General features: G+C 37.2%; 5 protein-coding genes across 5 annotated transcripts in view; 3 read left to right on the forward strand and 2 right to left on the reverse strand.

The window, feature by feature from the left end:
* Nucleotides 1–18780: 18780 nt before the first annotated feature.
* On the forward strand, nucleotides 18781–27478 carry XRN4 (exoribonuclease 4). The gene is made up of 22 exons (XM_016349969.3): nucleotides 18781–19295; nucleotides 19597–19699; nucleotides 19867–19943; nucleotides 20028–20219; nucleotides 20321–20440; nucleotides 20540–20602; nucleotides 20692–20838; nucleotides 20947–21111; nucleotides 21311–21388; nucleotides 21502–21588; nucleotides 21889–21969; nucleotides 22765–22860; nucleotides 23371–23441; nucleotides 24077–24205; nucleotides 24284–24360; nucleotides 24444–24484; nucleotides 24568–24642; nucleotides 24785–24936; nucleotides 25034–25138; nucleotides 25220–25295; nucleotides 25738–25820; nucleotides 26236–27478. Exons 1-22 carry the CDS (start codon nucleotides 18834–18836, stop codon nucleotides 26873–26875), a joined length of 3120 nt encoding a protein of 1039 aa, XP_016205455.2. The 5' UTR covers nucleotides 18781–18833; the 3' UTR covers nucleotides 26876–27478.
* Nucleotides 27479–28626: 1148 nt separating this feature from the next.
* Nucleotides 28627–29669, reverse strand: LOC107645842 (Rubredoxin-like superfamily protein). Its single transcript, XM_016349968.3, has one exon. The coding sequence runs from the start codon at nucleotides 29523–29525 to the stop codon at nucleotides 28923–28925; it is 603 nt and encodes a 200-aa protein (XP_016205454.1). The 5' UTR covers nucleotides 29526–29669; the 3' UTR covers nucleotides 28627–28922.
* A 3535-nt stretch (nucleotides 29670–33204) lies between these two features.
* On the forward strand, nucleotides 33205–38261 carry LOC148554711 (uncharacterized). Its single transcript, XM_088490448.1, has 3 exons — nucleotides 33205–33916; nucleotides 36072–37846; nucleotides 38257–38261. The coding sequence occupies exons 2-3, from the start codon at nucleotides 36079–36081 to the stop codon at nucleotides 38259–38261; spliced, it is 1773 nt and encodes a 590-aa protein (XP_088346574.1). The 5' UTR covers nucleotides 33205–33916; nucleotides 36072–36078.
* A 2311-nt stretch (nucleotides 38262–40572) lies between these two features.
* On the forward strand, nucleotides 40573–49792 carry LOC148554712 (uncharacterized). Its single transcript, XM_088491739.1, has 3 exons — nucleotides 40573–40989; nucleotides 43145–44277; nucleotides 49496–49792. Exons 2-3 carry the CDS (start codon nucleotides 43152–43154, stop codon nucleotides 49519–49521), a joined length of 1152 nt encoding a protein of 383 aa, XP_088347865.1. The 5' UTR covers nucleotides 40573–40989; nucleotides 43145–43151; the 3' UTR covers nucleotides 49522–49792.
* Nucleotides 49793–71129: 21337 nt separating this feature from the next.
* Nucleotides 71130–72089, reverse strand: part of LOC107645841 (DNA-binding storekeeper protein-related transcriptional regulator) — a 1838-nt gene continuing 878 nt past the window's right edge. The window contains exon 1 of the mRNA XM_016349967.3: nucleotides 71130–72089. This exon is cut by the window's right edge and continues 878 nt beyond it. Within this exon, the coding sequence (XP_016205453.2) occupies nucleotides 71403–72089 (687 nt within the window). The 3' untranslated portion in view covers nucleotides 71130–71402.

Raw genomic sequence — 72089 nt, forward strand, 5'->3', positions numbered from 1 at the left:
ATATTCATTATGTTTGGAATAGCTATATATATACAAAAGAGGACTAGTCACAACTTGCGGACTTTAGGCCAGCTAGTAAAACAGAATATAACATAATTTTTGAAATTAAAACGGATACATATATATATACATACAAAAGAGGACTAGTCACAACTTGCGGACTTTAGGTCAGCTAGTAAAACAGAATATAACAGAATTTTTTAAATTAAAACGGATACATCCTGTCTCTCAAAGTTTAAATATCTAAGACAACAAGTTCAATATACAAAAGTGAGAGAACAACTATATCAAAAGGAACAAAATGCAAAAGAGAGTCATCCTCCGCTCTGTCACCATCCGCAAACTCAACGAGGTGGGTTGCGCCTGCATCTGAAAATCAACAACTACATATGGTAAGAGAACTGGAGGTTCTCAATATGGTAATAGTGCCCAATAGATAAGATATAAGGTTCCGGGAAGTCAAAGGCAATCCTAGAACTTCACATCGATACATATATATTCAAGCTTAATGAAATATATAATTAAACCATAAACAGGATAGTCTAACTTAATGGATTTCTATTCTAACAATCACTGCTATCCCACAGCCTTCGCCAACCTACCACCATGTGATCCCATCGGCACCGCCTACCCTTCTCAAACCGTTAAAACACAAGTAATGCAATCAAGTAAAGCACAATTAATATACATGTATAGCAAGTAATTCGATTAGCAATTAGGCATAACTCAGTAATCAAAGCAATCAAGCACATATAAGATACATATGATGAATGCCTATCCTATTTGGTTTGTGATATCAATTGTCGATTCAAAGTTGTCAACCCGACACATCCTTTCAGATGTCGCCTTTCTGCCACGTTCCTGGGAATAGCGCCCAGCTCACTATGTGCACTCCTGGGATATAGTGTCTGACTCACTTTAATGCGCAATCCTGGGATATAGTGCCCGACTCACTCTCTCCATCCTGGGATATAGTACCCGTCTCACTCTTATCCGCTTTCTGGGATATAGTGCCCGACTCACTCTCAATCCTGGGATATAGTGTTCGCCTTACTCTTATGGCACGAAAGATTATGCGAGCAGGATACTACCTCAACCCTCACAGCCCATACGCTGGCACCGCTACCTCGACAAGTGGGATTAAACCACCATCCTTGCCAAGCGCATAGCGACTTACCAATCAACGCATATCATAATATCATCTTTCAGTGATCACTGTTCATAATCAACAATTTCATTAACCTCAAACTTTCAACAATCATTATCCTCTTTCTCATCTCAAATCATTCTTAACTCTCGAGTTATCAGCATTCTAGGGATATAGTGTCCAGTTCACTATCAAGCTCTCATCTCATCATAGTCATTCCCATTTCTCAAATTCTTTCAAGTTCATTAACCATTTCAATAAAATATTACTCAACCTCATTTATTTCTCAACTTCTGCTCAAAGAAATACTTCATAATTCAACATTCACTAATTTGATCCACAAACCCTTTAAGACCTATGTTACCGGCTCTAAATTCATAATCAAATAATATTTTTAACTCACCTAAATCCCTCTCACTCATTCCAAAGCCTAAATAGTAGCTAAGGGATCTTAAACAAGTGTTATGTAAGTTTACAAACTTGTCGGGAAGCTAAAACAGTTAAAAACAAGGTTTTAGGTGAAAATCAGGGATTGTGCGTACGCATCATACTTGTGTACACACCAGACGACTTTTCCAACCTGTGCATACGCATGATGTTGTGTGTACGCACAACTTGCAAATTTTTCAAGTACGTACGAGTCGCAACACACGCTCTGGTCCGTGTGTGCGCATGGTAGTGTGCGTAGGCACACAAAACCAGAGTTTCAAGTTTTCTGCAACATCACAGAATTTATTTTTTTATACCTAACTTCCGACGCTCATAACTTTCTCTACAAAGATCCAATTTCCCTCATTTTTATACTGTTTTAAAGCTCTCTCAATCATCTTTAATTTGAAATAAAGTTCACTTAAATTTCAACTACAAGTGCCAAGTTATGGCCCGCCAGAATTGGTTAAAAATAGGTTTTATCAAAATTGTGTCAAATCCTCTATTCTTTCAAAACTCAAGCCAATTTACTCACAACCCAACAATACTAAAACAACCCAAAATCCTTACCATCATTCCTCAACCATGTTTTCAATCATTCAACAACATATCAATTCTCACCTCATTTAACTCATTCAGTAACTTCAAATTCAACCTAAATCACATCAATGCTCCTCAATTTCCATTAACCACATCAACATCAATATTATCATTCAAAATTTCCATCCATTCAACCTTTTATACTCATAATTCAACATCAAGACTCATAATCATCATCACATTATCATCACCCTCAATATTCATCATCAATCATAATCAACATCGATACTCATCATATTATCATCATAATCATACTCTAACACATGTAACTCATTCAATCTTCATCAAAATTCTTATACCACACTTATCCAAGACTCCATATCATCATCATCATCATACACTCATCATCAAACATAACAATTTACATATAGTTAATTATACACCCAATCATTCAATCCTATCTTAAAGGCCACTAGACTAAGTTTCACGAAACATTACATTTTAACTAAAGGAAACCGAAACCATACCTTGGCCGATTCCTACACAAGCTCAAAATATCGAAAATTGTCTTTCTACAAGCTTTCCAAGCCTCCAACAAGCAACTCAAGCACAACCACCACCTTAACTCAATACCAAGTACTCCAAAATACCAATTTCAAGCTCCAAACAACATATATTTCAATCTAATACATATAATATACCCAAATTAACACTAGGGCTCACATATATGACAAACCACAAGAGTATAGAAGTTTCTTACCTTACCCAATAGTGATTTGAGCAAAATCTAATAATAGTCCAATGCTAAATCACTCTTAAGCAACCAAAATCACAAAATTTACTCAATAACCAAACCCAAAATTTCAAAATCGTTAGGCAGAGAACTGAAGCATAGATTTTGAGTTTGTACCAAATTTGTTTAGATAGAAATGACGGGCTTGGCGATAATTTCCCATGGCCACAAACGGCACGCAACTCGGAGCACCATAACTTAAGTTATGAGCGATTTAGCGTTGAAGTGAATAGTAAACCTCACTTCCTCTCCTCTCAATTCAGCAACCCTTTTTCTTATGTTCTTGGTGAAATGAGCTGAATGCTCATTAAGAATGCTTATAATGTTGGGTCTTGGGCTCAACTTGGGTCCAATCTAACTCGTTAATGTTTTTGGTTCGTTTAGCCCAACTTTGGGCCAAAACCTTTAAAATTAGCATTCGATTTCTAATTCCAAATTACTTTTATCTTTTCAAATTATAAAATTCAATTTTCTAAATTTATTCACTCATAATTTAATTTGTTTTCTCACTCACAGTGCTTGTCCAATTAGAGTCGATATGCTTTTTTACATGATAAATCATATTTTTATGCTAAATTCTACTTTCTTCATTAAATTTTTTATTTTAATATTTCTTATCATTTTTAACCTATTCCAAACAATTAAATTATTATTTTATTTTATTTAAACGGTTAATTAAATTTTGGGTTCTTACACTCCTCAGTTTTTTCTATTTCTTCCCTTTCTTCTTCTCATAAAATATTTTATCATTGGACACTAATGTTGAGCCTAGGTCGTTCAAAGAAGTCAGTAAACACACTCACTGGCGGGATGCTATATGAGCAGAATTTGTTGTGTTGGAATTGAACCATATGTAGTCTCTAGTTGAGTATCCTTTTAATGTGAGGCCAATTGGATGTAAATGGGTCTATAGAATAACGCGACATCCTGACAGATCCATTGAGTGCTACAAGACTAGACTTGTAGGAAAGGGATTCTTAAGACTGAAAGGGCAAACTTTCTTGAAACATTCTCACCTTATGTTAAACCAACAATAATTCATATTGTTATAGCCTTGACTTCTATTAAACAATGGCCAATCCAGCAGCTTGATGTTAATAATGCTTTTCTCCATGGCAATTTAACCGAGGAGGTGTACATGTTTCTTTTGCTTGGATTGAATTCTAATCGGCCCAACCAGTGTTGCAAGTTGCTTAAATCCATCTATGGCTTGTGACAATTCAGTCGGTATGAAAAGCTATCTCTTCTTTTACTTTCTCGTGGGTATGAGCAGACTGTGTTTGATTATAGCCTCTTCATTAAAGTTTTGGCTAACATTAAGAGAGTGTTGGATACAAATTTTAGAAGTAAGGATTTAGATACCTTTAAATATTATTTTAGAAATTAAAGTTGCTCATTCCACTAAGGGTATATCACTGTCACAACACAAGTACTGTTTAGATCTTCTGGATGATATTAGTCTTTTAGGGGAGAAATCAGCATCGATTTTGTTAGACAGCGCCACTCGTCTATATCAAGATGAGAGCCCTCCACTTTAGGATCTTTTTGTTTATCGTTGTCTTGTTGGTCGTCTAATCTATCTCACCACAACAAGACTGGACATTACCGATGCTACTTATCAATTAAGTCAATTCATGGCTTCACCCACTCAAAACCATTATAAAGTTGCATTCCGGGTTCTTAAATACTTGAAAGGTAGTATAGGCAGAGGCCTATTGTTCCTAGGAATTCTAATCTTTAACTTTATGAATTTAGTGAATCTGATTGGGCCGGTTGTCTAAATAGTCGTCGGTCCATAACTGGTTATTGCTCCTTTCTGGGGAAATCCTTGGTTAGTTGGAAAACTAAGAAGCAAACAATTTTCGCTAGTTCATTTACCGAGGCTGAATATCGTGCTCTAGCAAGCATCACTTGTGAGCTTCAATGGATTTTTAACATGTTGCATGCTCTCAATATCACTTGTGATCGTCCACTGGTGCTATATTGTGATAACCAGAGCATTCTTCATATAAATGCTAATCATGTTTTTCATGAACGCACTAAACACTTGGAGGTTGACTGTCATGTTATGTGTCAAAAGACTCAAGCTAGTGTTATAAAGTTTTTATTCGTCACTTCTCTCAATCAATTGGCTGACATTTTCACAAAACTATTGTATCATGGTTGTTTCAATTTAATTTGTCCAAGTTAAAAATTTTTGATATCTTTCATCACTAGTGGGGACATATTAGAACAAAGACAACAATTAGCCCAAATTGAAACCAAAACAAATCAAGATCAACCCACTCACAACAAAAAAACCCAGCCAAACAATGCATAATTTCTTCATTTCTCTATTTTGTCTTCTTATATATTGTATATTCTTCTAGAATTAGTTTGTTTTGATGACTCACCATTCTATTAGGATAGGAATTATTCTCTAAATATTTAAAAGATTTTATTTGATTTTGTTGAGCTAAACAAAATATGGAGTAGGATAACATGTATATATATTGCTTATGTTCATACATCGATTCTTCTTTTTTCTCTATTTTGTTAGATTTGTAGTTTTAAATCTCATTCACAACAATTTTCAAATCATACAATTTTATATCTTTATTTTTTTTCTTAAATTTCACAATATATTTAAAAAAAATTAAAATATCATTCTTTTGAAATGCTTATTTTATCAATTTATTAATGTAAATTATTTTTAAAATAACGTAAATAATATTGAGATATTTCATATATTTTTTATCTTTAAAATTAATTTATTATATTAATATTATTTTATCTAAATTTTTACCTTATAATATATAGATAACTTAATAAATTTGACTAATAAATATTATGTTTATAATTTTTTTAATAATTTTTATTAAAAATTAAAAATCAAATTTTGCTATTATTAAATATTTTGTGTTAAATTTTTTGCCTCTCAAACAATTTTCTAAAATTGCACCACTGATTTGATCGAGATTTCTACATGAATGTTAAGAATACTTGTCACTTTAAGTAGAGGTGCCAAACAGGTTACTTGCCTCTCCCACACTGTCAAAAGTCAAAACACAATGTGAGCTAGCTAGCCATGCAAAAGAAGTATAGGCAAGTGTGCGCATGCTAAGACGATAGAGAAACCCATAGTAAGTGATCTGACTGTTACGTATCCGAGATTATAACTCAACATTATGTGTCATAAGTCGGCAAGCTGGCGTTATAATTCGGCATTTCAAATAATCTCAACGGACCACATCTTGGAATAAAAACGTCCGATTAGATTTCATCACCCTATTATTACTCTTCAATTTAGACAATAAAACGGAAGCATAACCGACCTGTTCGTCTTCAGTTATAAAAGGTATAGTCTTCTATTCCTTAGGGACATTGAATTCTCAATACTAACTTAAGCTTCGAAGTACCTTTGCAGGTACACTCCCCCCTTGTTTCTTATTCACACTCTACACGATTGGACATCCCCCCAGGCGTGAAGCTCGGACTTTCTCAAGGCTCATAGATCGGCATCGAAGATAACAACTCAGCGTCGACTCTCCGAAGCTGAGCTCCCCTCCAGGTATCCACACAGGAACAATTGGCGCCCACCGTGGGGCCGAGAATATAATCCTTTCTTTATATCATCGGCCTCGACGTTCTCGCCTGGAGCCATGGCTGAGAAACTTCCACCCACGCCATCTGAACTTCTTCAGATGGTGACCGAGTTACGGCAAGCCAACCAGCGCATGGTCGAAGAGAACCAAAGAATGGCAAATCAGATTGCTAATATGAATAATACCCGAATCGAAAATAACAATGATCGACAAGAACGCACAGAAAAAACCGAGCATCAGTCAGGGCCGACGCATGTCTCCGAAACTGCTCGGCACGAAGAAGAACAACCTAAGCACAATGAGAAAGCTCGGCCAGAAGACAATGATGACAACCTAGAAAACTCTCCTGGGCCATTCACGGGCGAGGTAATGAACTTCGTGTTGCCTAGGAGGTTCACTCTGCCAACCACCCTAACCCCCTATGATGGGCTAGGTGATCCGAAGAAATACATAAAAAAGTTCACCTCCATAATGATAGTAAACGGTGCATCTAATAAAGTTTTATGTCGTTGTTTTCCATCTTACTTAGTCGGTCCTGCACCTGATTGGTTTTGTTCTTTGCTTGTAGGTTCTATTTCTCGTTTTCGAGATCTATCAAAGCCCTTCGAGGAGCATTTTTCTGGATCAGCCATCTATCTACATGACTCCGATTACTTGAACACAATCAAACCAGGCCAGCATGAAAGTCTCAGAGACTACATGACGCGCTTCACAAAGATAGCCATGAGTATACCTGATCAGCACCTCGAGGTGGAACTGCACACAATAAGAAGCGGACTCCGACCAGGAAAATTCCAGGAGACCATTGCCGTGGTCAAACCTAAAACTATGGTCGAGTTTCGTGAAAGGCGAAAGGTCAGATTGACATCGAAGAACTCCGACAAGCTCGGAAAACAGAGAAACCACAATACAGAGACGACGACAAATCACGAGATAGCAAGAAAAACTTCAAACCAACTCCTCGATATGAATCTTATACTCAGTTCAATACCAAGCGTGACGACATCATCAAGGAGATCTTGAATTCAAAGTTGATCAAGCCACCAGGAAAAGCCGGCAGCTATCCAGATTCAAAAGGCGCAGATATATCAAAATACTGCTCTTTTTATCAAAAGCACGGACACACTACTGATGAGTGTGTCATCGCCAAAGACCTTCTGGAGCGGTTAGCTCGGCAAGGTCATCTCGACAAGTACATCGGTGGACACATACAACGACGCGCACCTTCCCCTGGTGACCAAAGCACGGCAACACAGCATGGTTGAAATAAAGATCGACCGAACACCAATCCTCCCGACCAACTAAGACGTATTATTAACTGTATTTCTGGAGGTTTTGCATGTGGAGGGGCCACAATCTCGGCAAGAAAGCGATCTTACCGAGCTATGTTATCCATAGAAGCCGACCAACATCAACATCAGACACCTCCATATTTTCCTCAGATAGCATTCCAGATATCCGACCTTAACACCAACGTACCAAATCTAGACGACCTGGTCGTGATTTACCTATAGCTCGGAGATCTCCTAGTAAAAAAGATTTCACTAGACCCTGGGAGCAGTGCCGATGTTCTCTTTTACTCAACAATTCAGAAGATGAAACTGAGCAACAATATCCTCCAACCTTCCACTGGAGACCTAGTCGGTTTCTCAGGTGAGAGGGTCCAGGTTATGGGCTCTATTTGGTTCCAAACCACACTTGGTGAGGTTCCCTTATCAAAAACCTTAGATATTCAATACTTAGTCGTTGACTGCTTTAGTCTTTACAATTTGATACTTGGCCGACCTTTTTAAATAGGTTCAGAGCTATTGTGTCTACAATTTATCTCTGTGTTAAGTTCTCTTTGCAGGATAATACAATTGTAACCATCCACAGCGATGCCCAAGAGGACAGAGAATGCTACAACAACAGTTTCAAAAAACCTAATCAGAGTACGCAAGCTCGCGTGAACAGTATCAGTAACCAAGCCGAGCTACCAGTACTGGCCGACTTTGATCCCAGGGTAGGAAGCCTAGATCGACCAACCCCGACCAAAGATCTGCATAAAATCTATTTCACAGATAGCCCGAAAAAGTTCACTTATGTTGGATCCACACTAAGCTCGGAAGATAACGCCTTATTCCGAACATTCCTACAACAAAATGTCGACTTGTTTGCTTGGACCCCAGCTGACATGCCAGGAATTGACCCATCTGTTATATCCCACAAACTGGCATTAGATCCTTCTGTCCGACCTATAGCACAGAAAAAGCGCAACCTCGGCCATGACCGCAAACAATCCTCTCTTGAAGAAACTAAGAAGCTCATCAATGCCGGCTTCATTCAAGAAATCAGATTCACAACATGGCTGGCGAATGTCGTCATGGTGAAAAAACATAACGGTAAATGGCGCATGTGTATTGATTTCACTGATCTCAACAAAGCATGCCCAAAAGACTCCTATTCCTTACCCTCTATTGACTGTTTAGTTGATAATGCCTCTGGTTATGAAAAACTCAGCTTTATGGATGCATACTCTGGCTATAACTAGCTTCAAATGCATCCATCCGATCAAAGCAAGATAGCCTTTATTACTGAATATGGAAACTACTGTTATAAAGTAATGCCATTTGGCCTTAAGAATGCAGGTGCAACATATCAACGCCTAATGGACAAAGTATTCGCCTAACAGATCGGCAGGAACATTGAGGTCTACGTTGACGATATGGTCGCTAAAACCAAGATCGACAATGACCACCTTGATGACCTCGCAGAAATCTTTGATCAAATCAGAAAATACAACATGCGGTTAAACCCTAAGTAGTGCACATTTGGCGTACAAAGTGGCAAATTCCTTGGCTTCATGCTCACTAGCTGAGGTATTGAAGCCAATCCAGAAAAGTGCCGAGCTGTTTTGGATATGATAAGCCCACAAACTATCAAAGAAGTCCAGCAGTTGACAGGGAGAGTTGCTGCACTCTCTAAATTCTTACCTTGCCTAGCTTCTAACTCTTTATATTTCTTCCAAACTTTAAAAAAGAAAAAGGATTTCCAATGGACCGATGAATGTGAACAAGCATTCACAACCATCAAAGAAAGTCAAACCACCAATTTTACAAACCCCCCCTTCAAGGGGAACCATTACTCTTATATTTATCTGTGACTAACTGGGCTGTCAGCTCCGCTCTTATTGCAGAAAGGCAAAAGCAGCAGCAGCCGATCTATTTCACCAGCAAAACACTACAGAATGTTGAACTTTGCTATCTGAGCATTGAGAAGCTGGCCTTAGCACTTGTCTTCTCGGCAAGAAGACTGCGGCCATACTTCCAGATTCATGTCATCCATGTTCGGACAGATCATCCTTTGCGATAAGTCCTTCAGAAACCAGAGCTAACTGGCCGACTAGTAAAATGGTTGGTCGAACTTTCCGAATTCGACATTAGATACCAAGGACGATCATCAATCAAATCTCAATTCTTGGCTGATTTTATTGCCGAATTCACAGTCCCAGACATCGCTGACTTCAACAAAATGGTCTTTGTATGTAGACGGCTCCTCAAACCCACACGGGTGTGGCGCTGGGATCATACTCAACGATGGAAATGACAACGTCATTAAGCAATCGTTACACTTTTCCTTCAAGGCAAGCAACAACCAGAGTGAGTATAAAGCTCTTATTGCCGGCCTCAAACTAGCTTCCGATCTCAATATAGCCGAGCTTAAGGTATACTGTGATTCTCTGCTCATTGTTCAGCAGGTAAACGAGCTGTACTAGGTAAAAGATCCTTTATTATCCAAATACCTAGCAATTGTTCAAACTTTACTTTCAAAATTTCATAAATATCACGTTGAACATATACCTCGGGAGAACAATAGCCGAGCTGACATTCTCTCTAACCTCACCAACACCCAAACAAATAATTCATCTCTTCATCGATCTACCTTAATCAAACCCAGTATAGAATTAACAGAAGTTCCAAGTGTAACGCAGGATGCAGATTGGAGAACACCATACATAAACTATCTTCGAACAGGAATCTTGCTAGGCGAAGTCGAAAAAATTCGGCACTTTCACCGACAAGCCTCATTCTTTACAATTTATAACAATTGCCTATATAAACGAGGATTCTCTCATCCTTTACTAAAATGGCTTTGCATATCAGAATCCGATCTTGTACTTACCGAAGCACATGAAGGTATTTGTGGTACACACTTCGGAGCTCGGAGCCTGTCTTCAAAGATCCTCCGAGCTTGTTTCTATTGGCCGATGTTGCAACAAGATTGTAAAACAAAAGTCAAAAGCTGTGACAACTGCCAGAAACACAGTCCGATCACCCACCTTCCAGCCGAACTACTACACTGTTCCGAGGTAAGCTGGCCGTTCAACCAATGGGGGCTCGACATCCTCGGCCCTTTCCCCCTAGCGGCCAGCTAGGTAAAATTTTTAATAGTAGCAATTGATTACTTCTTAAAATGGATAGAGGCACAACCCTTAGCAAAGATCGCCTCACAACAAATGATCTCCTTTGTATGGAAGCATATTATTTGTCGATTCGGCATACCCCGACACATTATCACTGATAATGGAAGCCAGTTTGTCGATAAAAAATTCATCTCCTTTTTGCAGAATCTAAAGATCAAATAGCATTTTGCATCAGTAGAGCACCCACAAACAAATGGCTTAGCAGAGGCTGCGACTAAGGTCATCCTCCATGCCTTAAGGAAGAAACTAGATGACGCCAAAGGCCTTTGGGCCGAACTCATCCCAGAGATCATATGGGGATATAATACCACCATCCACTCAACAACAAAGGAAACACCCTTCCGACTAGTATACGGCTCAGACGCAATGATACCTATGGAGATCTCTCAAGCCTCACTACGCACACAAATGGCCGACCATACTACAAAAGATGAAACTCAGCAATCTGAACTCAACCTCCTTGAAGAAGTCCGATCTTCAACAGCAATCAAACACCGAGCTATGCAACAGCACATAGCTCGGCGATACAATCAAAGACTTCACCCAAGGTCCTTTCAAGTCAACGACCTCGTGCTCAGAAGAACAGAACAGGCTAGAAAACCACAAAACCATGGCAAACTAGCAGCTAACTGGGAAGACCCTTACCGAATCACAGAAGTCATCGGCAATGGAGCTTACCGATTAAAAACCTTAGATGGTAAAGATTTGCCTAACACTTGGGAATGTATCATCTTTAAAGTTATATTACAGTTAAAAGCCAGGGACAGGCTAGTACTCGTTTTCCTACTACCAAGATTTTTTTCCACAATGAGTTTTGCTTGGAGAGGTTTTAATGAGGTTAGCCTACCTGGGCCTTTGAAATCAAAGGTTCTCCAATAAATAAATTTCTGATTTTGTCAAGTCTATATTTTTTTCATTTCACACTTCTCCTTTTATCCATAACCTTATAAATATTATGCCGCCAATCTATACTCCGAAACCGACCATTCAGAAACTATCAGTCAAACAAATAGCCGATCTTACTCCGAAACCGACCATTCGGAATCTATCAGTCAAACAAATAGCCGATCTTACATCGAATCTGACTATACGGAATTTATCAGTCAAACAGTTTGCCGATCAATACTCGAAAACCGACTATTCAAAAATTATCAAAAATATAGCCGATCTTTAAACCAAATCCGATTACTCCGAATATTATCAATCAAACAAACCCAATTCCTATTCCGAATATTCGGCATCTCACTAAAATTGGCCAACTTAGCCTTTCCCGAACATTAAGCATAAACCGATCTCCATCAAAATAATGGCACTTCACCAATCAAACAAATTTACCCAACACTATGGTATGTTTTACCCATATCAAACAATTTGGCTCCAAGCCACACTCACCATCAGGTAACATTCACTTATCATATCAGATTACCGAAAACAACATAACTAAATTTTCTACTACTAGAAAATCAACACATGCAAAGCAGCATGTAACCAGAAGCAGAATAAATTAAAACAGTAGCAAAATAAAGTTACAAACATAAATATTCACAAGCTCACCATGAAGCAAAATAGTTTACCAACACACTAAATGTCCAAAAAATAACAAATAAACCTGTTCAACATTCTCACCTCCCTACTCAGCAGCATCATCATCCTCCACCATGATCCCGTCCTGCACTATCTTCCTTGGATCCATCTGAGAGAAGTCCACTTTGGGAGCAAGAAACTTCGCTTGAATAGCAGCTCTTTCAAAACCTTCACTAAATGAATCCAGAATCTCCCCTTGTCTGCTCTTTTCCATCTCCTTCAACTGACTCGTTAGCTCAATAACACGAGCACTCATACTGGAGAGATCAGCTTCCTTTTTCTTAATGTCCTCTACTTCCTTCGAATAGTTTTCTTTTGTCAATGTCAATTCCTTTTGTACCTCAGCCAGCTTCGCTTCAACCTCGACAACCCTAGCATTTCTCAAATCTAACTCCTCTTTCAACTTTAGATTGGACTTTTCATTCGCAGCTTTCAGATGTTTCTTTTCTCGGCTATGCCCCAAACTGGCAAGCCGTAGACCAACAACCTTATGCAGACAAAACCAACAATCACTAACATGGTCACCTATAAATATATCAAACAAAGCAACCAAATAATACACCTGCATGTACTGGTCAATTGCCACATCCCCCACCTCATCAGCCAAGATAACATCGAAAGGGGTCTGACAAACTTCATCAGCAGTAATCATGAAGAGATAATCCTTCCCCCAGAGAGAGGAACCCTCACTCTGCTCAACAACATCATGCAATTTTTTCTGGTTATCATAAAACTTCTGTACTTCCTCTATTGGAACTTCTAGCTCATCATCAGAATCCTCTGACAGATCCACCACATCAGCTTTCTTCCTTTTTAAAATGACCTTTTTCCTCCTCGGCTTCGGTTGGTCAACTTCGCCAGTTCTGACTTTTTCCGCTTTTGACGAAGATCCCTCTTTCTCAATATCTTTACTCTTCACCCGACCCCTCAGACTCGCAGCATATACACCAGGATATTTACCACCTGCAAATCAAACAGAATCAAACATTTGTCACAAATCTCAATAACGATACAACAACCAAATCAAAATTCTTACCCAAATAATTTATAACAGTAGCCTTATTTTCCTCCCACTGCAGCAGATCATATACAGAAATCAACTATTTCCGATCAACAACCTCAGTCAAATACTCAATTATGCATTCATTCCTTGGGGTTATAGTTTCAGGCCCTAGAATATTTTGAGGCTCTAAACACCACCAAAGAGAAAATTTTTCCCCAAATGCTCGTCAACATAGAACGGAAAGTCACCCTCTGAATTACTCACCTTAATATACATTTCTTTGAAGTTCTTAAAGGATGATTTACAGAGCTTAAATATGCTAAACCTGGACAAACTATTCAAATTCACCCAACGACCTTTTTAGATACCCTTCGCCTGAAATGAAGAGAAAAATAGCTCCACTGATGGAATTTCTTCCAAAAACTCTATAAGAATTTCAAACGCACGAAGAAAAGCCCACCCATTGGGATGCAGTTGAGAAGGTGCGCAGTTCAATTGCTTCAGCACCTGACACTGAAAATCACTAAAGGGAAGTTTCACCCTCAGTTCCTCCAACACACAGCTATACATAAAGAAATGTTCAAAACCCTCTCCCTGTGAAAAATCCTGTCATTTTAAGAGCATGGGAGTAACTCCAATCGTACTCCAGAATCAGTCCTCACAACCCTAGCCTTGTCTATCTCATTCACAGCACCCACATTCAGAAATAATGAAACACGACTCCTCACATCATCATTTACCCAGTCATAAGACCAATCTATCTTTCCCTTTTTCTCTTTCTCAAAACCCATTAGAGATTAGCAGTGAAGAAGAAGAACAGAAAATGAACCACAGAATCTTAACTGAGATAACAACAAAAAGGATCAACACATACCTTTTTTACTCATTTTTTCGTTCCAAATGCCTCAGAAAAAATAATGCAGCAAACATGCAAACCTTCAGGATTCCAAAGTGTTTTAATTAACACACTTAAACTGAAATATTGGTTCCAGTTCCTCCTATCTAATCAGTTACATCAAACCCAATGAGTCTGCATTGGAAACACGCACCCTCATTAAACTTTCATTTATCTTTTTCTCTCTCCTAATCATGTCAATCTATAGTTTCAATAAATGTTCAATAAAGCACCTTGATCTGGGGGCTCCAAGGGCAACCCAAACTTGCCGAACTATACCCTCCCTCAATAACCGACTCATAACTCATTAAAAGCTCAACAGGCTTCATTAAACATATTCCCAGGCTAAGCTTGGGGGCTATGATCCGGTCGTTACATATCCAAGGTTATAACTCGGCATTATGTGTCATAAGTCGGCAAGCTGGCATTATAATTCGGCATTTTAAATAATCTCAACGGACCACATCTTGGAATCGAAACGTCGGATTAGATTTCATCACCCTATTATTACTCTTCAATTTAGACAATAAAATAGATGCATAACCGACATGTTCGTCTTCAGTTATAAAAGGTATAGTCTTCTATTCCTTATGGACATTGAATTCTCAATACTAACTTAAGTTTCGAAGTGTCTTTGCAGGTACACTTCCCCCTTATTTCTTATTCACACTCTGCACGATTGGACATCCCCTCAGGCGTGAAGCTCGAACTTTCTCAAGGCTCATAGATCGGCACCGAAGATAACAATTCGGCACTGGATTTTCCTTCAGGTATCCACACAGGAACAGTAAGTATGCTGTATGCACCATGAAGCAGGAAGAAGCCATTGGAGCTAGTAATGCAAGTGTGCAGCAATAATAAGGAGACAGAGTAACTTCAGAGCGTTAAAAAAAAAACTAACTATATTAATATTTTATAATAAATATTATAAACAATATAGTTATATTAAATTCACAATTATGATCAAATTTTATAATTATAATAATCAAATTATATTCGTATTTATAGTTAAAAGATTTATAATTATGAGAAGATGTTGTATTTGAAAAAGAGAGAGATTAAGAGATTAAAATATTGTGTTTTATTTAATATATATAAGATTGAGTTATATTTTGGTATTTTATTTGATTTAAGATAAATATAGAGATAGAAGTCCTAATTTGTTTTTAAAGAGAAATAGAGTTGGAATTCAAAAAGTTAAATGAATGTATTTAAAAAAAAATATTATCAAAATTTTAGTATTTGTCTTAAAAAATTTTAGTTCTTTGTGTTCCTAATTTTTTAAAATATTAAAATGATTGAAATTTTGGGTCTCGGAATGAAATTTTTTGTTCCAATCTCTTATCACTAAACATAATATTGAGTCATGGCCTCCCCTCTCAGTTTTTATCTCTGCAAATATATATACCCTATGATAGCATTTAGAAGTAATTACTAGGACACAAATTAAAGGACCGGCTTAGGATTGTATTTGTTAACCTAAAATTTCAGTCTCGGAACATAAAATTTTATTTCTTTCAATACCTCTAAAAAGTGGAGACACATGATATTGAAATTTTTGAAGACGAACACGGAGACTGAGACTAAAACTTTAGTAACATTCATTTTTAACATTTTCAACTTTTCAAATTCCAAATATAATCTCATTTTTTCTTTTCTCATAGAATACTTAGACATAATTTCTATATACTTTACACTAAACACAATAAAAAGATTTAATTTAGTATCTATTTTTTCTGTCTTTATTTTCAGTTTCTATCATTTAATTTTAATCTCTCTTTCAAACACAATGTATTTTCATATTGGTATATTAGTGAAAACTGATTTTTTTTTAAAAAATGTTTTTTGAACATTTTTTGTGTAAGTGAAAATTGTTAATTTAATTTAACCGTGACGATATTGTGTGCATGATGGCATGTTGCAGGTCCACCAATAAATTAAAAGGTCTGTTTGATTCAGTATTTTATATTTTAGAATTTTGTGAAAAAATAGTAAAAGAAATAAAATTTTATTTTATGTTTTTGCTCTATTCTTCTATACAAAAAATTTGGAAAAAAAAAAAATCTCACTCTCATTTGTTAAAACTCAACTCTAAATATAATTTTGACTTTTTGTCCCAATAATTATCAATGGTTACTTAATTTACTATTGTCAAATTAGTATTTTTATTTTTCTTTAAAGAGAATTTAACCATCACTCATTGAAATTTGTAAATGTAGAATTGTTTAAATTTTTTAATCATTAAATTTGTAACTAGCTTAATTTTTTTCTTTTCACTTTAAAATCTTATTATCAAGTGTGTTTAGCATAATTTATTTTTATTTATTTTTTATTTTTGTTTTTGGTTAATGAATAGAAGAGACGACTAATTTTTTTTTTTAGAAATAGAAGAACATTATGTGTAATCCAATGTAATGATTAGGTGGTATGTTTTTCTCTAATATAAATTTTATTTTTTAAAAATTTTAATTAGTAAATCGAATTTTCAAATTTAAAAAATAATAAAATTTATAAAAAATTCTGACGGATAGATTTTATGGTGTTTATGTTAAAGTAATTTTTTTATAAATTTAGTTAATATGTATTCTAAGAACACATAATAAATTTACTATAAAAAAATTTTAAATATTTTTTAATAAATAAAAAATAAATACATTAAAAATTTAAATTTTTATATTTTTAAATTTTTTTTTAATTTGTAAACTTAACATGTGTCCTTAAAATATAAGAGAGATAAATTTTATTTATTGTAAAATAAATTAAAAAATCTGATTAACATATTTGAAAATAAATTTTATTTTTTTATGGTGCTTGTGTTAAAAAATTTTGGGTTAAGTTCGATTTTGGTCCTCAACGTAAATGTGGAAAATTAGAATTGTCCCCAACTCTTTTTTTTGCTGCGAAATGGTCCCCAAAATTTCAGTTTGTTTTAAAATCCTCTATCGAACGAAAATACCCTTCTCCCTTCACCCCAAAATCAACCACCACCACCACCAGAACAGAAGCCTACACCCAACTAGAACCACCACCACCAGTATCATTATAGTCATCATCATCTTCATCAGAATTTTTCCCAAAATCAACCAAAATCAACTAGAAGCCCAAACTAAACAAGAAACCACCACCACCATCATTATCATCATGGCCTCATCATCATCATCATCAGAAAATTCAAACAATAATCAACAAATTCAGCAACAACAATATTCCAAATTCAAATTTCAGGAACAACAATATTCCACAACAAATTTCACAAAAAATCTAATTCACAGAAGAAGGTGGTGGTGCGGTGGTGCAATGCGGCAGGACGGCAGAGCGGCAAGGCGGCAGGACAGCGAAGAAGAAGCTGGTGGTGGAGTGCGGTGCGGCAGGCGGCAGGGTGGCAGCGCGTCTGAGCGGCAATGCGGTGGTGCAGTGGTGTGGTCCCCCTTCTCTCTCTCCCCTCCTCCCCCTTCTCACACCCCCTTCTCTCTCCCCACCCCCCGCTTCTGTATTCCTTTCTTTCTTTTTATTTTATTTATTTTATATTTATTTTATTTTATAATTTTTGAATTGAGGGATAATTTTGTAATAAAAAAAATTGGTAAAAAGAACGATTTTAAAACAAACTGAAATTTTGGGATCATTTTATAGCAAAAAAAAAGTTAGGGACGATTTTGATTTTCGACCTCTACGTTAGAGACTAAAATCATACTTAACCCAAAATTTTTTTATGAATTTAGTTAATATGTATCTTAAGAATACATAATAAACTTACTGAGGAGAAAATTTTAAATATATTTTTTAATAAATACAAAATAAATATATTAAAAATTTAAATTTTTATATTTTTAATAATTTTTTTTTAATTTGTAAACTTAACATGTGTCCTTAGAATATAAGATAGATAGATTCTATTTATCGTAAAATAAATTAAAAAATCTGATTAACATATTTTAAAATTTATTTTTTTATAGTGCTTGTGTTAAAGAAATTTTTATGAATTTAGTTAATATGTATCTTAAGAATACATAATAAACTTACTATGAGGAGAAAATTTTAAATATATTTTTTAATAAATACAAAATAAATACATTAAAAATTTAAATTTTTATATTTTTAATAATTTTTTTTAATTTGTAAACTTAACATGTGTCTCTAGAATATAATATAGATAAATTCTATTTATCGTAAAATAAATTAGAAAATCTGATTAACGTATTTTAAAAAAATTAACTCTAAAATATAAATTTAAAACTCAGATTTATATGTTTAAAAAAATTAAAATAAAAAATAATAATTTTACCTTTAGATTTGTAGGTTTTTAAAAATATTTAAAATCGAAAATAACAGATCTTATTGTCAGATTTGTGTTTCTGCGTAAAGAAAAAAACACATCAAGTTTCAACCATGCTAAATGCTAAAAAATATCACTGGAAAGCCAACATCAAAATTAAAAAGCGTCGAGGGGACAAGTAAGGGCGCAATTAGGAGAAGGGCAGTTCGGTCCCATCAAATAAGGCGGCCACCACAGTGGCCCGTACATTTCTACACGGCGACACAGATCTCCCCCTATCCCTCATCAGTTACTCACAATTTAGTTTCTCTCTCTTTTTTTCTTTCCCTTTCTCTATCTTCCTGTGCCGGGCCGAACCGTTCCGGCACTATGGGAGTCCCAGCGTTTTATCGGTGGCTCGCTGACCGGTATCCCCTCTCCATCTCCGACGTCGTTGAGGAAGAGGTCCCGGCCGCCTCCGAAGGCGGCGCACCTCCGTTCTTTGTTGATATCTCAAAACCTAATCCCAATGGCATGGAGTTCGACAACATGTACCTCGACATGAACGGCATCATCCATCCTTGTTTTCACCCCGATGGAAAGGTACGCGCTTCTTTTCAACTCTCTTTTCCTTCATTCAATTTGTTATCTCAGCTCTATGTTCATTTTTTCTTCTTTTAGTTAGAGATCTTGCATGTACTATGCTTGATTCATTGACGAAATTCAATATCTATACGTATCTATAGTGAATGGGAAACCTAGCTCGGGAAACAAAGAGAGTAGATTACTATAAATAGTCATTGGAACTTGAACAATGTCTGCTACTGAAATTTTTCTTAAAAGAAACATTTATATTCCGCAAACTGCTTCTTATTACTTCTTGTTGATTAATCTTTAATTGCAGCCAGCACCTGCTACCTATAACGATGTGTTCAAATCAATATTTGATTACATCGACCATCTCGTTTCGTTGGTTCGTCCAAGGAAGCTGCTCTATCTTGCAATTGGTACGGTTCTTTATTTGTTTCTTGCAATGTATTAATATCACTGATTTTGTTGTTGTGAGTACTAAACGAAGTCACTAAAAACTTTGTAGAAACATCAACTAACTTGGTTTGACCATTATCTCACCACTACCATTTCTTTCCACATGTACTTTTTCTTGCCCCTTCAGATGGAGTTGCACCTAGAGCCAAAATGAATCAGCAACGTTCTCGGCGCTTCCGAGCTGCAAAAGATGCAGCTGAGGCTGTAAGATTATGAATATAATTCTCTTTACAATGATCCCCCCACTTTTTCTATGATGATTGTTTGAGTTACAGTCTGATGTTGTAGGAAGCTGAAGAGGAAATGCTGAGGAAAGAATTTGAGGGTGAGTTGGAACTTTTGCCTTCTAAAGACAAGCCTGAGACTTCTGACTCAAATGTCATCACCCCTGGCACTCCATTTATGGCGGTGCTGTCGCTGGCTCTTCAGTATTATGTACAAACTAGATTGAACTACAACCCTGGCTGGCAGAATATAAAGGTTCACTTGATTCCTTCTTGTTGTTATTTTTCTGAATACTTTGTCTCTGCTCTGTATCTATTTATTTATGGAGTTGCATTGGTGATTATTTGAATTTGAAGGTTATACTTTCTGACTCAAATGTCCCTGGCGAAGGAGAACATAAAATAATGGAATATATCCGATCACAACGTAACCTTCCCGGTTTTAACCCAAATACTCGGCATTGTTTGTATGGGTTGGTGAGTATTTTGTCTGATTTAGAGGTTTTGACATTCTCTAATGCTAATAGGTTTGTACTTGCCCAAGTTTTACATGGTTTGTTATAATCATTAAATCAGGATGCTGATTTGATTATGCTTTCGTTGGCTACACATGAGGTTCACTTCTCGATATTGAGGGAGGTTAGTTTATAGTGTTCGACTTTCCTGCTCATTTTTGCTGATTGATTGTCAATGGATTGCCTTGATGATTCATTACCTGGGTGAAACAGGTAATTACTTTCCCCGGACAACAAGAGAAGTGTTATCAGTGTGGTCAAGTTGGCCATCTTGCAGCTGACTGTCGTGGTAAACCAGGTGAAAAACCTGAGGACTGGAATCCTGTTGATGATACCCCCATTCACAAGAAGAAATATCAGGTTAGAGGACTGGAATAGAATGTCATTCTGATTCCTTTTTCCCTTTCGTTCTTAATATTAAACTTAACTGTTGGTCTTTAATTTTAAAGTAATTCCTTGCATTCACAGTTTCTTAACATTTGGGTACTGCGGGAATATCTGCAATATGAATTGGACATACCCAATCCTCCTTTCGTGATTGACTTTGAGCACATAGTGGATGATTTTGTATTCCTATGTTTCTTTGTTGGCAATGATTTTCTTCCACATATGCCAACATTAGAGATTCGGGAGGTAAGCATCTCACAGGCACTGTGTCATATTGAGTTGTAACTTGAACCAGAAGCTGTTTAAACAAGATGTTTCTTGGTGTTTTGCTGATATGCAGTTTTTTTAGCCTGCTTAGGTGATGGTGTTTTTACCTTTACCTTCATGTTTCCTTTCTATGAAATGGTCATTTTGTTCTCTTCATAATTCTTCTCAACTGGTTCAGGGTGCTTTGAATTTATTGATGCATATTTATAGAAAGGAATTCACTGCGATTGGTGGTTATCTTACTGATGCGGGTGAGGTAAATTTTCCTTTATCAAAGCCATTTAAGTTTGTTTCATCTTTCGTTAGTTGCTTGTTTGTGTATTGGTTTTCCAGCAAGTGCTAGACTTGAAATGCCTTTACACTTCTCAGGTTTTCTTAGACAGAGTGGAACATTTTATCCAATCTCTTGCTGTTCACGAAGATCAAATATTTCAGAAACGAGTTCGAATTCAGCAGGTATTGTGAGTTTTGTGATTTGACACACTGCCACTTTTGGATGGGTGATGTTAGCATTCTTATACTTAATCAGTTTTGTGCCACCATAACTGTTAGCTGTTAAAGGTTGTCAAGTTTAATTGGTTTATAGGATAGCGACTTGATTCCATCTGTTTTATGTCTCTGTAGTCTGTTCCAGTGTATTAAATTTGCGGCAGATCATCACAATTTTCCTCATTACAGACAATTAGTTCATATTTTCTTGATAGAATGTTTAAAAGTTTGTTTCCTTATCTTTAATTCTTGTAATTGTATTTTTAGGCTTCAGAAATAAATGAAGAGATGAGAGCAAGGGCAAGAGGAGAAATGCCAGAAGAGCCACGTGCCTCTGTTGTGGATAAGGTTCAATAAGTTTTATTGCCAGAATCTATTAAATTTAGTATTATTTGCCGACTCCCTGAAGGTCTGAACTGGTTTTTGGGAAGACCACCTGTTTGGAACCCCAAAGTAATTCCAGTATCTTTCCAAACATGAACAGTGATTGTATCACATTAACATGCCTGGCAGTTATAGTGTAATAACACTGTTTACCTGTGGTCTGTAGAAGGAAGTTTGGTTCCAGAGCTTGAATTTGCTCGTAGTTTGTTGGTTGCCTTTATGAGGAACCAGTTGGGTGCTATTGGTTTCTACTTGAACTTCCTGTTCGTGTGTTATCTTTGTTATCTAAAATGAAATGCTTGGGCAGCACAAGAAACTTCCTGAACTTGTGACTGCCAACATAAAACAGAGCTTGTGACATCTGATGTTAATCATTCTCTATCTTAACTGTTTGGTTGTTCTGATAAAAAAAGGTTTGCTACTTTTGTGTATTTTCGTAAATCATCTTGATTGCCTGTCTGACAAGCATTTGTCTTGTGAGTGGCTCTTTTGAAACACAGGATGACAACCTTTCTATTTTCCTGGCTAGAGAGTTTACACATTTTCATTTTACATTAGGTGTTCATTGTTGGCTGAAAGTGAAATAAGAATCCCCTTTTTACAGGGTTTACTTATCTTTTTCTGGGTCCCTTTTTTTAAGAGAGTGATCATTAAACAGGAAGTTTGGCTAATGTTTGACTACAGGAAATACAATGACCAAGTACCTAGAAATGCTGAAAATTCCTGTATAAACTACTAAGAGTTTGTTTATCTTGTCAGGTTAAGTTAGGGGAACCTGGATACAAGGAAAGGTATTATGCTGAAAAATTTGGTGTATCAGATCCTGAGGAGATTGAGAAAACTAGGAAAGATACGGTAGGTTCTTTCAACTTTCGCCCTTTAAACTGTCATCCTTGTGAAATTTTTGCAGTCTCTAGCTGTGTGCGTGTTAACCATTAGATCAATCAAACTTCTTATATGCACATTTATGATTTAAGTGGATGTAGTTTCAAAAATTACAAAAATTGACCGCTCTTCATTTTTTCCACTGCTCTTCAACTCTAAATATTTGGTTCAGTATATCTTGTCCTACACAAGCATATAAGATTTCTTTATTCTTTAAAATTGATGCGACACATGCTTTTAGTGTGTGTCGAACACATGATCTCAGGTTTGTTTACCTGCATTCACAAGAACGGAGGGAGTATGCTTGTGGAGTTTCACAAACTGCTGTGCAATTAAGAAGAAAACAAGGACTTGCCATTTTTCTAAATTTTATATTATGTTTTCTTTCTCTATTAATAGTTAATTTTTTGGATTTTATATATCTTACTGAAAAGCTTGTATTGCAGTAGAAGGAAGCTAATTTCTTAGTTGTCCTTGTAGGTCTTGAAATACGTGGAAGGCCTTTGTTGGGTTTGTCGATATTACTATCAAGGTGTCTGTTCTTGGCAATGGTTAGTCATGTTTTATTAGTTAGTGTATGATTATTTTCTGGGTTGAATGTATGATAGATCTTAGGTCTATCATGTTGAAAACTAAAAATTATCTATTAGGTGATTAGTTGTGTTGGATTAGCAAAATTTCTTTCTTATGGTTAGTCATTTTTAGTATAATAGAATGGGGATGTTAGGCAAGTGTTTTTCTATCTCAATGAGTGCTAATTATGAAATCAGATGTCGTTGTATTCCCTCTGCTCTTTTTTATTATGGTTGCCTCTTTCCATTTAATTCCTGAAATTTGAGCATGATGGTTATCAGTGATGGTTTAAAAATTGTGACACTAGAAGGATAAAATAAGAATATAGAATGGGTTGACTTTCTTCTGTCAAAATTTTCTTAAAAACCAAGCGTAGCTTGATCGTTGTGTTCTTTCATAAGCAAGTTTTCTCCCGTAGCATCACTTCTTCATTTTACAAGGAATGTCATATAGGTCAACAACTATGATGGCTAGGTCAGTGGGATATAGACTTTGATGTTTTGCTTTAAGATTATTGTGAATTGCTTGGAAAGGGCTCTTCATCTTTGTTGATATCTTGTTGAATTATCAGGTATGACTGTTCTTAAGTTTTTTACATTGATTGTTTCTTCAGGTACTACCCATACCATTATGCTCCTTTTGCTTCAGATCTTAAAGATCTAAATGATCTAGAAATAACTTTTTTCATGGGGGAACCATTTAAACCTTTTGATCAGCTCATGGGGACCCTACCAGCTTCAAGGTTTTGTTGCTCGCTCCTGTCCTCATATCTATCATGTCATGCTTCCTGTGCTGAGGATTGAAAATTTTGTTGTTGCAGCTCAAGTGCTTTGCCTGAAAAGTATAGGGATTTGATGAGTGATCCAACATCACCTATTTTTGAATTTTATCCTGCTGGTGAGATCACTTCGCCATTAGTGATGTCTTCTTATATGTTTTAGGATGCTTTTTCCTGCCATCACTTAAATTTCTTTTGACAGATTTTGAGATTGATATGAATGGCAAAAAATTTGCTTGGCAGGTAATATATTTTTATCAATGGTTCTGATTTAAGAAAAAAAAAGTTAAGGTTGATTTTTTTCATTAACCTTGACGTGTTTTCAGGGTGTTGCCAAGTTGCCATTCATTGATGAGAAGAAATTGCTTGATGCCACAAGGAAGCTTGAAGGGACATTAACGGTCTGATTTTTTTCCCTTAAAAGAAAAACCACTAACATGAGGACATTTTGGCCCTTTTTACTAGAGGATTGTTGCATATGCACTTGAATCCAGCTTATTGTTAGTTGTGTCCGTTAATGTTATTTAGGATTGTTACGTGCAGGGGGAGGAACAACTCCGTAATAGCAAGATGTATGATTTGCTTTATGTCAGCTTTGCCCATGATTTGGCTCCACATATCGTACTGTACTACCAATATAATAGTAATCTACCTATTCATGAAAGACCTGCTTGGCCAATTGACCCAAATGCTAGGTTGGTGAATATTAATGGTCATAGTTCACAAATCATTTGTAGCATTTTAACAGCTTCATATCATCATATATGCTTGGCTTTTTTTCTTTATTTGCAGTGGTGGAATGAATGGGTTTCTCTGGCTATGCGACAGAAATGTGTTCAGATCCAGTGTATTATCCCCCATTGAAGGATTGCAGGATATTGATCATAACCAAGTTTTGTAAGCTTTTAGCCTTTTTTACCCCTGGTAGATATTTTTGGATATTCATGCAAACTAATGCTGATTGATTTTAAATTTCAGGAATATTACATATTTTAATCCTCGTAAACATAGTCATATCCCAGAACCTCCAGCTGGTGTAGTAATGCCCAAAAAGGTTTGTATTACTTATCTATCTGAACGACTTGTTGATTTCATCCATTGGATGGATCTTCATCACTTGATTTTCTATTTAGAACCACTCAGCCACATGACTCAGATAATTGGTGTGTTTTGAATCATCTACACTGCACCTTTTATTTATTTGAGTTTTTCTCTCTCCAAGAATAATCCATTTCTCTACTGTTTTATTTTGGGTCAATTGTATGAAGACTAGATGCATTTGGTCGAGATTCTTTTGCCAACAAAAACCACTTTTCACATTTCTGTATATAAGTTTCAAAACAATAAGAATCTCAAAAGGATATATGTTCAAACAGAGGGTGTGCGCGTGTTTTTTTTTTCAATATTTTCAATTATAGAAAGAATTGAGTTTTAAAATCCCCATCTGGTAATCTGAAACAATGACACCCATATTTTGACATTGGTTTTGTTTGCAGATATTAAAAGCCATTGATATTAAACCTTTTCCTGTGCTATGGCATGAAGATAATGGTGGTCGACGACAGTTTGGTAGAGAAAGGTCAGAATCTATTTGTATGTCAAGATTCAAAGACTTAGATGGGTGTGCAGTACATTTTTCGTATTCCTGCTCTTATGGATGCAACATTACTATTTGATTAAATTAATAAGTTTAACTTTGCATTTGGGGTATTACCCATTTCTGTTATGCAAAAAGGGTTGATTAAATTAATAAGTTTAACTTTGCATGTGGTAGTGGTACTCGCATTTTCTCCTTGCTGTTGTACAAACATGGTGGAAGACATCATCAGTATTTATTAGTAGTAGTATGTTAATTAGGTTGAGAAGTTCTCAATGCTTTTCAATTTGAATATGTGAAGCCCTTGAGTCATGACATGTGGTCTTTGGAGTGTGCACGGAATTAATAGTTTTGAAACGTTCATGCCTTAATTTGCTGCTTGTGAAACATCTTACAGGCCACACGTACCTGGAGCAATAGCTGGCCCTCAACTAGGAGAAGCAGCACATCGTCTTGTCAAGAACTCCCTTAATATAAAATCAAACAATACGTCTCATGGATTTTCAGAGCAACTTCCAGGGTATAATACAATGAACAGGCTCAGACCAGCTGGGCCCTCTGGTTCTGGAAAATATTATGGTGAGGATACAAGTGGTTATTATGGACACTATCCTAATCAGCATGGCATGATAAATAGGCCGAGATATCCAATCTCTTCTAATGGGGGACCAAGTGACAGACAGAACTTTAGGATGCAGCATCATGAACATCAGTTCCACAATGTGAGAACAGGGTTTTCTGCTTTGACAATGGAGGATGGCATGAGACCTCGGTTATCTGCTCCAAAGACGCCTGCGATGATGTTTTTGAGGCCTCCAAACACGGGATCAGCAAACAATATGCAACAACAATTTGTGCAGAACATAGGTCCTCCGATACCACCTCCAAAGTGGATTACCAAAGGACCAGATACAAATGGAGTATATGCCAGACATCAAGAAGTTGGGTTTGGGGGATCTTATGACAAACAGATGAAGAAGGTTTACCAAATCAGAACACGTCAAACCCAGGATATGCCAGAGTATGGGAACAGATAGTCGTTATTGGATTTTATTTGCCTTGTATCTGAAGTGCCCTTCCTCGGTTGGAGCTCATCCAAGTTCAACGATCAAGTTCGTGGGGAGGGGGTAAGGGCATTTATTTGATACCCTGGTTCAATCGCCATATGCTGATGAGAGCTTTGATTAGACTTATCTGAATGAAGGTGCTGATGTGTGTCTGGCTTCATTACACAGAAGCTCATCCTTAATAGTTGTTATCCAGGCCATGCCAATCGGCAAGGTGCTTGGGCTGTAAGACGTCTTCAGGATTATATGAACTCGAGAATCAGTATTTTAAGCACAATTTGAAGGACGGAGTCAGGAACTGCTGATTGATGTCCATGGCATCAGCCGGGGTAGATTTGTTGTGTATGTAAAATCCTGCTGGGCTCAGCAGTACTTTTAACCTGTACGCACCTGGTGTAAAATAGTTAAATCATTTTTATTTATTAATTCTGCATCGTAGAGAGTGAGAAAAAGGTCAATAGTGCAATTTAAATTAGTTACTTCTATGATGATATCATTAAATATAGAATATGTAAAAAAATGAACTCCTTATGATGGATATCTGGTATGCAAAAAACATTTTGTTCTTTAAAATTTGTACAATCTTAACCAAACTTTGCCTTACATAATAAAGTTGTCAGAGTAAATTTGGATTTGGCATGGTGTTAGAACTTTATTCTGAGATGTTTTTCGAATTTGTGTAGCATTGAATTAGGATTGAGATAAAAAAAATTTCTTTGATATAAAGATATTGTGAACCATTAGATAGTTTAACATGTTTATAACTAAATTATCCAAAGGTCTGCAACATTATCTTCATTTACTTAGCTATCTTTAAAAGATTTTGAAATGTCTTCCTTGAATTAACTATATTTTAGTTAAATGGCTTTTTTCACTTTGTTCATATTCTTAGTGTGAGCATGTATTTTATAGTCGTTTTGAACATGCGTGAACAGTATTCTCAAGGTTTGCTAATTGTGGTCAAATTTTTTTCATGACCAGATTCTATAACGATAAGCACAAAAAAGAAAAAATAAAAATAAAAACTATAATAAAATAAAAACGATTAAGATAAATCTCAGTATATGAAAAGGATATGCTGAGGACAGGAGAGAGACCATAGTACCCTATATATGTAACCCTTAATCTTACTGCAACTGAGTAAAAAAATATTATATGATTGGGTGCAGATTTAGTGTAAAATAAATAAATTATTCTAAGCATATATAAGTATATAACTTCTTATATAGTTATATTTATATGAATAAAAAAATGAGTTAACATATAGTTGTTGCTAAAAGTGTACTATCAAAATTAATTATTAAAATAAATTATCAGTATAAAATATATATTAAAAATAAATTAAATTATATATATATATATATATATATATATATATATATATATATATGATAATGATTAATTTTAGTGTGAAAATAGTATTTTTTAAAAAACTTATCATGACCTGCCTGTCTTTATCGAATCAGCACTGGCTTCTAAAAACGCTGGAAGTAAATATTAAAAAAGATAAAAGAAAATGGAAAATGTAATGAACAACTACATATAGAAGTTGACTGCATATCTCAACATATCTCCACTCGTTGCAAAAATGAAGGGGTAATCTATAATCTCAACCAAAACAGAAGAACATCAGCTAGTTAGCCTCGAGATACAGTTCCGAGTGTTCAGCCAAGTCGTTTTTCGGGGAAGAATAGCTCATAAAATCAATCACACGCACACAGTTTCAGCATATCTATCTATAATTTGAATACTTGCCTCTGATACAATACAATATACATGTTAAGTTCCCAACAAGGCATTGGATAACGAAAAACTACAAGTCTACAACTTTCTTGGAAACTCAACAATATACCATCAAATTCCAAATATAAATCCAACACAAGCACCCTTCACAAATCACACCTCCCCCTCAAACTTAATCATTTTTCTCTTTTTATTTTTTTTTATAATAAAATAAAGACAAATATTAAAAAATAGGAAGTAATAAACCCTTAATTAATTACCTTATGAAACTAAACTATTGTAAGAAGTAGCCACCAAGAAAGAGTGCAAAGAAGAATAACAAGCTGCCATATATAAGCAAAGCCTTCTGACCCGAAGTGAGAGAGTTACCACCGAGTCCAAATTGCTGGTTCTGAGCGAACCCAGCGATCTCAACGCTCTTGCTCTCGAAGAAGCTCTGCGCCGCCCCGCACGTCGGGCAACGCCAATCGTCCGGAAGCTTCTCGAACTGGTACCCCGGCGGGAGCGGATATGAAGGATCCCCAACGGCCTCGTCATACTTGTAACCGCACGAGCGGCATTCGTATATCCCGGTGTTCAGCACCGCGAACTTCTCCTCCAGGCGCCGCTTGTCGAAGCTCTCGGATTCTTCCGGTAGTGGTGGCGGCGGCGAGATTGCCGGTGGCGAATCAGCGTTGTTGTCGGATGTTGGAGGCGTGTCTTCTCTGGTGGTGTCGACGGAGTTAACGACTGTGAGTGTTGGAATATGTTTGGTGCGATTCTTGGAGAGGGGTTTGAGGAGGAGGAGGAAAGCAGGAGTGGGAGAGTGGGGTTTGGGCTTGTTGAGAGGGTGAAGGTGGGAGAAGGGGGTTGAGAGGTGGAAGGTGGCGCAAGCCATTGTTAGGGTTTGGAGATATGGAAACGGTGACGGAAGGTTGGTGGGAATGGAAGTGAGTGTGGGTGGAGGAGAAATGAAGAGGATCCATGGAAACCCATCGCATATGCCCCTTACCAACGACCAGACTTGTGGTTTGGATAAGGTAACAAAATTTCTGCCTTTTTTTTTTTCTGAATTTAAATTTGATACGGGTTTTTTTTTTTTTAATTTAAATTTGGTACGGATTAAAATCGTTTTACAAATGTATTTAATCACATGTCATCGTATTAGTAAAGATAATTATTTTTTATATTAATTATATAAATAGTTATTAGTTATTATTAGAAAAAAATAATTGAAATTATATGATTATATAAAATGTTGTTAGTTATTAAAATTAATTTTTTATTTAAAAAAAATATTTATTTTTATTATTATTATTATTATGGACTTAAATACATTTTTATCCTATATAAAATACCCGTATTTTTTATTTTTAATTCTTATAAATTTTTTTGAAGGACCAGAACTAAATATCTTATCAAAATTATTTTTTGGACAACGTGTCATAAGTTTTGTATTTTGGTCTTATATTGATTTTGGTTTTTTTTTTTTTAAGTCCAAAAGGACAAAGACCAAAACAGAATTTGGAATAAAAATTAAGAGGAGTTATGCAAGATTTAACACACAGATAAGGTCCCCGCTCATTCATCACAAAAGAGCAAAGGAAAGAGGACTTTAACCATATGTGAACTTTTAAAAGAGAGGTTTGACAACTATAATAATAATATATAATTTTGTAAAATTTTTAATTAGATTTTTATATTTTTTTTAATTGAGTCTTTGTATCAATTTTTTTAAATTGGGTCTATATATTTTTTTTATTTGGGTTTTTGCATTATTTTTTTAATTGGATCTTTATACAATTAAACCAATTACTGTAAAAAAGAACCTAATTGAAAAAAAAAGTTGGTGCAAAGATCCAATTAAAAGAAAAAAAAATTTAGAGACCTAATTAAAAATTTTGCAAAACTATAGAAACCAACAGAGTAATTAAACCTAAAAGAAACTCAGATGCCAGACAAGAAGAGTAAGTTAGCATGGAGCATGAAAAGAATACTCTATGGAACTTTAGAGACAAACCGAAACAGGAAAGAGAGAACAGAAAAAAGGGAGGAATTTACATAATAGAATTGGCTAAAGATGATGATGATGACACAGCGACTGAGGTGCAGATCAATTCAGAGCAGAAGAATGGAGAGCAATGTGAATTGGAACTGGTACAAATTGTTAGAGCAGAATATTGTTTATGCAAGTGGATATGACAATAACAGAAGCAACAAAATAGAATAAGAAAATGAAGATGGTGGACAAAAGAAGATGACTGAGGAGGCGGACCTCATCAAGCCCCACCAGTAGCCATGATCATAAATTGGAATTGTCGCAAGTTGACGGCTCCTGCGATGGTAGCTGAATTGCTAAACTTGCGTAAGAATTTTAGGCCGTCCCTTTTGTTCTTTATGGAAACTAAAGCTAGTAAGCAGAATAGTGATAGAATTAGAAAGAAGTTAGTTTATGATAACATGTTTTGTGTGAAAGCCCAAAACATGTCCGGGGGCTTTGTATCTTTTGGAAAAGTAATATATATATTTGTGTTTATGCTTGGTGTCACAATTATACTAAAGCTAATATAACAAGTAGTAAATAATAATAAGTGGGAAGAAATTTTTGTGTATGGAAATCCTGATTACAGAAGGAGAAGAGAATTGTGGAGAGAACTTACAAATAGGAATGCTAATTCAGATTTATCTAAGATTTTCATAGGTGACTTTAATGATATTATTTCTCAAGATAAAAAGATTAGCTTACATCTTAAACCAAATAGTCAGATTCAAACTTTCAAAAAATTTGTTGATGAAAATGCTCTCAAGGATTTGGAATTGAAATGAATGAAATACACGTGGTTTATCAATCCTAGAAATGGTTTTGTCATGAGGGAGAAGATCGATAGAGCTATGGTCAATTGGGGATGAAAAAGGCTCTTCTAACATGCTACTCTCATGTCTCTACCATCTTTAAATTCTGATCACACCCTTTTGGAACTCAATGTTGATCCCAAAGACAGGAGAAGTAAGGTTTGCGAAAATTTTGTGAAAAAAGCTTGGAATAAAAGTGGAAGGACAAGAAATAATCGGTGGATTGATATCACTCAAAGGATGGATAATTGCAAGAAGAAGATAGCTAGATGGAGCAAAATAACCTTTAAGTGGGTTGATATAGAGATAGAAAGGATGAAAAGAAAATTAAAACAAGTCCAAGAGGGTGAGTTTACTGCGGAATAGCAAGAAACAATTCAGTACTTAAAGAAAAAAATAACTCGATTATAGAAACAAGACGAAAAATACTAGGGTCAAAGGGAAAGAGTTAAGTGGTTAAAGATGGGGACAAGAATACTTCTTTCTTCCGTGCATCAACCATTTAAAGAAGGGATAGAAATAGAATTTAGAAATTGAAGAACTGTAGGGGCGAATGGATTAATGGAGAAAAGGATATAATGAAATTGACAGAAGATCACTTTATTAACCTGTTCACGGCCTCTGACGATCTTAAAATAGAGGAATGCATTAGCAGAGTGCTTAGGAGAGTTATGAAAGAGTATTATCATCAGTTAGGAATTTCACACAAATAATTCCGTTGATAGTATAGTTCCAACCAACAAATAATACTCAATCAAAGATTAATTTTTGGTTGTCACAAGTCCAACCCAATAAAAATAACCGAGAGTATTAGTCCCGGATCGTCTTCTCAAGAAATTGCAGTGAGGTATGCATATTATTAGTTACGGTATCCAAGGGGTGGGTCGGTAAAAAGGCAAGAAAATAAATGACAACAAAAGTAAAGCAAGAAATTAAAGAAAGCAAGTAATAAAGAGAGACATTCATGACAAGGATTGAGAATATAGGCTTTCTATCCCAGTCACTAATCATAACAATAATTAACAAGAGTTAATCCTATTTCGTCATCTTCAACATATTAAACTTATTGAGAGAAAGTCAAATAAGACTAGTTAATCTCAATCCAAAAGTCCTAATCAGCTTACTAATTGAATTAGCAAGAGATTAGAGTCAATGAAAAAATATTAATTAATAACTCTAGATCACCAATCTAAATTGGGTATTCATGACTCAAGATTGCCTAATTTTTCTTTCCAAACCAAGAATGCTCAAAAAGCTACTTTAACATCCAACCAAATATTTTATCAAACACTTGGAATGCATAAAAGGAAAGTATCATAAAATTGCAAGAATATTAAATCTACGACTACTCAATGCAAGAAATTAACAATAACAACTAAGGAAAGCACATTAAACATGAAATACCTCAAAATTGCATTAAAAAGAATGAAAATTAACAAGAGTATGAACATAAAAGCAACCAAAATGAGAAATTAACAAGAAGAAATAGGAAAATCAAGACAATAGAACAAGGAATTGTATAGAAAATAAGATGAAAAAAAGAAATTAAACTTAGATCTAAGAGAAAAATAAACCTAAGAACCCTAATTCTAAAGAGAAGAGGGAGCTTCTCTCTCTAGAAAACTAACCTACATGATCCTAAGCTAATCTAATTGCTCCCTGTAAACCCCGGTTAAATTAGTAGATAATTAGTCAATAAATTAGTTTTTAATAAGGAGGATTAGAAATGTGAATGCTATATTAAATTAGGGTAGAGCTCATCGAAACGAGAATTTTGACACTAATTTCGAAGAAAACGGTCCAAAATTGGACCGAAAGGATCGAACCGGTTGAACCGAATCCGAACCAGGCTATCGGTCCAACCGGACCAGCCCATTAAAAAGAGCCACGGGCTCTTTTTCCCTCATTTCCTCAAGGACGCAGCTGAGCTCCAGGGAGAGGAAAGGAACGCCGAACCTTTACGGCAAAGTTCCAAATCCCGTAATTCCTCCGTTCGAGCTCCGATCGCCGCACCGTTTGCGGCCACGCGTTCACCGCGTCGAGCTCTACATTTCTACCGGAACAATTTCATAGGTAACTTGTTTAATCACTCTCAGCTTCATCTTCCCCCAATTTTCGAATTTTAAGTGGGAATATTGAATTTCTTTGATTTATGATGTTTTAGGATCCAATTAGCTTGAGAGAAACGTTCACTCTTGCTTATGTGAAGCTTGGGTAAGGTGAGGATACGATAATTCTATTTTAATTTCATTAAATTTGAGCTTTGATTATTAAATTGGGTATATATGTATTATGAATGTGTATTAGGTTGAAAATAAATAATTGGAGCTTGAAATTGTGAATACTGGAACTTGGAGGAAGCGGATTAGTTGAGTTTTGAGGGGCTGTTTTGGTTTTGAATAAATAGCTTTGGTCGTTACGTGGAAATCGGCTAAGGTATGGTTTAGGTTTCTTGCATTTAATATATAATGTTCTGTGAAAACTTAGGCTAGATGACCATTGGATAAGTTGGAATGCAGGTGTATGTTTAATGTTTAGTAATTTATCGATGAATATATTTGGTTGAAGTTTATTGGATAATTAGTTTTTAATTTTGGATGGTGAATGTTGTTATGTTAATTTGGAGAGAATTATGGTTGAATGTTATTGTTGATTAACTAATAATTTGGTGAATTATTGATTTGAGGTATTTTGTGTTAAAAGCCTAGGATTTGTGAACTATGATCCTTAGTTGAATTTTGGTTGTTGGATTTGAATGTTGTATGAGTTTAATTGTTGATTTGAGGTAGATTTATTGTGGTGGTTGTTATGATGATGAGAAAGGGTATGTTGAATTGAAAAGAATACAGGTTTGGACCCGAACAGGGTGGCAAAGTCCGAGTTTTAGAGGAGATACTGCCGAAATTTTATAAAAATTAGAGATTTTGTTTATATGATTATCTAAAAAGATTTAGATTTAAAGGTTTGATTTTGAGTTATTAAGAAAATGAGCATGTTTTAAGTTTAGTTCATTTGGAAAAGAATGAATTATGTTTTGAATTGGAACTATTGATGGACGGAATGAGAGGTGTGATAATGAAGGATAATGATTGAATATGATTGACATATAATGATGAATGAGATGTGATTGAGAATGATGTGGATGTTGATGAATTTTAATTGAATTATTTATATGGCTTATGAATTTGAACAATCTGAGATACGAGATTCCCTGGATTAAGTGCCGTGGCTTGCCACCACGTGTACCAGGTTGAAAACTCGATACTCTGTTGACCCTACGACGTAAGTGTGACCGGGCACTATATAAATTCCCGGGAATGTTACCCCCATTGAGCAATATTGATTATTTGAGAAAAATCTATGCATAGACTCTTGGGGATGCACGTCGGGGGACCGTCTAAGGACAATTCAGACTTGTCGGGTTGGCTGGATAACCGACAGATGAGCCTCATCAGCCATAGGACAGGCATGCATCATATGCATATTACTTGAATTACGTGCTTATGCTCTAATTGGGTGTGCCTATCTGTATTTGCCATGCTAAATGTGTATTTGTTACCTGCAGTAATTGTAACTTTCTTGTGTTTGCCTTTATCTGTTTATTTGTCTGTGAAAATGCATGATGGAATTGGAGGTATGGAGGAATGGCAGTATAGGATTTAGATTTAAGGTTAAGTTAAGTTAGGATTAAATATTTTTAGGAAACCACCTTTTAAGGCTTCTGTTTAATACTTTAAGCTCTACAATCTGAGTGTCGGCGTTCTAGGATTGCCTCTGGCATTCCCAGGACCTTATATATTATGTGTGTGGCACCTTTACCATACTGAGAACCTCCGGTTCTCATTCCATACTATGTTGTTATTTTTCAGATGCAGGTCGAGAGGCATCTCGTTAGGCGTCTGGACTCTTGAAGCGGAGTGGTTACTGGGATATTTTGTTATGTTATGATGTATATATATGTACTTAGATTTCTCTCCGCATGACTTATTCTTTTTGATCCTCTTAGAGGTTTATGGAGAGGCAGGATTGTGTGTATGTACTTTTGGGTTTTGGATATGTATGTATATATGTGTAAATATTCTCCGGCCAGTCTTGACTTCGCAGGCTGAGTTAGGAGCTTGTTATTTTGTATCTTTGGCACTCTATTCCTACTTCTGTTATCTTATGTTTGACAGTTACGGTTTTCTTAGCATGCAAGTTAACTCGTTCCTTGAGCGTTGCGCTCTTATCTCGCGATTTTTATTTCCCCTATCCTTCAAGGCTCCTAGTATATTATAACTCTTCTACTATTATATGTACTTATTTTATTTTAGAGGTCGTAATACCACATCACCTCTGTTTTACGACTTAAGCGTAAAGCTTTGTGTGGTAGGGTGTTACATTATGGTATCAGAGCAGTTCGTTCCTATAGAGCCTGAAAGACGGACTGATTGTACTTCTGTGCATTCTCTGTATATGTGTTTATGTGCTATTAGGATATCTGATTGATATATATGGCATAAACGTTTGTGAGCATGCATTTGGAACTTAAAGCATTAGACCTGCGATATTGAGACTGATCAACTTAATATCACTTGTTTGGTGTGTATAGGGACCAGATGTCGACTCGCGGACGCGGTCGCGGGCGAGGTAGAGGTAGGACAGGCACCGTTACTCCTGTACCCACAGGGACTGATCCAGTAGACTTTATGGCTGCCTTGGGAAATATGGCTGCAGCTATGCAGGCAACAGCTGAGGCACTGGGTAATCAGATAAATCAGGGTAATCATGGGAACAATAATGATGAGGACGGTCCTATGACACTTGCTACATTTCTGAAAGTTCGCCCTCCGACTTTTAGGGGAACCTCAAATCCCACTGATGCAGATAATTGGATTCAGGCTATGGAAAGGGCATTACAGGCACAACAGGTTCCTGAAGAGCAATGGGTTGAATTTGGAACTTATCAGTTGCAAGGTGAAGCTCAGTATTGGTGGCAGGGAACACGACGTATCCTGCAGCCTGATGGTGCTGCGATTCCTTGGGAGGTTTTCCGGACAGAGTTCTATAAGAAGTACTTTCCTAATTCAGCCAGAAATGCCAAGGAACTTGAATTAATGCAGTTAAAGCAGGGACAGATGACTATTGCTGAGTATACTAGCAAATTTGAGGAGTTATGTCGCTTTTCTCGTATCTGTCAAGGTGCGCCTGAAGATTTTGCTGAATGGAAGTGTATTAAATATGAGGGAGGTCTTCGGAGCGATATTCTGAGCTTCGTTGCCCCAATGGAGATCAGGGTGTTTTCTGAATTGGTGAATAAGAGTAGGGTGGCTGAGGATTGTGTGAGGAAGGCGGCAGCAGAGAAAGGAAGTTTGAGGGTGCCTTTTCAGAGGCCTTCAGGGAGGAACTTTGCTCCGAGAGGTAGGAATTTCAAGCGTGGAGGCTTTGTTCCGCAGCAGACTCAGGGTCAGGGTAATTATAGAAGGCCGAATATTACTGCTAATCAAGGAAAAAGGTTTGGGAAGCAACCACAGCAGGATCTGAATTGTCAGAAGTGTGGAAAATATCATCCTGGAGTTCCGTGTAGATTAGGACTTGGAGTGTGCTATTCCTGTGGACAGCCCGGGCATATAGCCAGTAATTGCCCTGAGAAGAAGAAGTATGAGACTGGTAGGGTGCAGCAGCCAGGGAGAGTATACACCACTTCTACCATAGGTGCTGAGGGATCTGAGACACTGATTAGAGGTAATTGTGAAATGGCTGGTAAAATCTTAAATGCTTTATTTGATTCAGGAGCGTCTCATTCATTTATTGCATTTGAAAAGGCCCTTGAATTAGGATTGAGAATGGTGGTTTTAGGTTATGATTTGAAAGTATATAATGCTACTCATGAAGCTATGGTGACTAGGATAGAATGTCCACAAGTTCCTTTTCGAGTGCAACAACGTGAATTTGTGCATGATTTGATTTGTTTGCCTATGACTGGTCTTGATCTCATTTTGGGATTGGATTGGTTATCCAAGAATCATGTTTTGCTTGATTGTTCTGAGAAGTCAGTACAGTTTATGCCAGAAGGGTCAGAAGCACCGGTTGTGGTGAATAGTTACTATTTGAATTCTATGATAGTAAACTGTTCTGGAACCGAATGTCAGGGTACTATGTTATTAACTGCGGGAGTATCAGGTGATGATCAGAGTTTAGAGCAGATTCCCGTTGTATGCGAATTTCCAGATGTGTTTCCGGATGATATTAATGAATTCCCACCTAACCGAGAGGTTGAATTTGCAATTGAGTTGGTACCTGGATCCGGTCCAATTTCAATTACTCCTTATAGGATGTCGCCTTTAGAAATGGCTGAACTGAAAGCTCAGCTGGAAGATCTGTTGGGTAAGCATTTTATCCGACCAAGTGTTTCTCCGTGGGGAGCGCCAGTGTTACTGGTAAAGAAGAAGGACGGGAGTATGCGGCTGTGTGTCGATTATCGGCAATTGAATAAGATCACTGTGAAGAATAAATATCCGTTGCCTAGAATCGATGATCTAATGGATCAGTTACAGGGTGCCGGTGTGTTTTCTAAGATTGACCTGCGATCCAGATATCATCAGATAAGGGTTAGAGACGAGGATATTCCGAAAACTGCTTTCAGAACGCGTTATGGTCATTATGAGTATACAGTGATGTCTTTCGGGTTAACTAATGCCCCGGCAGTATTTATGGATTATATGAACAGGATTTTTCGACCGTATCTGGACAAGTTTGTTATTGTCTTCATTGATGACATTCTTGTTTATTCTAAGACTGAAGAGGAACATGCTGATCACTTGCGGATTGTGCTTCAAATTCTGAGAGATAGGAAGTTATATGCTAAGTTATCTAAATGTGAGTTCTGGAAGAGTGAAGTGAAGTTTCTCGGCCACGTGGTGAGTAAGCAGGGGATAGCTGTGGATCCTGCTAAGGTGGAAGCAGTGATGAATTGGGAGCGACCAACTTCAGTGACAGAAATCAGGAGTTTCTTAGGTTTGGCGGGGTATTATCGCAGATTCATTAAAGGATTTTCACAACTCGCCTTACCTTTAACTAAGTTGACTAGGAAGGATACGCCTTTTATCTGGACTCCGGAATGTGAAAAGAGCTTCCAGGCATTGAAGCACAAGTTGACTACTGCACCTGTATTGGTATTACCTGAACCAAGTGAACCGTTTGAAGTGTATTGTGATGCATCTCTGAAAGGGTTGGGGTGTGTTTTGATGCAACACCAGAATGTTGTAGCATACGCCTCACGGCAGTTAAGGCCGCATGAGATGAACTACCCGACACATGATTTAGAACTTGCCGCTGTTGTGTTTGCTTTAAAGATTTGGAGGCACTATCTCTATGGTGTTAAGTTTCATGTTTTCTCAGACCATAAGAGTTTGAAGTATCTTTTTGAGCAGAAAGAATTGAATATGCGTCAGAGGAGATGGATGGAACTTCTGAAAGATTATGATTTTGAATTGAATTATCATCCAGGAAAAGCGAATGTTGTAGCGGACGCTTTGAGTCGGAAGTCTTTATATGCAGCTTGGATGATGCTACGGGAGGAAGAGTTACTGAAGGCATTCCAAGGTTTGAATTTGGGAGTTAGAGAAGAATCTGGAATCCTGTGTTTGAGTCAGTTGCAAATTTCTAGTGATTTTAAATCAGAACTTCTGAAGGCTCATCAAGATAGTGAAGCGTTACGTAAGGTATTACCAGCAGTTGAACAGGGAAAACAGTGGAGAATGTCAGAAGGTCATGATGGTTTATGGAGGTTCAAGAATCGGATTATTGTGCCTGATGTTGGAGACCTACGACAAAGTATCTTGAAGGAAGCTCACAAGAGCGGGTTTTCAATTCACCCAGGGAGCACTAAAATGTATCAGGATCTGAAAGCGATGTTCTGGTGGCCAGGTATGAAGAATGATGTGGCATTGCATGTATCTAAATGTTTAACGTGTCAGAAGGTTAAGATTGAGCATCAGAGACCATCAGGGACCCTTCAGCCTTTAGAGATTCCACAATGGAAATGGGAGAGTATCGCAATGGATTTTGTAATAGGGTTGCCTAGAACCCGATCTGGTTGTGACGCTATTTGGGTGGTTGTAGATCGACTAACAAAATCAGCTCACTTTCTTCCTATCCGAATAAGTTGCACAATGGAGGAATTGGCTCGAATGTATATTAAAGAGATTGTCAGGTTGCATGGCGTGCCTTCTACTATCATATCTGATAGAGATCCTCGTTTCACATCAAGGTTCTGGGGAGCTTTTCAGCGTGCATTTGGGACTCAGTTAAGCTTGAGTACTGCGTATCACCCTCAGACAGATGGTCAGTCAGAAAGAACTATTCAGACCTTGGAGGATATGCTAAGGGCTTGTGTTTTGGACCAGTGGCTTATAGAATTGCCTTACCGCCATACCTTTCGAATTTGCACGATGTATTTCATGTATCACAGCTTCGGAAGTATACTCCTGATGCAAGTCATGTTCTAGAACCAGAACCAATCCAAGTGAGAGAAGATCTAACACTCCCAGTAATTCCGGTGAGGATTGATGACACCAGTGTTAAACGATTACGAGGAAGGGAAGTATCATTGGTAAAAGTAGCTTGGAGACGAGCTGGTATCGGGAACATACCTGGGAACTCGAATCAGATATGCGAAAGGACTATCCACATCTCTTTTCAGGTAACTATATTTGAATTTTGAGGGCAAAATTCTTTATTAGGTGGGTAGGATGTAAACCCCGGTTAAATTAGTAGATAATTAGTCAATAAATTAGTTTTTAATAAGGAGGATTAGAAATGTGAATGCTATATTAAATTAGGGTAGAGCTCATCGAAACGAGAATTTTGACACTAATTTCGAAGAAAACGGTCCAAAATTGGACCGAAAGGATCGAACCGGTTGAACCGAATCCGAACCGGGCTATCGGTCCAACCGGACCAGCCCATTAAAAAGAGCCACGGGCTCTTTTTCCCTCATTTCCTCAAGGACGCAGCTGAGCTCCAGGGAGAGGAAAGGAACGCCGAACCTTTACGGCAAAGTTCCAAATCCCGTAATTCCTCCGTTCGAGCTCCGATCGCCGCACCGTTTGCGGCCACGCGTTCACCGCGTCGAGCTCTACATTTCTACCGGAACAATTTCATAGGTAACTTGTTTAATCACTCTCAGCTTCATCTTCCCCCAATTTTCGAATTTTAAGTGGGAATATTGAATTTCTTTGATTTATGATGTTTTAGGATCCAATTAGCTTGAGAGAAACGTTCACTCTTGCTTATGTGAAGCTTGGGTAAGGTGAGGATACGATAATTCTATTTTAATTTCATTAAATTTGAGCTTTGATTATTAAATTGGGTATATATGTATTATGAATGTGTATTAGGTTGAAAATAAATAATTGGAGCTTGAAATTGTGAATACTGGAACTTGGAGGAAGCGGATTAGTTGAGTTTTGAGGGGCTGTTTTGGTTTTGAATAAATAGCTTTGGTCGTTACGTGGAAATCGGCTAAGGTATGGTTTAGGTTTCTTGCATTTAATATATAATGTTCTGTGAAAACTTAGGCTAGATGACCATTGGATAAGTTGGAATGCAGGTGTATGTTTAATGTTTAGTAATTTATCGATGAATATATTTGGTTGAAGTTTATTGGATAATTAGTTTTTAATTTTGGATGGTGAATGTTGTTATGTTAATTTGGAGAGAATTATGGTTGAATGTTATTGTTGATTAACTAATAATTTGGTGAATTATTGATTTGAGGTATTTTGTGTTAAAAGCCTAGGATTTGTGAACTATGATCCTTAGTTGAATTTTGGTTGTTGGATTTGAATGTTGTATGAGTTTAATTGTTGATTTGAGGTAGATTTATTGTGGTGGTTGTTATGATGATGAGAAAGGGTATGTTGAATTGAAAAGAATACAGGTTTGGACCCGAACAGGGTGGCAAAGTCCGAGTTTTAGAGGAGATACTGCCGAAATTTTATAAAAATTAGAGATTTTGTTTATATGATTATCTAAAAAGATTTAGATTTAAAGGTTTGATTTTGAGTTATTAAGAAAATGAGCATGTTTTAAGTTTAGTTCATTTGGAAAAGAATGAATTATGTTTTGAATTGGAACTATTGATGGACGGAATGAGAGGTGTGATAATGAAGGATAATGATTGAATATGATTGACATATAATGATGAATGAGATGTGATTGAGAATGATGTGGATGTTGATGAATTTTAATTGAATTATTTATATGGCTTATGAATTTGAACAATCTGAGATACGAGATTCCCTGGATTAAGTGCCGTGGCTTGCCACCACGTGTACCAGGTTGAAAACTCGATACTCTGTTGACCCTACGACGTAAGTGTGACCGGGCACTATATAAATTCCCGGGAATGTTACCCCCATTGAGCAATATTGATTATTTGAGAAAAATCTATGCATAGACTCTTGGGGATGCACGTCGGGGGACCGTCTAAGGACAATTCAGACTTGTCGGGTTGGCTGGATAACCGACAGATGAGCCTCATCAGCCATAGGACAGGCATGCATCATATGCATATTACTTGAATTACGTGCTTATGCTCTAATTGGGTGTGCCTATCTGTATTTGCCATGCTAAATGTGTATTTGTTACCTGCAGTAATTGTAACTTTCTTGTGTTTGCCTTTATCTGTTTATTTGTCTGTGAAAATGCATGATGGAATTGGAGGTATGGAGGAATGGCAGTATAGGATTTAGATTTAAGGTTAAGTTAAGTTAGGATTAAATATTTTTAGGAAACCACCTTTTAAGGCTTCTGTTTAATACTTTAAGCTCTACAATCTGAGTGTCGGCGTTCTAGGATTGCCTCTGGCATTCCCAGGACCTTATATATTATGTGTGTGGCACCTTTACCATACTGAGAACCTCCGGTTCTCATTCCATACTATGTTGTTATTTTTCAGATGTAGGTCGAGAGGCATCTCGTTAGGCGTCTGGACTCTTGAAGCGGAGTGGTTACTGGGATATTTTGTTATGTTATGATGTATATATATGTACTTAGATTTCTCTCCGCATGACTTATTCTTTTTGATCCTCTTAGAGGTTTATGGAGAGGCAGGATTGTGTGTATGTACTTTTGGGTTTTGGATATGTATGTATATATGTGTAAATATTCTCCGGCCAGTCTTGACTTCGCAGGCTGAGTTAGGAGCTTGTTATTTTGTATCTTTGGCACTCTATTCCTACTTCTGTTATCTTATGTTTGACAGTTACGGTTTTCTTAGCATGCAAGTTAACTCGTTCCTTGAGCGTTGCGCTCTTATCTCGCGATTTTTATTTCCCCTATCCTTCAAGGCTCCTAGTATATTATAACTCTTCTACTATTATATGTACTTATTTTATTTTAGAGGTCGTAATACCACATCACCTCTGTTTTACGACTTAAGCGTAAAGCTTTGTGTGGTAGGGTGTTACATTATGGTATCAGAGCAGTTCGTTCCTATAGAGCCTGAAAGACGGACTGATTGTACTTCTGTGCATTCTCTGTATATGTGTTTATGTGCTATTAGGATATCTGATTGATATATATGGCATAAACGTTTGTGAGCATGCATTTGGAACTTAAAGCATTAGACCTGCGATATTGAGACTGATCAACTTAATATCACTTGTTTGGTGTGTATAGGGACCAGATGTCGACTCGCGGACGCGGTCGCGGGCGAGGTAGAGGTAGGACAGGCACCGTTACTCCTGTACCCACAGGGACTGATCCAGTAGACTTTATGGCTGCCTTGGGAAATATGGCTGCAGCTATGCAGGCAACAGCTGAGGCACTGGGTAATCAGATAAATCAGGGTAATCATGGGAACAATAATGATGAGGACGGTCCTATGACACTTGCTACATTTCTGAAAGTTCGCCCTCCGACTTTTAGGGGAACCTCAAATCCCACTGATGCAGATAATTGGATTCAGGCTATGGAAAGGGCATTACAGGCACAACAGGTTCCTGAAGAGCAATGGGTTGAATTTGGAACTTATCAGTTGCAAGGTGAAGCTCAGTATTGGTGGCAGGGAACACGACGTATCCTGCAGCCTGATGGTGCTGCGATTCCTTGGGAGGTTTTCCGGACAGAGTTCTATAAGAAGTACTTTCCTAATTCAGCCAGAAATGCCAAGGAACTTGAATTAATGCAGTTAAAGCAGGGACAGATGACTATTGCTGAGTATACTAGCAAATTTGAGGAGTTATGTCGCTTTTCTCGTATCTGTCAAGGTGCGCCTGAAGATTTTGCTGAATGGAAGTGTATTAAATATGAGGGAGGTCTTCGGAGCGATATTCTGAGCTTCGTTGCCCCAATGGAGATCAGGGTGTTTTCTGAATTGGTGAATAAGAGTAGGGTGGCTGAGGATTGTGTGAGGAAGGCGGCAGCAGAGAAAGGAAGTTTGAGGGTGCCTTTTCAGAGGCCTTCAGGGAGGAACTTTGCTCCGAGAGGTAGGAATTTCAAGCGTGGAGGCTTTGTTCCGCAGCAGACTCAGGGTCAGGGTAATTATAGAAGGCCGAATATTACTGCTAATCAAGGAAAAAGGTTTGGGAAGCAACCACAGCAGGATCTGAATTGTCAGAAGTGTGGAAAATATCATCCTGGAGTTCCGTGTAGATTAGGACTTGGAGTGTGCTATTCCTGTGGACAGCCCGGGCATATAGCCAGTAATTGCCCTGAGAAGAAGAAGTATGAGACTGGTAGGGTGCAGCAGCCAGGGAGAGTATACACCACTTCTACCATAGGTGCTGAGGGATCTGAGACACTGATTAGAGGTAATTGTGAAATGGCTGGTAAAATCTTAAATGCTTTATTTGATTCAGGAGCGTCTCATTCATTTATTGCATTTGAAAAGGCCCTTGAATTAGGATTGAGAATGGTGGTTTTAGGTTATGATTTGAAAGTATATAATGCTACTCATGAAGCTATGGTGACTAGGATAGAATGTCCACAAGTTCCTTTTCGAGTGCAACAACGTGAATTTGTGCATGATTTGATTTGTTTGCCTATGACTGGTCTTGATCTCATTTTGGGATTGGATTGGTTATCCAAGAATCATGTTTTGCTTGATTGTTCTGAGAAGTCAGTACAGTTTATGCCAGAAGGGTCAGAAGCACCGGTTGTGGTGAATAGTTACTATTTGAATTCTATGATAGTAAACTGTTCTGGAACCGAATGTCAGGGTACTATGTTATTAACTGCGGGAGTATCAGGTGATGATCAGAGTTTAGAGCAGATTCCCGTTGTATGCGAATTTCCAGATGTGTTTCCGGATGATATTAATGAATTCCCACCTAACCGAGAGGTTGAATTTGCAATTGAGTTGGTACCTGGATCCGGTCCAATTTCAATTACTCCTTATAGGATGTCGCCTTTAGAAATGGCTGAACTGAAAGCTCAGCTGGAAGATCTGTTGGGTAAGCATTTTATCCGACCAAGTGTTTCTCCGTGGGGAGCGCCAGTGTTACTGGTAAAGAAGAAGGACGGGAGTATGCGGCTGTGTGTCGATTATCGGCAATTGAATAAGATCACTGTGAAGAATAAATATCCGTTGCCTAGAATCGATGATCTAATGGATCAGTTACAGGGTGCCGGTGTGTTTTCTAAGATTGACCTGCGATCCAGATATCATCAGATAAGGGTTAGAGACGAGGATATTCCGAAAACTGCTTTTAGAACGCGTTATGGTCATTATGAGTATACAGTGATGTCTTTCGGGTTAACTAATGCCCCGGCAGTATTTATGGATTATATGAACAGGATTTTTCGACCGTATCTGGACAAGTTTGTTATTGTCTTCATTGATGACATTCTTGTTTATTCTAAGACTGAAGAGGAACATGCTGATCACTTGCGGATTGTGCTTCAAATTCTGAGAGATAGGAAGTTATATGCTAAGTTATCTAAATGTGAGTTCTGGAAGAGTGAAGTGAAGTTTCTCGGCCACGTGGTGAGTAAGCAGGGGATAGCTGTGGATCCTGCTAAGGTGGAAGCAGTGATGAATTGGGAGCGACCAACTTCAGTGACAGAAATCAGGAGTTTCTTAGGTTTGGCGGGGTATTATCGCAGATTCATTAAAGGATTTTCACAACTCGCCTTACCTTTAACTAAGTTGACTAGGAAGGATACGCCTTTTATCTGGACTCCGGAATGTGAAAAGAGCTTCCAGGCATTGAAGCACAAGTTGACTACTGCACCTGTATTGGTATTACCTGAACCAAGTGAACCGTTTGAAGTGTATTGTGATGCATCTCTGAAAGGGTTGGGGTGTGTTTTGATGCAACACCAGAATGTTGTAGCATACGCCTCACGGCAGTTAAGGCCGCATGAGATGAACTACCCGACACATGATTTAGAACTTGCCGCTGTTGTGTTTGCTTTAAAGATTTGGAGGCACTATCTCTATGGTGTTAAGTTTCATGTTTTCTCAGACCATAAGAGTTTGAAGTATCTTTTTGAGCAGAAAGAATTGAATATGCGTCAGAGGAGATGGATGGAACTTCTGAAAGATTATGATTTTGAATTGAATTATCATCCAGGAAAAGCGAATGTTGTAGCGGACGCTTTGAGTCGGAAGTCTTTATATGCAGCTTGGATGATGCTACGGGAGGAAGAGTTACTGAAGGCATTCCAAGGTTTGAATTTGGGAGTTAGAGAAGAATCTGGAATCCTGTGTTTGAGTCAGTTGCAAATTTCTAGTGATTTTAAATCAGAACTTCTGAAGGCTCATCAAGATAGTGAAGCGTTACGTAAGGTATTACCAGCAGTTGAACAGGGAAAACAGTGGAGAATGTCAGAAGGTCATGATGGTTTATGGAGGTTCAAGAATCGGATTATTGTGCCTGATGTTGGAGACCTACGACAAAGTATCTTGAAGGAAGCTCACAAGAGCGGGTTTTCAATTCACCCAGGGAGCACTAAAATGTATCAGGATCTGAAAGCGATGTTCTGGTGGCCAGGTATGAAGAATGATGTGGCATTGCATGTATCTAAATGTTTAACGTGTCAGAAGGTTAAGATTGAGCATCAGAGACCATCAGGGACCCTTCAGCCTTTAGAGATTCCACAATGGAAATGGGAGAGTATCGCAATGGATTTTGTAATAGGGTTGCCTAGAACCCGATCTGGTTGTGACGCTATTTGGGTGGTTGTAGATCGACTAACAAAATCAGCTCACTTTCTTCCTATCCGAATAAGTTGCACAATGGAGGAATTGGCTCGAATGTATATTAAAGAGATTGTCAGGTTGCATGGCGTGCCTTCTACTATCATATCTGATAGAGATCCTCGTTTCACATCAAGGTTCTGGGGAGCTTTTCAGCGTGCATTTGGGACTCAGTTAAGCTTGAGTACTGCGTATCACCCTCAGACAGATGGTCAGTCAGAAAGAACTATTCAGACCTTGGAGGATATGCTAAGGGCTTGTGTTTTGGACCAGTGGCTTATAGAATTGCCTTACCGCCATACCTTTCGAATTTGCACGATGTATTTCATGTATCACAGCTTCGGAAGTATACTCCTGATGCAAGTCATGTTCTAGAACCAGAACCAATCCAAGTGAGAGAAGATCTAACACTCCCAGTAATTCCGGTGAGGATTGATGACACCAGTGTTAAACGATTACGAGGAAGGGAAGTATCATTGGTAAAAGTAGCTTGGAGACGAGCTGGTATCGGGAACATACCTGGGAACTCGAATCAGATATGCGAAAGGACTATCCACATCTCTTTTCAGGTAACTATATTTGAATTTTGAGGGCAAAATTCTTTATTAGGTGGGTAGGATGTAAACCCCGGTTAAATTAGTAGATAATTAGTCAATAAATTAGTTTTTAATAAGGAGGATTAGAAATGTGAATGCTATATTAAATTAGGGTAGAGCTCATCGAAACGAGAATTTTGACACTAATTTCGAAGAAAACGGTCCAAAATTGGACCGAAAGGATCGAACCGGTTGAACCGAATCCGAACCGGGCTATCGGTCCAACCGGACCAGCCCATTAAAAAGAGCCACGGGCTCTTTTTCCCTCATTTCCTCAAGGACGCAGCTGAGCTCCAGGGAGAGGAAAGGAACGCCGAACCTTTACGGCAAAGTTCCAAATCCCGTAATTCCTCCGTTCGAGCTCCGATCGCCGCACCGTTTGCGGCCACGCGTTCACCGCGTCGAGCTCTACATTTCTACCGGAACAATTTCATAGGTAACTTGTTTAATCACTCTCAGCTTCATCTTCCCCCAATTTTCGAATTTTAAGTGGGAATATTGAATTTCTTTGATTTATGATGTTTTAGGATCCAATTAGCTTGAGAGAAACGTTCACTCTTGCTTATGTGAAGCTTGGGTAAGGTGAGGATACGATAATTCTATTTTAATTTCATTAAATTTGAGCTTTGATTATTAAATTGGGTATATATGTATTATGAATGTGTATTAGGTTGAAAATAAATAATTGGAGCTTGAAATTGTGAATACTGGAACTTGGAGGAAGCGGATTAGTTGAGTTTTGAGGGGCTGTTTTGGTTTTGAATAAATAGCTTTGGTCGTTACGTGGAAATCGGCTAAGGTATGGTTTAGGTTTCTTGCATTTAATATATAATGTTCTGTGAAAACTTAGGCTAGATGACCATTGGATAAGTTGGAATGCAGGTGTATGTTTAATGTTTAGTAATTTATCGATGAATATATTTGGTTGAAGTTTATTGGATAATTAGTTTTTAATTTTGGATGGTGAATGTTGTTATGTTAATTTGGAGAGAATTATGGTTGAATGTTATTGTTGATTAACTAATAATTTGGTGAATTATTGATTTGAGGTATTTTGTGTTAAAAGCCTAGGATTTGTGAACTATGATCCTTAGTTGAATTTTGGTTGTTGGATTTGAATGTTGTATGAGTTTAATTGTTGATTTGAGGTAGATTTATTGTGGTGGTTGTTATGATGATGAGAAAGGGTATGTTGAATTGAAAAGAATACAGGTTTGGACCCGAACAGGGTGGCAAAGTCCGAGTTTTAGAGGAGATACTGCCGAAATTTTATAAAAATTAGAGATTTTGTTTATATGATTATCTAAAAAGATTTAGATTTAAAGGTTTGATTTTGAGTTATTAAGAAAATGAGCATGTTTTAAGTTTAGTTCATTTGGAAAAGAATGAATTATGTTTTGAATTGGAACTATTGATGGACGGAATGAGAGGTGTGATAATGAAGGATAATGATTGAATATGATTGACATATAATGATGAATGAGATGTGATTGAGAATGATGTGGATGTTGATGAATTTTAATTGAATTATTTATATGGCTTATGAATTTGAACAATCTGAGATACGAGATTCCCTGGATTAAGTGCCGTGGCTTGCCACCACGTGTACCAGGTTGAAAACTCGATACTCTGTTGACCCTACGACGTAAGTGTGACCGGGCACTATATAAATTCCCGGGAATGTTACCCCCATTGAGCAATATTGATTATTTGAGAAAAATCTATGCATAGACTCTTGGGGATGCACGTCGGGGGACCGTCTAAGGACAATTCAGACTTGTCGGGTTGGCTGGATAACCGACAGATGAGCCTCATCAGCCATAGGACAGGCATGCATCATATGCATATTACTTGAATTACGTGCTTATGCTCTAATTGGGTGTGCCTATCTGTATTTGCCATGCTAAATGTGTATTTGTTACCTGCAGTAATTGTAACTTTCTTGTGTTTGCCTTTATCTGTTTATTTGTCTGTGAAAATGCATGATGGAATTGGAGGTATGGAGGAATGGCAGTATAGGATTTAGATTTAAGGTTAAGTTAAGTTAGGATTAAATATTTTTAGGAAACCACCTTTTAAGGCTTCTGTTTAATACTTTAAGCTCTACAATCTGAGTGTCGGCGTTCTAGGATTGCCTCTGGCATTCCCAGGACCTTATATATTATGTGTGTGGCACCTTTACCATACTGAGAACCTCCGGTTCTCATTCCATACTATGTTGTTATTTTTCAGATGCAGGTCGAGAGGCATCTCGTTAGGCGTCTGGACTCTTGAAGCGGAGTGGTTACTGGGATATTTTGTTATGTTATGATGTATATATATGTACTTAGATTTCTCTCCGCATGACTTATTCTTTTTGATCCTCTTAGAGGTTTATGGAGAGGCAGGATTGTGTGTATGTACTTTTGGGTTTTGGATATGTATGTATATATGTGTAAATATTCTCCGGCCAGTCTTGACTTCGCAGGCTGAGTTAGGAGCTTGTTATTTTGTATCTTTGGCACTCTATTCCTACTTCTGTTATCTTATGTTTGACAGTTACGGTTTTCTTAGCATGCAAGTTAACTCGTTCCTTGAGCGTTGCGCTCTTATCTCGCGATTTTTATTTCCCCTATCCTTCAAGGCTCCTAGTATATTATAACTCTTCTACTATTATATGTACTTATTTTATTTTAGAGGTCGTAATACCACATCACCTCTGTTTTACGACTTAAGCGTAAAGCTTTGTGTGGTAGGGTGTTACACTCCCTCCTTGATCCATCTTGAATTCTGCATGAAATAGTCTCAGAAATGAGTTGGATTTGGGCCTGTGCAGCTCAGAAATCGCCCCCAGCGAATTCACTTTAATGAGGTCACGTGATCAGCGTCACGCGTGCGCGTGGGTGACGCGTGCACGTCGCTGGCCAAAATTCCTCCTCACGCGTACGCGTGGATGACGTGTGTGCGTGGTCTTCAATTCTCCAAATGCTCATTTCTTCATGAATTCTCCACTTTGCATGCTTTTCTCTTCACTTCTTCCATCCAATACTTGCCTTATGAATCTGAAATCACTTAACAAACATATCAAGGCATCGAATGGAATTAAAGTGAATTAAATTTAGCTATTTTAAGGCCTAAAAAGTATGTTTTCACACTTAAGCACAAATTTAGGGAGAATTACAAAACTATGCTATTTCATTGAATAAATATGAGATAAGTTGACAAAATCCCCTAAATTGAACACAAGATAAACCACAAAATTGGGGTTTATCAAACCTCCCCACACTTAAACTAAGCATGTCCTCATGCTAAACTCAAGAAAGAAACAAAGGGTATCGACATTTATTCAATTCAAACTATCTATATGCAATCTACCTACATGCACCTATCTAAATGAATGCAACCACTTGGTCAAAAAAAATCAATTTTCAAGAATACATATATAAGCATAAGGGATAAAGGTATTAACAACCAAGTCAAGGTAGGATGCATATGGCTAAGTGGATTAGAATTTGAATCTTTGATTAACTTAAACTTCCCACCTAACCTATGACAACCTATACAATTTAAATGCTACCCTAACTACCCATTCTTCACTTTTTCACACACTCATGCATTCTCTTTTTTTTATCACAACCCATATACATTGAATATTATTAAACTTCACTTTGGGGCATTTTGTCCCCTTTTTATTGGTTCCTTTTTCTTTTTCTTTTCTTTTTATATTTTTCTTTCTTTTCTTTTTCAACATTTTTTTTCTTTTTCTCATTTTTTTAAACTAAAATATATACAAGAGTATCAATGCATATGCTATAACATTCAATGCATGAGTATGTATCAATTTTCTAATATTTTCAATAAAAATACAAAAACACTCTTTTATCCCAACCAATGTTTCCAATTCTCCCATAATTAAATGATAAACACTCTCACTAGCCTAAACTAATTGATAAACCACTATTTTATGGTTCATCTTGTGCTCATTTGAGTGTTTTTTATCAAATCTTTGCTCACTTATTCATATAATTTGTATGATTTTACAAATCCTTTCTTATTCTGTGATATAGTTGAAAACATGTGTCCTGGACCTTTAAACTGTTAATTTTGAATACCCTTTATTACCATTCGATGCCGTGATTTGTGTGTTAAGTATTTTCAGGCTTTATAAGGACAGGAATGGCTTAGAGGATGGAAAGGAAACATGCAAAAGTGGAAGGAACGCGAAAAATAGAGTTTTGAAGAGCTGGCAGCGACGCGCACGCATGGATGACGCGCATGCGTGCCTAGCGCAGAAGACGAGCGACGCGTACGCGTGACTGACGCGTACGCGTGAAAAGGAATTTCCCCAAATGACGCGCACGCGTGACCTACGCGTACGCGTGACATGCGCCACGTGCAGAAAGTTGCAGAAAGCGCTGAAGGCGATTTCTGGGCTCCCTTTTGGCCCAATTCCAAGCCCAAGAACACAGAATAGAGGCTGGAGAATGGGGGAATCATGGATCATTCATTCATTATTTATAATTTTAGGTTTTAGATGTAGTTTCTAGAGAGAGAGGCTCTCTCCTCTCTCTAGGTTTTAGGATTTAGGATTTCTCTTAGGTTAGGTTTACTTCTTCTCCGTTCCAGGTTCAATGTTCCTTTAATTTAGTTTCTCTTCTACTTTTATTTATTCTATTACTTTAGTTTGTTTATTTTTCCAATTTGGTTTATGAACTCCATGTTAGATTTGATTTCTTTATTTAATGCAATTTGAGGTATTTCAGATTTATGGTTGCTTTCTTCAATTTATGTGATTGATGCTTTCAATATTTAGATTTCTCTTCTTTTGGCTTTGATTGAGTAATTGGTGACACTTGAGTTATCAAACACCTTTGTTGATTGATAATTGGAATTTGCTGGATGATTTGGATCCCTCTAAAGCTAGTCTTTCCTTAAGAGTTGACTAGGACTTGAGGAATCAAATTGATTAGTCTACTTGACTTTCCTTTATTTAGTAAGGGTTAACTAAGTGGGAGTAATGAACAATTCTCATCACAATTGATAAGGATAACTAGGATAGAATTTTCAGTTCTCATACCTTGCTAAAGAGCTTTATTAGTTATTACTTTAATTCTTGCAATTTACTTTTCCTGTTCATTATTCAAAAACCCCAAAAAGATAATCTTCCATAACCAATAATAAATACACCTCCCTGCAATTCCTTGAGAGACGACCCGATGTTTAAATACTTCGATTTATTTTTATTAGATTTGCTTTAGTGACAAACAAGTTTTTGTACGAAAGGATTCTCTGTTGGTTTAGAAACTATACTAGTAACGAGAACTTATTTGTGAAATGCTTTACCAGCAGAAATTCGTTCGTCAAAATGGCGCCGTTGCCGGGGAATAGCAAACGTGTGCCTTAGTATTGGTTATTGTAAATATTTGCTTTTTCGTTTCTTTATTAGTGTTTCTAGTTTTAGGAGTTTATTTTCTTTAATTTTTATTAGTTTTTATTTTTACTTGCTACTATGAATTCTCACCCCTTTCGCTATGAGTTTAGTTCAAATTATGTTGCAGGGAATGGATGCTATAATGAGAACATGCATCAAGGTCGGAACAATCAAAGATGGGAAGAGCCACAAGGATTTGATTAACCCTTTCGGCAACAACCCCCTCCAATGCGCTATAACCAACAACAACCCTATGATGCATACCAAGACAATAGTTATGGTGGACCTCTTCGTGACAACCAACCTCCACCAAATTACTATGGTCAAGAGCCATTCCAGGATGCGTACCAAGATGACGGTTATGGTGGACCCCCTTGTAGTTACCAACAAGCCCCACCATATGCTTATGAACCATCTCATCAACATAGCTTTGAACCACCATACTCACAAGCACCTTACCACTAAACACCCCCATTTCAACACAATTACTCCCAAGAACCACCACCTCAATATATACCATCTCTTTATCCTTATCAAGAAGAACTACCTTCCTATCATGAACCATTCTTCCCATGCGACGAACCCTTCCAACCACCCCAATCCCCAATGAATGAAACCCTTGGTATACTTCTTCAAGGGCAAGAAAGGATGACTAAGAAGGTACTAGAATTCACGGCTGCCTTGACCGAGGTAGTAAATCGATTAGCCTCCCAACGGTTGGACACTCAAGGAACTCCCATAGCTTCATGTGGAGAATCTAATGAAGAACGTATCATGAAGGAGACACTAGAAACTCCAGTGGACAATGAGGAACGTGACTTTGTATTGGGACAATTGAAGGAAGCCGTAATCATCAAAGAAAAAGAAGTGGTTGAAGACCTAGGAGATGCTGAACCTCCATGGGAATCGAGAGTTGTAGAGAATTCCGCCCAGAAGTTTGAGATTGGTGCTCAAGAGGATGGTGCACAACCTCCAAGGCATAAGCCTTATAAAGAATTGGACGGAATAGATCAAGAAGCAAGTTTCCTTGGCAATGATGATCATGAATCAAGCTCTCCTAGTGATAAACTTGCATCCACAATTGAACTCCTTGAGCTTGAAGAACCTTCCCCAAGTGAATATGAAGATGATGTGGAGGTAGACTTTTTTCAACCTCCAACTTATGACATGAGTGATGCGGAAGAAGTCGAAGACTTTGATCAAGACACGGTTGGAGTTGAAGAGGTTTACAAGGAGGTGGAAGAATTCACAGAAGGGCACAAAGGAGTAGAGCTTGAAAAACAACTGGAAACACCTCTCCCAAGGCCATTACCACCCAATACAAACTTCAAGTGGGTAAAATCCTTAGCCTTTATCTTTACTTTCCCACTTGAATATGGTTTGCTTGAAACAGATGGCTAGCTTAGAGCTTTTTGTGGGTTTAAGAGTAAGAGGGAGATGGTTAGCAATAGGAGTTGGCATGCACGGTTCAATGTGGTTCCACGCTCCAAATTGAAGTACAAGGATTGATATAGAGCTCGATTGAATGGGTCTCGGAAAATGTTTGGGTATTTTAGTGAGAATTCAGATTGTGTACCACCTGGTTGGAACAACGTAGATCAGAGCGAAGACGGGTACAAAAGCAAGATTTGGGACCTTGGAATTCATTCTGATAATCAACACTCCTGGAGCCTGATCACTTGCTTTGACTTTCTCGAAGGCTTTATGTGCCTAGTTTGGGACCTCGGAGGCCATTGGAGTTACAAACGTTGGTGGAGATTTCTGGATGAATTCAAGCATAAGCCACCATGACAGAGAGCTCACCAAATGTTCAACTTAAGGACTTTAACTAAAAGTTCTAGGTGGGAGACAATCCACCATGGTATGATCGTTCTTTTTCAGTCTTAGTTTTATTTTGTTTTTTTTATTTTTAGTTTCATTTTATTCTATTTTCCCTAGTGTCAGTCATCATGTCTGCATCAGCATCTGCATTTTGCATTCTGCATACTTCACAAAAAAAAGAGCCACACCACGTGTGCACGAAGGCCACGCGTGGGCATCGATCCCAAATCGGCGTCTCCATCCAACGACCAGAAAGTTGAGCTGGCATCATGCGGCTGGTGTGCGATAGGCACAAATTGGCCCACGTGTGCGCGTCCATGACGCGTACGTGTCACTTTCGTTTTAGCACACCACGCGTGGGTGTGAGCAACACGCACGCGTTGCATACAAATTTTTGCCCCTTCAAATGGAACAGAGAGTTGCGCCAAAATGACGCTGGACTCGTGCGTTTAGCACAATTCTGGTCGACACATACGCGTGCCTCACGCGTACGGGTCATCTCCACTTATCCCGTCTCACGCGTTCGCGTCCATGACGCGCACGCGTCGATGGATTTTTGCCTCATCCACGCTCACGCGTGATCCACGCGTACGTGTGGATTTAAATTTTGATAACCCCCTGACGCGAGAACCCTAGCCCCCTTGCGTGTTTTTTCCCTCTCCTCTCTCAACGTTTCCCCTTCTCCTCCCCCAAACCTCCATCGCAGCAACCCTCACCACCAAACCCCACCGCAGCCACCGTCAGAAATCCTAGACCGCCGCCGACCGTCCCTCACCCTTTTCCCCCCTCTCCTCCTCTTCTTCTCCTTATTCCTCCCCTCTCCAACCCCCATTGCCACCAGCCACCACTGCGGCCACCATCGGCGAAACCAGAATCGCCACCGACACCGCCCCCTTCTTCCTCCTTTCTTCTTCTCTTCTCCTCCTTATCTCCCTTCTCAGCCCCTACCTCTGACCATCACCGCCACCACTGCTACTAGGCAGCGCCACTGTCCTCTCCCCTTTCCATTTTCCAACACCCTCCTCTTCTACCCTGCTCCAGGTTTCCTTGCCTCCATGGCTCTGTTTACTTACTGCTTTAATTAATTTTTGTTCATTCTAGTCAGTTTAATTAATTACTTTATCTGTTAGGATTAAATAGAAATACATGTTGTTAGGTAGATAGGTTGTGGTTAGAGCATTTAGGTCTGATAAATGCTCCGTTCCTGCTGTTTGAATGATCTGATTTCTACCCTTGCCTTGCTGTCTGAATTGGTTCGCCCATTCTATTGGCTGTACTGGTAATGATGTGCCCTGTGCTGAATTATTGCTGATGCTATGTCATCCTTCATTGTTTGCTTCTGTGCTAAACTGGTTTCTTGTTGTTTCTAAGTATTATCTGCAATTGCTGAGCTCCTATCTGAGTCGATTTGATTCATTGATATTGGATTCTTCATGTCTAATTTTAGTAAAATTCAAATCTGGGTTATTATTGCTATTGCATTCTTGTTGCAAGTTGATCTTCATTGTTGATTCAGTGAATTCACTTCCTTGCATCCATACCCCTTATTATTGCTTGCTTTCTGAATTTGATGAGGCCGACTAATTGCATATAACTATCAATTGCTGTTTTGGATTGGCTCAATTGCTACATTTTTTCTGAATTTACATATGGTTTTCGTGCTTGTAATGGTCACTGCTTTCATAAGAAATCCAAACTGATAAAATGAGTTTAGGCTTAGCCTGCTACTTTCTTCTGCTTTATAATGTATGAGTCACATGAACTACCCTATTCTTCATGCTGCTGCCGTATATTGTACTTCATGTGCTGATTGAAATTGCTGGCTTATTGCATGAATTCTGTTGCTGTTTTTCTGAAACTTCATCAAGTGCACCCATTCAATTTCCGTTTCAATTATGCACCTGTATCTTTAAACTCAACAGTGCTTGATTGTTGATTACCTTAGTGTTTTGCTGCTTTGGTTGGTAATCTGCCTTGAGTTTATATTGATTCAAATTTATGCTCAATGCCATTTTACTTGCCGGTTTGGTACAACTTGTTCTTATGTTCAATTAATCTGCATATTCTGTTTGACATTGCTACTGCTTGCATTATTCTGCTATTTGATTTTACGGGAACGTTCCTTTTACTGCTGGAATGCTGCCCAATTTTTCTGAAAACTGTTTTACTTAACTTCCACTCATGACTTGACTTTAGTACTTTTAAAATTGCGATTTACTTGGTTTCCACCAAGGCCATTTCATGAGATGCTGGGCTAGCATTTTCATCCCAATTGGTTCCCTTCTTCATTAAATTACATTATTGATGATTTTATTTCTCTTTTGCTTTCTTTACTACCTGAGTTATCATCAATAATCTGTATTTTCTGCTTGAACGTGAGTTGCTTGTTCTTTAAACTTGTGAATTTCTGTTAACTAAGAACCACAATACCATGCCACTAATTTTAACTTACCTTTCTAACTCTTGAATTCCTTGACTTCCTAACTTCTCTTTTAGTTTAAAAATAACTCCTTTCACCCCTTTCAAGGCATGTTTATTATTGTTTCTTGGCAAACAAGCATTCCGTATTTCATTTAATAGTTTTTGGATTGTGATTTTTGAGTGAATTCTTTGAATTTTATCTTGCATTTAGTCCAACATTCTATATCTTTCTGACTCACTTCATGCTTTGGCTTTCATTCCTCTTTTGCCCATCTACTGCTTATATTGCTTGCATACTATTTGCCTTCCTATTTTTCTGCTTTAGTTTGATAAATTGTATCCTGGAATTTCTATTTTTCAGGATGTCTGACCCAAAAGGAAAAGGCAAGGCTAAAGCCAGCATGGGTAAAAGGAAAAGAGGACAGTTATTTGTCGCTCTGTCAGATATTCTACATGATGATTCCTGGCGTGAGAAGAACTTCACTCCGCAGGAAAAAATAGATCAACTAGTGCCTACGATTGATCCAATCAAGTTTGTAAATTGCTACTATGAACTGAAATATTAGGTCTTTGTGGATAAGAGGCACCTATATTTGGAAAAGACCCTCAGAATACCAACTGAATTACAATAGTAACTACAGAGCAGATCAAACAGAGAGGCTGGTTCTTTCTAGAAAGAAATTTGACTGAGGTTAATGCATCCTGGGTCCGGGAATTCTACTGCAACTATTACAAGACGACCCTGGATGCAGCACAGCTAAGAGGAAAATAAATTTTAGTTACTGAGGAGGCCATTGAGGATATCCTCCATTTCCAGCCTAAATCAGACAAGCCATATGGTTATCAGAAGGCTGAGGAGTCCATGAGGTTTATGAGCTTTGACTGAGATGCTGTGAGGCGCACCATAGCCATTGATCCTGCTGTTCCCTGGGTTATGAAAAAGTCGACAGTAAATCCAAAGGGCATCAAGATTATTTATCTTAATGATGAGGCTCGGCTATAGCAACAAATCCTGAGCAATTATGTTATGCCGAGTACTCACGAGACCGAGGTGTCAGCTGCTATGATCCTTCTCATCTGGTGCGTTATGGAAGGCAAGGACTTGTACCTTCCACGGTTCATCAGGCACTACATGGCTAGAGTCCATGTTTGAGGCACTCTACCATTCCCCTATCTGATTACCTAGATGGCCCGCCGGACTGAGGTACCCTGGGAGCCTGAGGATGAGAAGCCACCAGCTGCCGAATGCAAAAAGATTATTCCACATGACAAGCAGTTTGAAGCTTTAGGTCACAGACCACCATCTCTTACTGCCTCCACTGACGCGGCCACATCCTCTGTAGCCCCTGCAGCACCTGCTGCCCTACCCACATCCACAGCACCATCACCCGCTTCCTAGCCCATCTACCACCTAGTTCACCGACTCTTTGAGCACCTAGATCAGATGGAGCGCCATAACCAGCGGCGTTATGAGCGGTCTGAGCGTCACAGTAAGCGACGCTATGAGTATCTGAAGCTGATGATCAGGTTGCGACATACTGACATCTCCTCCGAGCCTGACACACCATCGGAGCCCTCTGAGGAGGAGGCGGATAAGCAGAAAGAGGATGCACAGGCAGAGGATCAGCACCAGGAGCCCCAGCAGGAGGAGCCTCATTTGGAGCAGTCTGAAGAACCACAGGCCCCTATACAGGTAGAGCCACAGGCCCCACAGAGCCAGCAGCAGCACACCCTTCAGGAGGTGACGACCCTTCACACCCGGCTTGACTAAGCATCGAGGACGATGCTATTATATAAGTGTGGGGAGGTCGCCATCTCTGGCGGATCTTATTTTGGTGAACTATTTTAGACCTTTTCATCCTATTTTGCTTCATTTTTGTATTTTTATTTTATTTTATTTTATTTTATCTTATCTTCCTTTCAGTGCTTGCACATTTTCTTTTACTATACTTTTTGTTTATTTCTACTTTATTACATTTTTCACTTTGGGCTGTATATATCTTAGATATTTAGCTTGAATTGCACTCTTAGTTATTAGTTGTGATATAGAAAAATATGGATTATTAAGTCTAGTTTACCCTTTTTAGCATATGAGAATTTGGTATTGATTGAAAATAGGGAGTAAACTAGAAAATATTTAAGTTTTTATAATCACAACAATCCATTTAGTATATATATATATATATATATATAGTAATAAATGTTGGTCAATGGATGACATTTTTAAGGAATATATTTATTTTTAGAAAAGCCATTTAAAGATTCACATTGATTTGAGTTGAAAATTTTATTCTTACTTGCATGATATACATGACTGATATATGATTTTTGAGCCAAAGAATACACAACCTGTGAGATTTGAGCTTAATTACATGGTTATATTATTTAGCCATAATATTTTATTCCTGTGTGTTTTTTCACTATGATTGTAGACTTTACTTTTGTTCCATTCTATATGTCCAATGTTTAGTGTGTTTACATGCTTGCATATGATTGAGGCCATGTTTCTTTAAAAAGCTCACTTATCCCAAACAACCTGCCCTTTTAATCACCTTTGTTTGCCACTTTGAGCTTTTTTATTCCCATTTATTCTGCATTTTACCACATCACTAGCCTTAAGCAGAAAAACAAATTACCCCAAATTGAATCTTTGGTTAGCTTAAGATAGAGATTGTGTATCAATTAAGTGTGGGGAACCGTGGGAACTTGGGTTGATAGGAAAGTATTGAATTGACAAATTATTTGGAATTTGGGTGCATGCTCATATGAAACCAAAATAATTAAAATACCATGTGCATTGATATGTTATGTTTATTTAAAAAAAATCCCTATAATTAAATAAATAAATAAGGGGACAAAATTACCCCAGTATTAAGTTTAGTAAAAGATCAATCCATATGTAATAAAATTAAAAATAATTTGGTACATGAGTGTGAGATGAAAAAGTGGGAATTATGGGTAGTTAGGCATAATTTTAGAAGTATATAGAGTGTGTGTATAGGTGAGAGCTTAGGTTAGTCAAGGATTCAATTTATAGCTCACTTAGCCATATATATACCCTCACCTTTACCTTAGCCCCATTACAACCGTGAAAAGACCTCATGATGTTTGCATTGGTACATTAAATATTTGTTGATTGGTTAGATGAAGAACAAAGTCTTAGAAAGCATGACTAGAGAAGAGTAGAGTGATTAACCCCAAACACTGAGTGATTAGAGTACATATACAAATCCAGTGAGGGTTCAATAGCTCATCTCCATATATCTATGTTTGATCACTGTTTATCTTGCAAGTTTGTGAACTCTTTTGATTAACTCAATTCAATTGTGAATGTGTTTTAACATGATTTAGCCCTTGGTTGTGCATATATGATTCCTTGAAAATCTGACTCAATTTAACCACATGTAAGCTTTATATATATAGGTGGATAGTAATTAGAATTGCATGATTCATATAGGTAGCTTGCATTTAGATAGATTGCATTGCATGGATTCCACCATTCTGCCTTCACTCTTTTTCAGTTTCTCTTAAGTTGAGCATGAGGACATGCTAATGTTTAAGTGTGGGAAGATTGATAAACCACTATTTTATGGTTCATCTTGTGCTCATTTGAGTGATTTTTTATCAAATCTTTGCTCACTTATTCATATAATTTGCATGATTTTACAAATCCTTCCTTATTCTGTGATATAGTTGAAAACATATTTCCTGGACCTTTAAACTGTTAATTTTGAATACCCTTTATTACCATTCGATGCCGTAATTTGTGTGTTAAGTATTTTTAGGCTTTATAAGGGAAGGAATGGCTTAGAGGATGGAAAGAAAACATGCAAAAGTGGAAGAAACGCGAAAATGGAGTTTTGAAGAGCTGGCAGTGACGCGCACGCATGGACGATGCGTACGCGTGAAAAGGAATTTCGCCAAATGACGCGCACGCGTGACATGCGCCACGTGCAGAAAGTTGCAGAAAGCGCTGGGGGCGATTTCTGGGCTCCCTTTTGGCCCAATTCCAAGCCTAAGAACACAGAATAGAGGCTGGAGAATGGGGGAATCATGGATCATTCATTCATTATTCATAATTTTAGGTTTTAGATGTAGTTTCTAGAGAGAGAGGCTCTCTCCTCTCTCTATATTTTAGGATTTAGGATTTCTCTTAGGTTAGGTTTACTTCTTCTCCATTCTAGGTTCAATGTTCCTTTAATCTAGTTTCTCTTATACTTTTATTTATTCTATTACTTTAGTTTGTTTATTTTCCTAATTTGGTTTATGAACTCCATGTTAGATTTGATTTCTTTATTTAATGCAATTTGATATTTTCAGATTTATGGTTGCTTTCTTTAATTTATGTGATTGATGCTTTCAATATTTAGATTTCTCTCCTTTTGGCTTTGGTTGAGTAATTGGTGACACTTGAGTTATCAAACTCCTTTGTTGATTGATAATTGGAATTTGCTGGTTGATTTGGATCCCTCTAAAGTTAGTCTTTCCTTAGGAGTTGACTAGGACTTGAGGAATCAAATTGATTAGTCCACTTGACTTTCCTCTATTTAGTAAGGGTTAACTAAGTGGGAGTAATGAACAATTCTCATCACAATTGATAAGGATAACTAGGATAGGATTTCCAGTTCTCATACCTTGCTAAAGAGCTTTATTAGTTATTACTTTAATTCTTGCAATTTACTTTTCCTGTTCATTATTCAAAAACCCCAAAAAGATAATCTTTCATAACCAATAATAAATACACCTCCCTGCAATTCCTTGAGAGACGACCCGAGGTTTAAATACTTCAGTTTATTTTTATTGGGTTTGCTTTAGTGACAAACAAGTTTTTGTACGAAAGGATTCTCTGTTGGTTTAGAAACTATACTAGCAACGAGAACTTATTTGTGAAATTCTTTACCAGTAAAAATTCGTTCGTCACTAATCAAAGATCCAAACAAGGGATATTTATTTTTTTTGCTTTAAGGCTTGTAATGTGCTGAAATTAAGAACAAATGGGTTTAGTATAGGCTCAAAGTTGGCTAACAAAGGAAGATAAAAGGTAGGCTATTTGGGTAAGTGAGCTATTTGAAACGATGGCCTCAATCATATAAGTACATGTATACACAAAATAATGGACATAAAGAATCAAACAAATCAAAGATTACAATCATAGAAAGAGAATAATACACACAAGAATGAAAATAGTGATGTAACCACACAATTAAGGCTCAAATCTCACATGCTTATGTGTTCTTAGCTCAAAACATGTTCCACAATGTGTATAATTCAAGCAAGTTCCAAAAAATATTTTTTTCCAAATCAATTGGGGTGCCCTATAGATAAAATCCTTGAAAAATTTTATTATTTTGACTAAGCTTATTATGTATATATGCAAAACAAGAGAATGCAATTAAAAATCCTAAAAGACCTAAAAATGAAATGCGAAAGTGTTGGGATTAGAAATTTGTCGCCCAAAAATGCCTACTGGTCGAACAACCTCCCCACACTTAAAAGTTTGCACCATCCTCAGTGCATTCAAAGATGAGCAAAGGGGTACGGCGACTTTTCAGATTGCCACCTTCAGCTGGTGGATCAACCGATTGCTGCATGTTCTTTCTCCCACTTCCATTTTTGCTTATGATAAATCATCCTGAACAATAGAAAACATGATATAATAAGACAAGTAAATGCACAAGCAAGGAAGCATGGATTGTTGGAATGAGGTAAGAATCACTAGAATTGAGTGAGTGAATTAGTGTGATATTAAGGAAGGATAGTGTGTGAGTTCTAAGTTAGGCATCGTTTAAAACACACACATTAGCATAGAGAGCTATGTCACAATTACACAAAGAAAATATGCACTTCACTCATTCTAGTGTGCTTGAGATACTTTAAAAGACTTGTAGGTTAAGATACAAACAAGCAATAAAGAGGCATAAAAGAATTCAAGCAAAAATCAAGCAATTGTAAATTGGATAATGAATGGACATTGATTGACGTGTAAGTAAACTTAGTGAACCAAATGAAATATAGAACTCACACATCAAACAATGACACATATTGAAGTTTGTTTGCAACACCTAAGTGACATAGAGGTGGAGGACATGGGTGCTATAGAACTTAGGAAAAAGAAGATAGAAGTGACAATCAATCACAAAGCAAGCATGGTCCACAAAGTTTAGAAAGCTCAAAAATATGCCACTAGGTACGCTTTCGATCCAATTTCACAATTCCGAAATCTCAATGCATGTAATAGGTGATGTGAATAAGGGTCGATCATAAACAAGCGTCACCTAGAAAAAAAATGCATTGATAATACACAATTGCCTAACAATGGATGATGAATGCATGGTGGCCAAAACATGCAATTCAAAAGATTTAGAAAGCTTAAAGGCAATATCACATGTACTTGGTATTCAAAAAGGTGTTAAGCATGAAAAATTCAAAATCAAGTAACAAAAGGTAACCTCAATAAAAGAAGTCCAACAATGAAAATTAACAACATTGATGTTAAGATAACATCCTATCAGTAATTAGCAGCAATAGATAGCAAACAAGATTAATAATCCAACACCTATAATGAAAAACAAATGGTGATTGATAGTGTTGGATGATGGTTGAAAGATGGAAAGAAAAGAGGAGAACAAAGAAGAAGGAAAGAAATGGAAAGAAGAGAAGAAATGGAGGTGGATGGAACATGGCAGGGTCACGCGTACGCTTTAGGTCACGCGTACACATGAATGGCAGAAATGGCATGCGATGCGTATGCATTGGCGACGCGTATGCATCGGCGACGTGCATGCGTGAGTGAAGAGAGACATAAGTGACGCGTACGCGTGGGTGAAAATTGTGCCAGAGGCATAATTCCAGCATACTCCACGCGCAACTCTCTAGTTTTTGTACTGGCCCTGAAAAATTTAGATGTCACGCGTACACGTGGGCGAGGCGTACGCGTGAGTGGTCGAAAAACTTGGAGTGACGTGTACGCGTGGGTGACGCATACGCGTGGCATGGTGCTCTGTTTTTCAAAATTTTTCCAAGTTCTTGTACCAAACCAAGTATTCCAAACCTCCAAACAGCTTCCAAAACACCATAAAACCTTATTTAACATACTAGACTACTAAATAAACTCAACAAACAAAAATCAAACATGAAATTAAACTAATTTACCAATATGTACAAAAGAGAAAAATGAAAAAGATGTTACCATGGTGGGGTGTCTCCCACCTAGTACTTTTATTTATTGTCCTTAAGTTGGACTTATGGGGAGCTCTTATCAAGGTGGCTTGTGCTTGAATCCATCCTTGAATATCCACCAATGCTTATACTTCCAATAAGCTCCATCATTCAAAATTAATATCTCCAAGCTTTGATGGAGTTCTTCACAAACCATGAGCTCCCAAAAGTGATCCTCTCCTTGTAATCCGGGATCCCACACTTTGTTTTGACACCCGTATTTAAGTTGATCACGGTAATCCCCTCTGGGTGGCAAGCACATATAATTCTCATATAGGCACCAAACGATCCTCCTAGACCCATCCATTTTGGTTCCACACCAACTATTGCTCCTAAACCTTGAGCTTCCAACCATAATGAACCTAGAGTGATGTTTTCAACCACTAACCATCTCCCTTTTGCTCTTTAAGCCACAAAGAGCTCTAAGTTGACCATCCTTCTCAAGCATATTCAAGTGGGATAATAAAGCTTAGAGATAAGAATTTTACCCACTTGAATGAAAGGATGGATGGTGATGGCTTGGGGAGAGGTGTCTCCAATGTCCTTGCAAGCTCTACTCCCTTGTGTTCTTCCTTGACAACTTTCGCCTCCTTGCAACCTCTTCCTCTTGGTAGCTTTCTTCCAATTCAATCTCTTCTTCATTGCTTACCAAGGGTATGGAAGGTTGTGTATCTTCTTCTTTAATCTCTATGTCAAGTCCAATGGGAGAGGATTCAATTGTAGATAGGAATTCATCAATGATTGAATCCATCTTTTGATCAACCTCTTCAAAATCTTCAACCATGATATGCTTTGGAGGTTGTACACCCTCCTCAACATCAATATCAAGCTTCTTGGAAGAGGGCTCTATAATTCTACATTTCCATAGACTTTCAACATCTCCTAAATCATCAACCACTCTTTCCGTTTCAATCATCTCTACCTCCTCCTCTTGTTGCACTTCTTGCTTCAACTCCTCTTCTCTACCTTGAAGCTCTAAATTCTCCTTCTCATTGTGCTCCTCAACTAATCCTCCACATTTAACAATAAAGGTATCTTGGATAGTTGAGCACAATGATGCCAATTGGCTCATCACTTTGGTTAAACTAACCACGGCTTCCCCTTACTTTTGGCAATGAATTAGAAGTTCTTGTTGTTCTTGCATTAGGGGTTGGAGAGATTGGTCCAATGAAAGTGGTGGTGGGAGAGAGGGTTCATTGTTTGAGGAAAAGGGTTCATAATTGGAAGGTGGTTCATCTTGGTAAGGGTATGGAGATGGTGTATATCGAAGTAGTTCTTGGAAGTAATTGTGTTGGAATGGTGGTGGTTCTATGTATGGTTCATATGGCTCATAAGGTGGTTGGTATGGTGGATATGGGTTAGGGTCATATGGAGGTGTTTGGTGGTAGGGGGCTTGTGAGTATGGCGGTTCAAAACTATGTTGAGGAGGTGGTTCATAGGCATATGGTGATTGTGGTTGACAACCACAATGAGGGTCACCACACATATTAGATTGGTATGCATCATGGTATAGCTCTTAATCATAGTACATTGGTGAAGGTTGTTGCCATGAAGGTTGATCAAATGCTTGAGGCTCCTCCCACCTTTGATTGTCCAATCCTTGATGCATGTTGTCATTGTAGCTTCTATTCCCTACAACATAGTTAGAACCAGACTCATAACCAAAGGGGTGAGAATTCATAGTAGCAAGAGAAAATGAAAACAAAAACTAACAAGAAACAAAGAAAATTAAATCCTAAAACTAACAAAAACTAACAAAGAAACAAAAGGCAAACATATTCATAATATTCACATATATACAATAACCAATAACAAGCACACATTGCAATTCCCCGGCAACGGCGCCAAAAATTTGAAAGAGTATTATCGTCAGTTAGAAATTTCACACAAATAATTCCGTTGATAGTATAGTTCCCAACCAACAAATAATACTCAATCAAAGTTTAATTTTTGATTGTCTCAAGTCCAACCCAATAAAAATAACTGAGAGTATTAGTCCCGGATCGTCTTCTCAACAAATTATAGTGAGGTATGCATATTATTGATTATGGTATCCAAGGGGTGGGTTGGTAAAAAGACAAGAAAATAACTGACAACAAAAGTAAAGCAAACAATTAAAGAAAACAAGTAATAAAGAGAGACATTCATGGCAAGGATTGAGAATATAGGCTTTCTATCCTAGTCACTAATCATAACAATAATTAACAAGAGTTAATCCTATTTCGTCATCTCCAACATAAGAAGAAGGTATAATGTCATCTTCATATTGAGAGAAAGTCAAATAAGACTAGTTAATCTCAATCCAAAAGTCCTAATTAGCTTACTAATTGAATTAGCAAGAGATTAGAGTCAATGAAAATAATATTAACTAACAACTCTAGATCACCAATCTAAATTGGGTATTCATGACTTAAGATTGCCTAATTTCTCTTTCCAAGCCAAGAATGTTCAAAAAGCTACTCTAACATCCAACCAAGCATTTTGTCAAACACTTGGAAGGCATAAAAGGAAAGTATCATAAAATTGCAAGAATATTAAATCTACAACTACCGAATGCAAGAAATTAACAATAACAACTAAGGAAAGCGCACATTAAACATGAAATACCTCAAAATTGCATTAAAGAGAATGGAAATTAACAAGAGTGCATGAACATAAAAGCAACCAAAATGAAAAATTAACAAGAAGAAATAGGAAAATCAAGACAATAGAACAAGGAATTATATAGAAAACAAGATGAAAACAAAATATTAAACTTAGATCTAAGAGGAAAATAAACCTAAGAACCCTAATTCTAGAGAGAAGAGTGAGCTTTTCTCTCTAGAAAACTAGCCTATATGATCCTAAGCTAATCTAATTGCTCCCTCCTTGATCCATCTTGAATTCTGCATGAAATAGTCTCAGAAATGAGTTGGATTTGGGCCTGTGCAGCTCAGAAATCGCCCCCAGCGAATCCACTTTAATGAGGTCATGTGATCAGCGCGCGTGGGCGATGCGTGCGCGTCGCTGGCCAAAACTCCTCCTCACGTGTACGCGTGGATGACGCCTTCGCGTGACTTGCAAATCTCTTCTGACACATACGCGTAAATGACGCGTGCGCGTGGCCTTCAATTCTCCAAATGCTCATTTCTTCATGAATTCTCCACTTTGCATGCTTTTCTCTTCACTTCTTTCATCCAATACTTGCCTTATGAATCTGAAATCACTTAACATACATATCAAGGCATCGAATGGAATTAAAGTGAATTAAATTTAGGTATTTTAAGGCCTAAAAAGCATGTTTTCACACTTAAGCACAAATTTAGGGAGAATTACAAAACCATGCTATTTCATTGAATAAATATGAGATAAGTTGATAAAATCGCCTAAATTGAGCACAAGATAAACCACAAAATTGAGGTTTATCAAATTACCTCAGAAATGAATCAAGAGCTTATGAAGGAAGTCACTGACAAGAAAATCAAGGAGATTGCTTTTAGCATGGGAGGTCTCAAGGCACCAGGTCTGCATGGTCTGAACGGATTTTTTTTTTCAAAAATATTGGGATGTCATTGGGAGAGAGGTATGTGATGTGGTTAAAAATTTTTTCAGAAAGGAGAACTTTCTCATAACATTTGTGAAACAAGTATTGTTTTAATTTCAAATGTTAAGAATCTTGAGACTTTTAGTAATGTGATCCCCATTAGTTGTTGCAATTTTATTTACAAAATTGTATCCAGGGTTATGGTCATGAGACTAAGGAAGATTATTGATAAAATCATATCCCCTATTCAAAGTGCATTCATGGCGGACAGGCTTATTCAAGATAATATTGTGGTTGTATAAGAGATGTTTCATGCTTTAAACAAGAAAGAAAAAGGAGCATCTGAGGACCTGGCTATTAAGATATATATGAACATGTAAAAGAGTTTGGACTTGGCTTGGGCAATGGGCTTCTGTAAGGTTGTGTTGGAGGTTGATGCAGGAGCAGTTATGAAGCTTTTAAACGAAGGAGAGAATTTGGTCTTCCACCCTAATACTCTGGTTAGAGAGATATATGAGGTAAAAAAAAAAAGATTGGAACATTTTTTTGTACAAATTTATAGAGAAGGTAAAAATGCAGATTTTTTTTTTTTACCAAAGATAGGAGACTCGAACTCGCAACCTTTTAATTGAGTATGGGGAGATTATGTCATTTGAGCTATTACTCATTGGCAGATAAAAATGCAGATTACCTAACTATAAAGAGCATAAATTTAGAGTCTGATTTTGTTTTTTGGGATATGCCTCCACCTAACTTAGGGAGGATTATTAGTGAGGATGAAAGAGGGGGTTACTTTACCTAAATTAGTTTGTATGTAATTTTTTTTAGGTTTTTAACCCCATTTCAATACAAAAGAAAAAAAAAGAAATCGTTGTTTTTTTTTTAAAGACGGAAAAAATAGTAATAAAAAGAAAATTAGAGTTGAATAGAAAATACGAAACAAAACAATTTGGATTGGTCTAGTAATTAGTTTATTTGTACGTTTAAGTGTCAATGTTCAAATCTCGCCTTATACATGTAGCAACTGTTAGCAACAAAATTTTAAATAAAATTTTGATCTATGACAAATTAATCTTTGACCTGCTAAGATAGAAAATACCTTAAAAAAATCTAAAAAAAAAATCCAAAATTTAGATACAAGAGATTTAATCGTTAATGTGTGGGTGCAATTACATTAGAGCTTTAGTGTTAGTATAGCATGAGTGTATGAGATGAGATTAAATAATAAATCCTCATAATTTAAACATCACTTTAATTAAACTCATGTTATAAATATTGAATTATTCTTTGATAATATATAAATGATAGTACATGTCACATGTTATTGTAAGCGGAATTTGAATTAGAATATTTGTTAGACATTGTCGCTAGAAGACAAAAGTAGTTTGATTTGGTAAAATTTTTATTTTTTAAAAATAATTTATAAAAGTTAAATTTAAAAAAAAAATTAAAAATTTTAGTATTTATGTTTGATAAACTAAATTAAAAAAAATTTGTATGCAGTTGTTTTTATGTAAAATTGATAGTAAAAAATCGTTAGATAACAATTTAGTCAAGTTTGTCAAATTATCTAATGGTTCTCAATTATTAACTTCACGTAAAAATAATTGGATGTGTCTTTGCCTTAAATTAAGATGACTTTTAATAAATATAAGCAAGAGTTGTATTTAATAAAATAATTTTTAAAATTTAAAAATACTATAATAAACATAAATATATGAGTTAAAATTTAAAAATTAATTAATGTATAATGTCATATTAAATTTTTTTTTAATAAATATAAGTGAACTTTAAAAAATTCTACTTTAAATACTTTTAAAAGTACTTATATTTTTTAAAAACTACAAATACAAATATATAATTTTTACAATTTACCAAATATAAAACAAAGAATTTATACTTTTTAAAAACACAATCACCTTTTCAAAAATTTTATCAAGCCTATGTCAGAAATCTAAAAAAGGAAACAGGAAACGCATAGTATATAATATTCGGGTTGCCTAATTCTTAATCAAGACGTATAGTATAGCTTTTCATAAAGATAAAAAGAGCGAGAGAAATGCACTGCCGAATCAGAGGGGTCGGCCAGAAGTGATGGAGAAAGAGTCATATACTCAATATCATAAACAAACCCCCCGAGAACCACTTAATAATAGTAGATGGATAGTTGATTATTAACAGACACACCGCATCATTTTGTCATATCCATACGCATCAATTCCAATTCTTTCTGCCGTGTAGTTCAAGTTAATTACTATATTCGCTCGGTGTTTGGAAAAAGGGTTTAGCTTAAATTAAATGCAAGTCATCAGTCCTCATCATTAATTGTATCCAAAGTAATTCTCTGGTGCAGTGGTGCCACATTCGTTGTACAGAACCGTTAACATTAGAAGAATAAGACGACCCAACCTGTTGCGTTGTTAAACAAATGATCTACAATATCAAACACAAAATGAATGTTTGACTTTGACCTCCCCCCAACACCCCCCCCCCTTCTTTTTTCTGCAAAAACTATATAACAATTTGCTTTTACAGGGTTGACTAGAGTGCCTTCTCATTTTGGTGGTATTTCGGTATTTCCTTTTCACACATGATTGGCACTATGACTATTTTATTATGTTCTTAGAAGTGAAATTGTGGGATTTTTTAATCCATATAAATGAAACAGTTTACATAGGAAAAACTATCCATCGCACAAATCTCAAACAAACAAGCCTTGTCTTCCAACACCTCCCAGCAGACCTTTCTTTACACCTCTTTCTGTTAAATAGCATATAAATCTTAAAAGAAAGAAATGAACTTGCAGACGCAGTGACATGCTTTTATCTGTAAACTTCCCTCTTTCAAACAAATGAAAGTGGATATGAGGACTCCCAGAGAAAAAAACCACAAGTGATAATTGATCATTGTTCGAAGACATAACTTAAACAAGTTAAGCATAACAGGGTGCAGAAAGCATTTCCACTCCTGTTAGTGCATATTAGTTTCAAGCAACGATTGGGCAAAGTTTTTTACCCATACTTCTGTTGGAACTTTCCAAAAAGCTGAAAACAATTCACAACCCTTTTTTAGGCCAATTCAACTTTCTAAATTCTATATATTCTTCTATCTTCCATGTTTAGTTGTTTACTTCGTTATCTACAATTCTCCCAAACTTTTTCAGGTTTGTCTGTGCCGGCAGTAACATAACAGCCGACACAAAATTCAAGAACAGCTTCAAAGCCCTATCTGCATTGCAAGCAGGAATCAGCAGATAACAATAGCAGAATAATCATCAGAAGTTGACTTTATCCTTCTCTTACAATCTATTGACTATTATATTGCTATAGCAAATACGATAGGTAATTAGGTACAACAATAAACCCCACTGAAACAGGGTAACAGGTGAAATTTAACGTAGAAAAGTAAGCATCTGATCTTTTACAACAACATATCATATCATAATACAAGCCTACCATGGATGGAGTTCTTCATTTTGTACCAATTCATTTCAATATGACTGTAGATCCTGTACATTATAATTCAAATGGGAACAAGAAATTCTACCCAAAAGCACTATAAATTAAACATTTTTATTCGACAACTGTTCTACGAAATCAGCAGAGACTAAATTTATATAAAAAGGAAAAAGAGAATCCTTAGTTACCAGCTACACGCTAAACTCTATCATCATCAACCACTGATTGATCAATTCACCAAGCAAATCAGTATGAAAACATGAAACTAACCCCAAGAACAAGACAAAGTCAGCTTCCTGCCGTTGAACGCAATTCCTCGAGAGCAGCTTTGATCTGTTCCTGAACCAGTTCCAGCCTCTTGGAGTACACTTCCAATTCCAATATTTGCTGCTTCCTCCATCTCTCATCCACTAGTTCTCCACCACCCAAACCCAAACCCAAATTATTCATCGCTCCGAACCCCAATGGAATGGGGTTCAGTGAAAAGCCTCCACCTCCAAACCCTCTTCCGCCAAAGTGACCACCTCCCATGGCAGCGCCACCCACCAATTCCTTCACCAACGGCGACAAACAACTCCTCACCGTCTCTTCAACCAAACCCGGTATGCCATATCCACCGCTACACTTGTTACTCTCACAGTTATTGTTTGGCGTTGCAGGGAGACCTGTAGCGGCAGCGTTGAGATTAAAGTTATGCTCTTTATGTGACGCCGATCCATCCAATGACTCGCGCCTCTCTTCGATTTTCACCGTCGTCGCAGCGGATGATCGCGGCCGTGATCGCTTCCGCGAAGGCGGCGTTTTCTTCTCGGAGGAATTCCCGAAGAGCGTCTCAGTCCTGGGCGCGGGGAGTGCGAAGGTAAAATTGAGGTTAGGGTTAGGGTTAGGATTGGGATTGAGGTTGATTTCGTCGTCGTCCAAGGCATTATCAGCCACTGGACCCAAGTTGCTCCAGATCTTGCGTGAAATCTCGAA

Source organism: Arachis ipaensis, chromosome B6 (genome assembly GCF_059453495.1).
Source record: "Arachis ipaensis isolate K30076 ecotype BB chromosome B6, ASM5945349v1, whole genome shotgun sequence".
NCBI lineage: Eukaryota > Viridiplantae > Streptophyta > Magnoliopsida > Fabales > Fabaceae > Arachis > Arachis ipaensis.

Bases quoted from the DNA above. Each gene is read 5' to 3' on its own strand.
- LOC148554711 (XM_088490448.1), top strand. From the start codon at position 36,079: ATGTCGACTCGCGGACGCGGTCGCGGGCGAGGTAGAGGTAGGACAGGC.
- LOC107645842 (XM_016349968.3), bottom strand. From the start codon at position 29,525: ATGGCTTGCGCCACCTTCCACCTCTCAACCCCCTTCTCCCACCTTCAC.
- LOC148554712 (XM_088491739.1), top strand. From the start codon at position 43,152: ATGTCGACTCGCGGACGCGGTCGCGGGCGAGGTAGAGGTAGGACAGGC. The intron at 44,278-49,495 runs GTAATTGTGAAA...GTTATTTTTCAG, and splicing joins ATCTGAGACACTGATTAGAG to ATGCAGGTCGAGAGGCATCT.
- XRN4 (XM_016349969.3), top strand. From the start codon at position 18,834: ATGCTAAAAAATATCACTGGAAAGCCAACATCAAAATTAAAAAGCGTC. The intron at 19,700-19,866 runs GTACGGTTCTTT...TTGCCCCTTCAG, and splicing joins GCTGCTCTATCTTGCAATTG to ATGGAGTTGCACCTAGAGCC. The intron at 25,139-25,219 runs GTAAGCTTTTAG...TTTAAATTTCAG, and splicing joins ATTGATCATAACCAAGTTTT to GAATATTACATATTTTAATC.